Raw genomic sequence first — 72,089 nt, 5'->3', positions numbered from 1 at the left:
GACCAGCAGCTGCAGCTCTGATTGGACCCTTAGCCTGGGAGCTTCCATATGCCATAAAAAGCAAAAACAAAGGGTGGGGAGGGGGAGTCAGTGCTGTCCCAGCAGGAGCACAAGCAGGGCTGTATGAGGTACCAAAGGGAAAGGGCATCTTCTCGTGGCTGCTATCTGGTAGCATCTCAGCCACTGTGAAGCTCCTGCCTTCCTGCATCCTCAAGGGTTGCCTCTCACAATCAAGCAACAAAATTGGTCAAATGTTTTCTCTGCCCAACACTTGATGTTAGTTGATGGAGAGTTATGGAAAGCCTCCAAACTCTGGGCTCCTCCCCGTACAAAGAAAAAAAAAAAAAAAAAGACTGTGAGATCCTGGCCAAAAGTGCAGGAGAACTCCCAAGAGGCAGCAGGCACTAAACAGGAATGGCGACTCCTTTGCCAAAGTCTGCCCTCGGAGATGCTGGCAGAGGCTGCTCTCAGCAAACACAGTCTTCCTTCCATCATGGCCAACATGGGGTTAAATCATACTCACTAAACCTCCAGCCTGCCCGCCTTTCCTTTTTTTCTCTCTTGCTGGCTCCCTCCCACCCCTACCCGCTCCGGCTTCCTCTCCCAGTGCAAGTTTAATAAGCTAATATCAAAACCATCTAGGCCTAGAGCTTCCAAAGATTTAAGACTTTTAAATGTGAAGCCCCTCATTATATCTGACTCTTTTCAATAAAAAAGACCTGATAAGCCATTGATATGACACCAGTTATCAGAGGGATTTGTTTGACGTCGATTTGAAATGTGCACTGCTTGCTTTTGGGGTAATGGAATCAAACACTTAGAAGCGAATGGTGCTACTAGATCACTTTTCAAGTAAGAACCATTAAAATGGAGAGGAACCCCCTGTTTGGGGGTTTATAAAAATAAAGCACTATTGTACAGTATGGCCTAGACCAGAGGCTGCATGGACAATTGACTTCCTTCCTATTAATCAACTACAATGTTTACCTTTTTATTCCAACCATTTCCAAACCATTAAAACTAAGAGGATTAGCATCGCATTTCTGCCAAGGTGTACTTTTATTTCAGCAAATACTTCTTTTGCTCTAGGGGGAGATTAAAGGCATGAAAGAAATGGTTTCTTTATCGGGCAGCCTGTGTCACACAGGTCTAGAAAAAGAAATAAAAATTATCTGGTTTCAAAAGAATACAGTGTCCTTGTCCAGGAAAAGCCGATTGCAAAAAGAGTTAAATTTCAGGACAAACAACATAAATTGTGAAGAATAATCCAATGTCAAGACTGAGTATTTCTGGCCAGGTAAATAGTACTGGTGAAGGAATTATTTAGGAGCTAGCAGAGAAGTGATTACCTCACTTTGATTAGGTCTGGAGCTTTCAAAGATGTATAAACGTTAGAGTTTTATATGTTGAGCTGTGCTTAGGTGGATTTACCTATATATGTGATTCCTGAGATTTTTTTACATGCAATGTCTTCTAACTGCTTTCTTTTAGAAATGTGTGAATTTTGTATAAAGGCAGTTTACAAAGATCATCCCTTTTCTAGCCCCGTATCAAAAGCACATTAAAAAAAAAATAGGTGTTCTCTGTCCGAAGTATATTATGACACAGCTCACAGTTATCTCAAAGATTCAGGTCAGTAGTTTGCAAAGTGTGGTCTCTGCACCAACAGCATGAGCATCAACCCAGGAACGTGCAAAATTTCAGACCCCATCCTAGACCAACTAAAAGAGAAATTCTGGGGAGCCAGCCCTGTATTTCCCTGGGATTCTGATGCATTCTGAAGGTTAGAATCACTGGCTTAGGGCTAATCTCCTATGACAAGAGAGGCCTAGAGAAATACATAAACTTGCTCAAAGAACACATATCCTGTTAGTAACCAGGCCAGGGCTAAAATGAGTATGGAGTGAGTAGGGAATAAAATGCAGGTATGTCTCACTTCCACAAGAGAATGAACATACTGATGGGCAAAAAATAACTAAAATTTTGAAAAAGAACTAGCAAAAGAATATTTGCATTATAGAGAGATTAACTTCAGGACTTCTTTAAATACTTCCAGCCACCAAATACAATGATCTGATTTGCAAATAAATAGATCTTCATAGACCTGCTCAGGACCGCATCAATCAAAACCAAGTGCACATGGGCAGGCACACACATGGTCAGGGTGAGGCATGGCATCCCCATTTGAAACAATGCCAAAGGGTCTTGAAGAAGGTCCTACAATGTTTCACCTGCCCTCCAAGGAGGGTTGAACTAGAGTGCACTTTTCACTGCATCCTCATCCATTCTGGGCATTCTCATCTTATTTATTTTTTATTTTTAAATCTCTCCAAAGGACATGAACTTTTAACATTATAGTTGATTGACAATCTTGCACCAATTTCTGCTGTACAGCAAACTTACTCAGTTATACTTATATATCCCAGGAGACTGGATATAGTTCCTTGTGCTGTATAGCAGGACCTCACTGGTTATCCATACCAAATGTAATAGTTTGCATGTACTAACTCCAAAGTCCCAGTCTATCCTACTCCCTCCACCCTCCCCCTTGGCAACCACAAGTCTTTCCTCTATGTCTGTGAGTCTGTTTCTGTTTTGTAGACAGGTTCAATTTGCCATATTTTGGACTTCACATATAAGTAATAGTATATGGTATTTGTCTTTCTCTGTTTGACTTACTTCACCTAGTATGATATTCTCTAGTTGCATCCATGTTGTTGTGAATGGGATTATTTTGTTCTTTTCATGGCTGTGTAGTATTCCATGTATATAGGTACCACATCTTCTTAATCAATTCATCTGTTGATGGACATTTAGGTTGTTTCCGTGTCTTTGCTATTATAATTAGTGCTTCTATGAACATGGCAGGGGGTATGCTTCTTTTTGAGTTATAGTCTTGTCTGGATATTTGACCAGTAGTTGTATTGTAGGATCATATGGCAACTCTATTTTTATTTTTTGGGGGGAATCTCCATACTGTTTTCCATAGTGCTTATACCAATTTACATTCCCACCAACAGTGTAGGAGGGTATCCTTTTCTCCATGCCCTCTCCAGCATTTATAAGCCTTACTAATAAAATGAAATTTTGTTAACACTTCATATCCTTTCTTTTTTTTTTTTTTTTTTTTTTGTCTTTTGTCTTTTGTCTTTTGTTGTTGTTGTTGTTGCTATTTCTTGGGCCGCTTCCGCGGCACATGGAGGTTCCCAGGCTAGGGGTTGAATCAGAGCTGTAGCCACCGGCCTACGCCAGAGCCACAGCAACGCGGGATCCGAGCCGTGTCTGCAACCTACACCACAGCTCACAGCAACGCCAGATTGTTAACCCACTGAGCAAGGGCAGGGACCGAACCCGCGACCTCATGGTTCCTAGTCGGATATGTTAACCACTGCGCCACGACAGGAACTCCCCATATCCTTTCTTTCTTATATAATTTATTATAAAGCAATACTTTTTTTTTGTCTTTTTTTTGCCATTTCTTGGGCCGCTCCCGCGGCATATGGAGGTTCCCAGGCTAGGGGTTGAATCGGAGCTGTAGACACTGGCCTACGCCAGAGCCACAGCAACACAGGATCCGAGCTGTGTCTGCAACCTACACCACAGCTCACGGCAACGCCGGATCGTTAACCCACTGAGCAAGGGCAGGGATCAAACCCGCAACCTCATTGTTCCTAGTCGGATTCGTTAACCACTGCGCCACGATGGGAACTCCTAAAGCAATACTTTCTTATTGCAAAATCCTGGAAATTGTAGAAAAGAATAAAGAGGATAATAAGAATCCATAATCCTACCAATCAGGCAAATCTATTGTTTATAAGAACATATTATCTTCTAACTTTTGTCTAGGCATGTTTTAAACATATTCATGATTACACTATATATAAAAGCATATATTGTGCTTTTTTCAATTAACAATAAAACATTAGCATTTTCTTACATCAAAAATGCTTTGCAAGATTCAGCCTTTCAGAAAGCAATAATTAATTTGAAGACATAAGAATAGAAACTATTCTAGATGAAACTCAAGGGTAAGAAAGACTTAAAAAGATGAACACAGCATCACTGAACTGTAGAACAATATCAAGAGACTAAATATACAGTTATTGGAGTCCCTGAAGGAAAAGAGAAAAGGGACTAAAAAATTTGAAGTAATACTGTCCAAATAGTTTCAAAATTTGATTAAAACTATGAACTCACATATATAAGAAGCTCAGTGAACCATAAGCACAAGAAACTTGAATAAAGCTTCAAACAAAATGCATCATACTTAAATTTCTTAAAATCAATAGTAAATTGAAATCACTAAAGCAGTCAGAGAAAAGGGCACATCTGCAGGAAAGACCTAAGATAGGGAAGACAGCAGATTTCTCATCAGAAACAACAGAAGCTCAAAAACAGTGGAACAACATCTATGAAGTACTGAAATAAAAATTTGACAACCTAGAAACCTCTACACAACAAATATATTTTCAAAATTAAGGCAAAATAAAGACATTCAAAAGCTGAAAGAAGAATTTATCACTAACAGACCTGAACCATAAATAATATTTGAGAAGATCTTTTAAGCTAAAGAAAAATACAAACATATTTATACAAAGGAGTGAAGAGGACTAGGAATGGGAGCTACATGAGTAGGTGCAAAAACTTTTCCTTATTATTTAAATATCTTTAAAATATAAAAATTAGATCAATGTCCTCTGTGGTTTATAATACATGTAGAAGTAAAACAATTGACATAACAGCATAAAGGCCAAGTAGAGAGAAAAAATGTACTTTTATAAAGCCCTTATAATACACATGCAGTGTTATCTCTTGAAGATAGAATATTACAAATTAAAGTGTATACTAGAAACACTTAGTCATTTCCTAAAATAACATGACTAAGAGTTATAGCTAATAAGTCAATTTAAAAAGTATAACAAAACTAGATTTCCTATCATGGTACAATAGAATTAAATCTGACTGGTGTCCATGAGCGTGTGGGTTCAATCCCTGGCCTTATGCAGTGGGTCAGGGATCAGGTGTTGTGGTGCGCTGTGGTGGGTTTTGCAGACATGGCTTGGATCCCAAGTTGCTGTGGCTGTGGTATAGGCTGGCAGCTGTAGCTCTGATTTGACCCCTAGACTGGGAACTTCCATATGCCTCGGCTGTGGCCCTAAAAAAAACCAAACAAACACAAACAAACAAACAAAAACAAAAAAAAAAACCAAAAAACATAATAAAACATGGTTCATCCAAAAACAGCAGCAAAAGGGGAAATAAGAAACAAAAAACAGTGACGACAAATAAACTAAGAGAAAAGTGTTAGATTTATATACAATAAAATCAATAATTATATTAAATGAAAATAATCTGAACACATCCATTAAAAGGCAGACATTGTGAGGCTGTATAAAAAAGTAAGACCTAAATCTATACTGCCTACAATAAATTTCTTTTAAATATAAAAATACAAACAGGTCAAAAATAAAAGAATGGGGAAAGATATATCATGTTAACAATAATAAAAAAAATCCTCAGTGGTTGTATTAACATCAAGCAAAGAATATTATCAGGGATAAATTACTTCATAATGATTAAGGGATGAATTATGTTAAAGGAACATAACAACTCTAAATTGTTATGCACCTCATAGCAGAGTCTTAAAATACATGGAGCAAAAACTGATAGAATCACAAGGAAAAATAGACACATCCACAGTTATATTGGGAATTTTAACATCCTTCTTTCAATAATTCACAGAACAAGTAGACAAAAAAATCATTAAGAATACAGAACACTTGAACAAGACTGCCAACCAGCTTGAGTTATTGACATTCATAAAATACTCTACCCTACAACAGCTAAATATACTTTTTTTCCCTCAAATGTATCCAGAGCATTTATCCTGGGCATTTAAAAAGTGCCAAGTTCCCTGGTGGCTCAGTGGGTTAAGGATCTATTGTCTCTGCTGTGGCTTTGGTTACCGCTGTGGCATGGGTTTAATTCCTGGCCCAGGAACTTCTGCATACCATGGGTGTGGCAAAAAAGGGTGTCAATTAAATTTTAAAAGAGTCACATTACACAAAACACGTTATCTGACCACAATGGTATTAAGTTAATAATCAGTAACAGAAAGATACTTGCTAGACCCTCAAACTCTGGGAAACTAAATAAGACATTCTAAGTAGCCATGGGCCAAAGAAAATATAAAAAAGAATATTAAAGCATATTTTGAAATAAATGGAAATGAATATAAAACATACCAAAATTTGTGGAATAGCTAAAGTATTACTTAGAGGAAATGTTATAGCAACAAATGCCTATTTAGAAAAGAAAGATCTTAAATCAGTGACTTCAGCTTCCATCTTAAGAAACTAGAAAAAGAATTACAAAATTAATTAAAAGTAAGCATTAATAAAAATCAAAGGGGAAACCAAAGAAGAAGAAAACAAAACACTATGTAGAAAATCAATGGAATCAACGCAGGTTCTTTGAGAAGATCAATAAAATAATAAGCCTCTGCCTAAATCAATTATGCAAAAGAGAGAAAAAGACACAAATTACCAATATTAGGGATGAGAAAGATGATATCAATACACACGTAAATAGTAAAAGGATAATTAGGGACTCTATGACCATATGAACCACTAGAGACCAATTTTTTTGGGGGGTGGGGAGGGCGGCTCAGGTGCAGCATATGGAAGTTCCCAGGCCAGGGGTCAAATTGGAGCTACAGCTGCCAGCCTACACCACAGCCATAGTAACACAGGATCCAAGCTGTATCTGCAAACTACAGCTGGCAGCAGCCCTGATCCTTAACTCACTGAGCAAGGCCAGGGATCAAACCCGCATCCTCATGGATACTAGTCAGGTTTGTTACTGCTGAGCCACAAATAGGGAACTCCAACTAGAGGCCAATTTGTTCAACAAGTTATACAAAATGGAAAAATTCTTTGCAAGAAACTACCAAACCTCACATGAGAAAAAAAATAGATAACTTGAATAGTCATATATATATATGAAAGAATTAGAATTTGAGTTTTAGTTACAATATTTCATGCAAATAAAACTCCAAAGTCATAATAGTTTTATTGATAAATTCTATCAAATATCTAAGGAGAAATACCAATTGCATATTTGTATCCTAGAGATTTGAAGAGGGAAGAATATTTTCAACTCATTTTATAAGGCAAACCTTATTTTGATACCAAAATCAGACAAAAATACTATAAAGAGATTTAGATATATATTTCTTATACACATAGGTGCAAACATTCTTAACACATTTTAGTAAATAAAATGCAGTAATGTATTTTTTAAAAGAAATACACAATGACCAAGCGGGGTTTATCTTAGGAATCCAAGGCTGCTTTAATATTCAAAAATCAACTAATATATCACTGTATTAGACTAAATAGAGACTAAAAAAGAGAGATAATGAGAAAAATATCATTTACCTATAGCACAAAACCATGAAATATTTTGAGATAAATATGACGAAAGATGTGTAAGACTTAACACACGGTGACATTGCTGAGAGAAATTAAAGACCTAAATAAACGGAGAGCTATTTTGAGATCAAAGATTGGAAGATTCAATATTGTTGAGATGTCTATTTTATACAAAATCGATTTATAGATTCAATGCAATCAACATCCCAACAGTATTTTTTGTAGACATGGACAAGACAGTTCTAAAATTCATATGGAAAAGCAAGAGGCTAACTGTAGCCAAAAAGTTTTGACAAAGATGGACAAAGTTGGAGCATATACATGGCCTGGCTTCAAGTCTCACTATAAAGTCATAGTAACCAAAACACCACCGGTGTCAGAAGAGACAAACAGATGAATAGATCAGAATAGAGAACCCCAAAATAGACCCATACATACATGGTTAGTTCATTTTCAACAAAGATACAAAGATAATTTAGTGGAGAGAGACACGAGTCTTGTGCACAAATAATACTAAAACCACTGATATCTGCCGGCAAAACTTTGACCCATACCTCCCACTCTATACACAAATTAGCTCAAAAAGGATCATGGAGCTAAATGTAAAATCTAAAGCTATAAAACTTCTACTGTGACCTTGAGGTAGGCCAACATTTCTTAGAATCCACACAAAATTCATGATCTAAAAAGCAAAAACTGATACATTGGACTACATCAAAATTAAGCATGTCTCCTCTTTGAAAGACACATTGAAATGACAAGCCACAGTCTTAAAGAAAATATTTGCAAATCACATATCCAATAAAGGAGTTGTAGTCACAATGTATCCTTTAGAACTCCTAAAAATTCAAAAGTAAGAAAACAAAAGTTCAATTTTAAAAATGGAGAAACGACCAAAAGATTCAAAGAGGCAATGGACCAAAGAAGATACATAGAAGGTAAATGCACACATGAACAGATGGTCAGCATCATAGCCTTTGAGAAAATACAAATTAAAAATACAGTTGCAGAGTTCCCACTGTGGTGCAGCAGGTTAAGGTCTGGTGGTATCTCTGTGGCAGTATGTGTTTGATCCTCGGCCAGGCACAGTGGGTCAAGGATCCAGCATTGCCGCAGCTGGGCATGGGTCACAGCTATGGCTCAGAATCAACCTCTGGCCTGGAAACTTCCCTATGCTGAGAGTGCAGCCACAAAATTGCAATTGGGATATCATTACTCACCTATTAGAATGTCTGAAGGAGGGAGTTCCCATTGTGGCTCAGCAGAATACAAGCTCCACTAGCATCCATGAGGATGCAGATTCGATTCCCGGTCTTGCTCAGTGGGTTAAGGATTTGGCATTGCCATGAGCTGTGGTGTAGGTTGCAGGCGTGGCTCGGATCCCACATTGCTGTGGCTGTGGCGCAGGCTGACAGCTGCAATTCTGATTCGACTCCTAGCCTGGGAACTTTGATATGCCACAGGTGTGGCCCTAAAAAGCAAAAAAAAAAAAAAGTCTGAACGAAAAAAGACTGCCTGTACCAATTATTGGCAAAGATGTGTAGCCAACATGCACTGTTGGTGGAAGCGTAGAATGGTACAGCCACTTTGGGAAAGCGTTTTGCAGATTCTTTGAAAGTGAAACACACCTCCTGTATGACACACTCATCCCACTCCTAAGCATTTGCCCCAAATAAATGTGAGCATATATCCTTACAAAGGCTTGCACTTGATTTTTAATAGTGATTTTATTTGCAATAGCTCAAAACTGGAAACAACCCAAATGTCCATCAATATTTGAAAGGATAAACACACAGTGGTTTATCTATATACCGGAACACTCCTCAGCAATGAATAGAATTCAGCTACTGCTGCACACGACAACGCGGACGGTTCTTCAAATAATGTTGCCAGACCAAAAAGTCAGAAATTGGACAAAGAAGAGTTCATACTGACTGTACAAGTCCAATTAAAATTCTTGAAAAGGACAACGAATCTGTAGTAACAGAAAGCAGATGAGTCATTGCCTGAGAAGGAGGGGGAATTGGGAATGAGCTGGAGGAAGAAACTGGAAAAGGCCCCGAGATAAATTCTGAGGGTGGTTAAGTGTAGTCAGTACCTTCATGGTGATCATAGTGTCACAAGCATACACACACATCCCGCCTTATCATTTTGTACAGTTTTAAATATGAGCAGGTTTTTCTATGTCAACTATATTTGAATAAAGCGTTTTAAGAAAAAGTCGGTAAAATACAAGAAAGAGTACAAAAAAATGTTTGGTCTGGATAACAGTGTTTTTTATTTTTCATTTACGGTTATATGCTACCTTGTTCCAGAAAGAATTTGAAGCCATTCCCCAGGAATTCGATTTTTTGTGGCTTCCTTTTGCTTTCCTCTGATAAATAGCATTGCCGTACACAGGGTCTGGCCATCGAGTTTCCTTTCGCATCCCAGATTATTTTCTTGGGATACATTCCCAGAAGTGGAACTGCAGGTTTAACATTTCCTACATGGCTAAACTGCTTTCTTAAAAATAAAAAGTTTAGACCAACTTATTCCAGTTGTGTTTCTGTGTCTCTGCGCTAGTGTCAGGCTCCAAATCCTCATTTTAAAATGTTGATCTGATTTGTCAAAATTTATTTCTTTAATGTTTTAGTTTTTCTTTATGTGATTTTTTAAGTAAGTTAAAATATCCTTTTTAAGCATATACTATTCATTCGTGTTTGGGGATGGGAAAATTATCTTTTCTTTTTTCTTCTGCTAATAGTCGGTCAAGATTAAGGTAATTCCTTGCCAATTTGAATGAGATTACAATATATTAAATCTATTAACCTTTTTTGTCATATTTTTGGAATACTTTTCTTACGCAGCCTGGGTTTGGGGGTGTTTTTTTGGTCCATTATATTTGTTTTTTGTCGTATAGAAATGTTCCACTTCTTTGTGATCAAACCTCTCTATCTTTTCTTGGAGAAAAGAAACTTGGAACTATCTCCCTACTTAAAAATGTTGATAAGTGTCTGCTCCTCTAGTTCCCTTTTTTGATATTACTTGTTTAAAAAAAAAAAAAAGATGAGCTCTTTCATCCTTGTGGAAAGTATGCAGGCATATAATGCATAAAGGTTTCACATTTCTATTTTCCCCTCAAATAGTAAACCAGGTGCCCAAACACTATTACTGCATAATTCCTAAAGAAAGGGAATTGTGGGGGATGTGTGGGGGCAGGGGAGGTGGAGCAGGGCATGGCAGGATGGCACAAGTGCCAGCCAAGTAGCAGAAAACTGTGCAAGGCCAGACAGGCTCTGCTACCAAACCCCAGGGAGCAGGAAGAGAGGATGGATTCTATATCAAAGCTGCTTGCTTGAGCATCTTAAATGTTGTTATTAGGCTCTTTCATTCGACCTGTATGGAAGAAAAACCTGGTGACATTCGGAAAAAGAGTGTGACAAAAATGCAACATGAGGAAGAAATGGACATTCCTGGGGATGGTTGGTTTGACAGAATATCAAGTTCACTGGCACGAGAATGATGGGTTGCTCCCCAAGACCTCGCCACTTAGTCAAGGTCCCCGCAGGAGTTCAAGGTCCCTGTTAGATGTGCAAGTTCGACGGCATGGAACAGAAAAGTCCAGAACAAATTTACTTGTGTCATAGAAAGTAAATCCAGGGGTGGGAGTCCAGGGCCTGACCAGGGCAGTTCAGGAAAGTCAGCAGGGCCCAGGTTCTGACCCCGGGCCTCCCCGCCTGCATTCCCAGGGGACAGAGCGGCCTTCTGCTCCAAGATGGCTCTTGGAGCTCCGTGTTTCAGGCAGCAGGAGGCAGGAAGATTGAAAAGGCAAGTGGGCCCGCACCCGCCCTTCGAGGACGACGTCCTGGACGTCTTAGGTCTCATGGCCAGAATTCAATGCATGTCCACACCGATGAGGGATGCTGGAACATTCTTCAGGTGGATATTGCGATGCCCCTTACAACTGCAACCTTGGGCAAATTGTTCACTCCCTGGTCTGCACCTTTCATAGAGTAAAATGAGCAGTTATGCGAGCTGATGGCCAAGGATGCCTCCGTCCCATGGTAGATCCTTAAAGAGCCGGTTCTACCTTCCAAGGCGCTTGTATTCCCCTCCCCGACTCCCAACCCTCCTCCCATCCACCAGGTCTCTGGTGACTCTCTCAGAGCCTCTGTCTCCTCAGGTATAAAATAGGGCAATTCAAGCTGCCTGTGTAGTTGCTTGGAGGCCTAAGTCTAATGCATGTGAATCATCTACCATGTAAGAAGAGGAAGGAAGCTAGCAGAGTTGAGAAAGCACCTCTCTCCTATTCTGGGCAAGCTGACTTTCCTATTTACATGATTTAAGAAGAGCCTAGGAGTTCCTGCTGTGACCCAGGGGGTTAGGAATGCGACAGAGTGTCCGTGAGGATGCTGGCTTGATCCCTGGCCTCACTCAGTGGGTTAAGGATCCAGGGTTGCCGTGAGCTGTGGTGTAGGTCACAGATGTGGCTCGCATCTGGCATTGCTGTGGCTGTGGTGTAAGCCGGCAGCTGTAGCTCTGATTTGACCTCTAGCCTGGGAATGTCCATATGCTGCAGGTGCGGCCACAGAAAGAAACATAAATACAAATACATAAACAAGAGTTTAACCACCACCATTTCAGCTGGCCAAGCTGAACCTACTGAAAGAAGAAATTAAAATACTTCCACAGATGTTGAAGTAAATTCTCCTTCCAAGGTTCTGAAAGGATGGCTTATCTCTTCCCAAACCCAGTTCCAGGAAAGAAAACAAATATTTAGGTTTCAAAAAACTGGATGCCCCCTCCATCCAACAGTGAACAGATCCATGCACCAGATGCCTGGTGTGCTTTGGCGCTCAGCCTTTTTCTCTGGGAGCTCTTTCTTCAAACAAAACCACAGGAAAAAAAAAAAAAAAGAAGAAGAAGAAGAAGAAGGAAAGGAAAGATGAGTGAGAAGAGTGTAGCTGAGCCCTGTCCCAGGCACTGGAGGCCTGGGCTGTAAATCCTTCACCCCTCTTCTGACCAGTAGAAGGCAGACCCAAGTGGCCGAGCGACCCTTAAGTGTCCTTATTTCTCGTAGTGCCGGCAGTGCCCCAAGCAGTCCCCAGGCTAGATGCAGGGATGTGGCTGGCTCGCCCACCTCCCTGTTGGAGGCCCTGCCCTTGCCACTTAGCATCTGTGTGACTGTGGGAGAGGTGCTGTGCCTCTCTGAGCCCCCCTAGAATTGAGGAGCTGGAAACAGACTCTGAAATATTCCTGATTGTTAATGGGCTGGGGAGGCCAAGCTCTCTGTCCCTGTGTCCCGTGTGTCTGAATCAAATTTCTCCAAAGTCTATTTTCCATCCCGGAGGCTCCACCCACTGGTAACGTCTAGATTAAAACAGACATGCCTGGATCCTTCTTGAATGGCAGGGGCCAGCCCTCCATGGAGCCTGGTCTGGGAGAAGGGAGGGTGCAGCCCACTGTCCCATTTCCTGCAAGGCCCGGGGTCCCCTCCCTTATAGGCTGCTTGCCCACACTGACATGGCAGGTGCCAGGCTGGTAGCCCCAGGGCAGACCCAGCCTGGGTTCCCAGCGGCAGCCGGTGAACTGGAGCCTCTCCCTGCCTTTGCCGAGCCCCTTACACCAAAGTGGTGCAGTCTTCCTTCCCTCTGCTGCCCCAAACCCCAGAGGACGAAGGGACACACGAGCTGGTGGAGAAGCCCAGATCCACGTGGACATCGAGAAATTTTATAATCAAAGGTGACCTCCAGCTCTGGCTGAAAGAGACTCAACGTCCAGAATAATCAAGAATAAGTCATAACTTGGGAGTTCCCTTTGTGGCTCAGAGGGTTACAAACCCCTGACTAGTATCCATGAGGATGCAGTTTCGATCCCTGGCCTCGCTCAGTGGTTAAGGATCTGGCATGGCTTTGGCTGTGGCATAGGCAGGCAGCTGCTGCTCTGATCGGACCCCTAGCCCAGGAAATTTCATATGCTGCAGGTGCTTCCCTAAAAACCAAAAAAAAAAAAAAAAAAACCCGCAAGAATCATAACAGAAATAATCTTAGCAGTTCATTCAGCACAGGCTTCCTGTATCAGGCGTCATCTCTTGAACCTTGACTACGGTTGCACCATAAAAAGACCATTTGCATCCGCATTTGACAAAGAGCAAAGCAATGAAGCAAAATGTCAAACAGTCCTGCAGACTTTCTGGACTCGGGCCCAGGAGGTCTGGCTCCAAGCAAAGGTGTCTTAAAGCTAGAATGTTACCAATGGCTGCGGCCTGCTCATCACGCACGCATTCATTGATTCATCTCATTGCTGAGAGTGTGCTCGGTGCCAGGCTCTGAGCTTGGTACAGAGGGGGATGAACAAAGCCTAGTCCTATAGTCTAGTGGGGAAAAAAGTGACTCAGAATCACGCAAATACATGAATAATCAAACTGTGAAATGTACCAAGAGGGAGAGGTGAGGGCTCCTGGGCTAGGGGTGGGCAAGGGGTGGTTGGGGTAAATTCCTCCAAGAAAGGACCAGAGGCGGACAGAGTTTTCTCAGAGAACACCCACAGTTTGAAGTCCACCAGGGGAGAGGGCTGCCGAGTTTCTGTGGCTCAAGGTGCCAGGGCTGCCTGGGCCGGAGCAGGCGGGGGCAGGGAGAGCAAGTAGAGCCAGTGAGCTGAGCCCGACTGCCCCTGATTTTGCCCAAATGATAACCTGCTGAAGGAAATGATCTCCCAGGCCCCCGGACCTCTCATCTAATTGCAAACCACGCAACCTTAGCCGCCGCAAGATCTGCAGATAGCAAACACTGTCATCGCCTCGGCTGCCCTCACTGGCGCCCGCCCCGTTGTGCCCTGAAGCAGGAGGACGCCCGCCTGCTCGCTCAGGGCTCATCGCCTAGTCCTGGTGAATGTCAGAAAGCCAGGGAGCTCAGCAACATCCTCAGGTCTTGTCCTCAGCACTCAGATCCCCCAGGATCCTGGCAGAAGGTGTGGCAGATTTGCCTGGGGCAAAACCCCTGGAAGGTGTTTTTCACAGAGGATTACAGAGTTTTCCAGAAGAGCCCCAAGGTTGGGCATTGAAACAAGTGGCGTTTCCGAGAGGACAGCACACCAACCTTGGACTTGATTCCAGAAAGGAGAGACACACCAACCCCAAACTTCCCTTGCCCTTTGCCACACTGCCTTTCCCACCCATCACAAACAAACTTTGCCTTCCTGAGGTGCAGGTGCTCTGTCTAAAGGGAGGCAGGGCAGTGACAGTGAGGAGTTGAGCTTTTGAACTTGAAAAACTGGTTGTTCTTTATGCCGAGTGCCCTCTCTTCTGCACCTTTTTTTTTAATACAGCTTTTCATTTCTTAATTCCATAAGAAATATATATGTATGTGTATATATATATATATAGCAGGAAAATGCAGAAGAGATGAGTGAGAAAGGAGAAAACAGAATCTCCAGTAATCTCGCCATGGGGAAAAACACCAGTGATGTTCAGCCAGGTGCATACCTGTGTTTACAAAAATGGATCACACTTTACTCACTATTTTGTAGCTTGCCCTGGAAACATTTTTCCTGCCATGGGATATACTTCTGCGATAGCATTTTCACGACTGCATCATCTTCTAATGAAGCTCTTCTGCCACAGCGTATTCAACTGACACCCTGCTATTGGGCATCAAATCGTTTCCAATATTTTCTATTAAAATGACCCTGCAAGGAGCAGCCTTGAAGTGAAATATTCATAGGCACTCCAAGAACTTTTGGAGGGGCCCCAAAGTTCGGCTGCCAGTTTCGTGAATCAATGATTAACGGGGCACTGGGATGGGAAAAGAACAGGGGTGTGTCTGTGCTTAGAATCACAATTGGGGGTCTATATCCAGCTATGGGGGCAGGTTCCAGGGATGAGTTCCTTTATTTTGGAGCTACTGGTAACTCTCAAGAGAATTCACTAAAAAACAGCAAGCGTCGTTCTAAGGCGGGTTTAGCTTTTCTTGGGCAAATGCCAGTATTATTTCCCTGTTAGAGAGCCCCTCTTAATTGGCAGTTTCCACCTCCATAAAAACTGCTAAATATTAATCCAGCAGGCTGGGAAGGAGAAACTGCAAGACACCCCAGTTCACACTGAGCGTGAACCCCGAATACTTTAGACTTTGGCACCCATAAAATCAAAGTTAATGATGGATTCATTTTTTTTGCAAAAAGGCTTCATTGCTTCCTTTGCCTTGGGTGGGACCAGAAACTGTCGCGTGTCTCCAGAACGGTTTGGAGTCTTTGTTTAATTATTAACAGCAGTTCATGGACTTCTCCTTACACTCCATGCAAATCAAGGTCCAGACAGGGTGGCTTTGTGGGCAGATCTGCCTAAAGGCTGGAATTCCTCCGAGTCCCTGAGCACTTAGAAGGAGAGGAGTTCACGTTTTTAAAGGTTAGCGGCAGAGAGAGAAGGCAGGAGGCTGCAGCCTGAGAAGGAGCCAGGGAATCGTCCAGAAATTACAGGCCGTGAAGCAGTGGCGTTCAGGGCTGGGGGCACACAGGCTGGCTTCAAATTCCGCTCGAATCTTCCTTGTCACCCTTTGCTTGGACCATCACGATGAAGCCAAGCCCCCACCCATCCGAGCCCTGAACTTGGCCCTCTGACTGAGCTGATGCGGTCTCTAGGGTTTTTTCTGGATCCTCTAGTTCTCTCAGAGAAGTAGAACTTGGTTGTGTGATACTCTGCTGCATTTGATCAGCTCAAGAAAACAAAAGGGGGGGAAGTTCCCATTGGGGTGCAGTGAAAACGAATCTGACTATTATTCTTGAGGATGCAGGTTTGATCCCTGGCCTCACTCAGTGGGTTCAGGATCTGGTGTTGCCACAAGCTGTGGTGTGGCTTGGATTCCGTGTTGCTCTGGCTGTGATGCAGGCCGGCAGCTGCAGCTCTGATTCGACCCCTAGCCTGGGAGCTTCTATGTGCCATAGAGATGGCCCTAAAAAGCAAAAAGAAAAAAAAGGAAAACAAAAAGGTAACAAGGAAAGATTAGTCAGGAGGAAGGGACTGGGACTCCGGGCCCAGGAGCGGGAGGCCCTCGGGGCGGGGGACGGGGTGCATAATGAGACCAGGGCTGCCAAAGCCAGGCCTTCAGAGCCAGAGCCAAGCTTCCTGTTTTAAAGCCCCGAGGCCCATGAATTGCTGTCTGGCCCAGACCTCAGAGGAAGTGGCCAAATATCCTGGAAGAAAAGGCTTTTCTCATCAGTGACTGAGCTCATCCTGCTGGCTCCGGGCGCCGCAGTGGACAACGGAGAGCCACCTCCACACTCCGTGGGAAGCAAGGCATTTACTCCCCCAGCCAAAACCCTCTTCTGGATTTGCCCTGTGCCAAGGGGGTTGCCTTCCCGGGGTTATGACCCTCCCCAGGGACAGTCCCCATCTGGGAAGTACTGATAAGGTGACACAACACCCAGTCCCCTGCCTTGACTCAGGACCCTTCTGAGGGAGCCCAGCTCCAGAGCCCCCATCATGGGCTGGGCTCTCGGCTGCTCCTCCATCCATTTCAATGTCTCCCTCTGCCCGCTCCTGCATCCTTCACGCCCACAGATGCTCTTCCCCGGGTACCATCTGAGCTTCCACCTGAGTCTTCCTCCCAGGAACTGACCTAAGACTCTTTTGCCCACAATTTTTTTAAATGCCATTTATTGAACCCACTGCTCATCATGCCTGTAAACCATTTCAAGCACTGACTCTGGCAGGGTCCCCCTCTCTTTACAAGTGGAAAAATCCCCAGAGAAGTTGGAGGTTAAATCACCCAACCAAGGTCACGGAGGCAGCAGGATTTGAATCCAGGCCAACTCAACACTTGGCTCTTCAAGGCCCTGCCTCAAGGCTTTCAGGTTGCCACCTGTGGTTTCCTTGACAATATTCTCATTCTCTTTCTATCTCTGCCTCTCTCCTTCTGTATTACTCTTTTCGGCGTTTAAGTTCTGTGTTCCATATGAGCTATGGGGCCATGAGGGAGAGGGCTTGTGACACGCACACTGTTGTGTCGACTGTACTGCCCATGACAATGCCTGGCACAAAGCAGACACACAGGACACAGTCAGTATATTGGGTTGATTGACTCTTCACACAAACAAAATCCCCGCCTCCTCAGGGGTTCTGAGCTGTATGGTTTATGCAAATAACTGCCAGCCCAGGGATCTGCATGACATATTTCATCAGCAGCAGCACACATAGCAATGTGTTCTGTTCTCTGAGGACAGTCGAAAGCCCTGGATTCAATTTTGAGATTATAAAAGAGACTTCTAGAAACAAGAACACTTGTTTAGGCTTTGCGTGCACTGCCGCTTCTGAGGACATGTGTGAACAAATGGGAGGACATTAAACTCTGAAACAGAGCTCAATCCTAAAGGCCCAAAGCAATCACTGCCTAGAAGAATGAAAGATCTCTCTCCCTCTCCCCTACCTCTGGCATCAGAGGGCCAGATCTCAGTTTATTACCTGGCTGGGCCACCAATCTCCAGGTGGTTTCCTATGAGCCATTTTCTCTTTCTAGAAAGCCATCACCCCTGCCATCTTTATCACTGATTGAGTCCCCGCCATGTGCAAGGCATTGAGCTAAGCTCTGTTGGAAAATTACATCATTTGGTCCTTCCAATAGCCTTCTCAAGTAGGTACCATTGCCATTGCTATTTTAAGGGTAGAGACAGGATAAGAAAATTGCCCAATGTTGCACCACTAGAAAAGTGACAGAGCTGGGATTCAAAGCCAGGGAACAACCAGAGCCAAGAACTAAATTGCCTCCACAACACAGCAAAAGCACAGACATCCCTGAAAGGTGAGCCTGGATCCTCACTCATCTCAAAGTTGGCAAGAGACAGATTAACATGTATTTTGCTATCTCATTCCTTAAGTCTGTTGGGAGGCAATGCTCTGTGGGTTCCTTATGTGTCTGCATGTCTTGTGAGCAGAAGTTCTCATTGCCTTTGTCCCACATGGTCTTTTCAGGGATGTTTGAACTGAAAATAGCCTTGGGAGACAGAGATTGGGTCTCCTTCCAGGGCAGAGGGTAGGCTTGTTAATGGACCAGCATAATAAGATAATGTCTGCCTTTGGGCCCAGTTCTAGTAGGTGTCTTGCCTGGTATAAAATCTGCCTAAGCTCCATGTTGCCTAAGCTCATGCACCTCTTATAGTGCAATTCACAGCCTATTCAGAGCATCACCTGGCCCGCATCCCATTGCCCTGCATCAACGGGGTCTTAGAGAACTGGTGCCAAGACCGATACTTCTGCTGTTGCTCTGAGGGATACACTGTCCTCAGTCTCTGACCCAGGAGTCTCAGGTCTTCTTCAAGCATCCCTGAAACTGCAGGAGACTGACTTGGGAACTTACAAGCAGGATAAAATCTCACCCGCCACCATTTTTGACAATTTCCTTCACCCTGGAGCAGCAGAACCCCCTCTGGACTGGGAGTCCCATGAATGTCCTCCTGGGTAGGTGGAGCCCTTGGCAATGACACCTGTGAGCTCATCACTTCCAACACTTTCTGCCCTGCTGGCCATGCTGAAGGAGACACAAACTAAGAGGAGGGTGGAAGCATGGAAGTTCCAGATGGAAGCGTAACAGTTAAAAGTCCCAATGAAGACGGTGATGATAACGAGGACAAGGAAGAGGATGGAAGTGACAACAATTCCCAGAGCAGCTGCCATGTGCTGAGACGTACTGCCAGCCAGCACACGCATTGCCTTGTTTAATCTTCACAGCAGACCTGTAAGGTAGCTCGATACAGACTCTCTCACCTCCTTCAAAATCCTATTCCACTCTGGCTCACTCAGTGTGGTCTACACCACCCATCCTGCTAAAATTACAGTGTTCAATCTCACACCCTCCTCCCGCACACACATCCCAGTTGCCCTAATTTGGTCAATTTTGCCACATTACATTTTCTACCTTCTAACATACTATTTCATTTACTTCGTTGTTTATTGCTTATAGCCTATCTCTTCCATGCTGCATGGATTTTGTCTGTCTTATTCACAGATGTATCCCACGTATGCAGAAGACTGCCTGGTCAGAACAGACCCTTGATAAATATCAGATGAACAAATGAACCTGGATTGGCATGTTCCGGGGGTGTCTGAACACCCCTTGACTTGAGATTCCGCAGCCTTGAAATGAGAGCTTGGTGGCTTCCACGTTGGACCCATTTCTGAAACGCTAGGGCCTCACATTAACACATTAATCTTCCTGTAGGACCGCATGACAGAGTCATAATTTCATTTTGTCAACTGTTTCAGCTTAGATTTGATTCCTTTAATCCGTCACTCATTCATTTAATCAATTAAGAGTTTTCAAACTCTTCTAGCTCTGAGCTCTGTCAGTGAACTGGTTGGAGCCTGGACCATGTCGAAGAGAGAGGGTACCCATTTTAGTGAGATCTGCATTTCTAACAGGGGCCAGAGAGCTGCCTGGTGGCTTCTCCCAGGTGGCTTCAGCGCTGCAGGTGTCAGGGAGCACGTTGGGCTGGGACCACCTTTCCCTTCTGTGGAATTGAGACCACGAGGCACAGGGCCTGGAGAAAGTGACCCTGAGTGTAGACCCAGGCTCAGGATCCTCTTCTTTCTTAGCTTCTGACTCTTCCCTCCCCACCCCCACCTGTGCACACACACATTTTAAAACGTGGATCACTCTGTCATTGATTCATTGAACTTGAATGTAGTATCCCTACAGTCAAGCTGAGCAGAGGAGGTGGGGGTTAAGAATGCGGGCTGTGCTGGACAGAATTCCATTCATCAATAATGTGATAAAAAGACCACTACACACAAGGCTCTGTGCTGAGAATTGGGAGCACAAAGATGGCTCAAGACACAGCCCCTCTTCAACCCCGACCTGGCTCCAACCCCCGCAGGCTTGTGGGGGAAATAGGACCCCCACAAACCGCTGGATGTGTGCTTGATCACAAGCACAGCCAGAGGGGTGAGTGTCTGCCAGGACATGGCACACACAGGAAGGGATTTTTGCTCTAGGCCCCAACAGATGGCGTGGAGTTTGCCGGGGGAGGAAGGTTGGTGGGGGAGGAGTCAGGTGCTCCAGGCCAGCGAGTCAGCCCGGAAGAATGGATGGGGCTGCTGGAGGAGCACTGATCAGAGCAGCAGCTGTGTGGTTGGAGGTGATGCTGAAACGTGCCAGGGCCCAGGGGTGCCTGCAGGACCTGGGGGCGGGACAAGCAGCAGTCGGTGGGCGGGGCCTGAAACAGGTGGTCTCGGAATCCTCAGCTGGAGGAATCCTCAGGCTTGGGACACTGAAGGGCTGCGGGGGGTGGGAAGGGTGCGAGGGGAGGCTGATCCTTGGAAAACATCACTGTGGGTCCCCATTAGTTACTGGAAAAATGAGTCCGCTTGGGGGTGCACAGGATGGACGTCCCAAGCCCACCGCCTCCAGGAGGGAGAAGAGTGTCCTCCCATTTGAAAGCCCCTGGTGGGTGTGCACTTCCTAAAATGTATCCAGTTAGACGCGGGGCCCCTGGACAGAGAGCCCTGGTGAGGAGGGATCAGTGGGCAGTCTGGGACACTGCCTATCCGCGGTGGGAACCCAGGGTCAAGGTGGAGAAAAGCCACGTGGGGCAGTGCCAGTCTGAGGGCCTCTGGGGGCAAGGGCTCTCTGTGGCTGTTCTGCTGTGTTCATGAAATCAGAGCCCCACACCAGGCCCCACCTCACTGTCCCCCTCTGTTTTCCTCCCCTAACTCCGAGGCCAGCGGTGCAGGCCAGAGTTTGTCACCTGGTGGAACATCTGCCGGCCTCCGGGGCAGGGAGCGGGGATGGGGGCACAGGACGGGCCTTGGTCTATACCTACCTCGTTCCTCGAAAACTTCCCTCCTCTTCGCCTCTGCTCTTTTCCCCTCACTTTTTTGATTGGACACGTGTAATTTATGGGCTGTGATATACTGCGCTTCAGAATTGATTTTTGTGTTCAACTGGCGTAAAACATTTTTGGTGGACAAATGCCGCTGGGTGAGATGCTTTCTCGTTATTGATGTGTGCGGGGGGCTTTTGTCCCCACGTCGAGGAGGCCCTGTGGCCAGGGTCACTCTCTGGCTCCCTGCAGCCGGCACACTCCGCCAAAGGCGCAGGCAGCATTTTGAACTAAAGAAAATATTAATTCAAGACGTTGTTTCAACACGAAATTACAGGAGCCTTCAGGACCCCTCGTTAATTTGATTCAGGGCTGAGTCGCACATAGTGTCTTAAGGGCTAAGATTGGCCAACTTGTAAGAAGTTTTTGTTGCTGGTGAGCTACCCAAGAATTCTACTGGGGGCCCCAGAGCTTCTATTCCAGGTGATTTTTCTGGAAAATCTCTATTGACGAAAGAAAAACAAAAATAGCACTTGTCTTATCACTGGCGTCAATCCCAACAGGGCCATTACTGGGCTTGTAATTTCCAAGGCAAGAATTAGACCACGTGGTCTGCCAACCACGAATGTACTTGGAAGGGATTGTAGGAATCCGTGGACGTTTGAAGTTCATGGAGGAGATGCATCCTGGGGTCCGTGCATGTCCCATTCCAACCACAGCTCCCACTTAACAAGTGCCGTGTTCCTCAGGAGACCCGTGGTCAAAGTGGCCTTAGTCCCATTTTACAGGTTAGAACACTGAGGCCAAGAGTAAGTAACTTGCCCCAGGTCATTAGAAAGGAAGAGTCATGGGAGCGATGAAAACCTAGGTCTTTCTGAGCCCAAAGCACACGCTGTTCATTGCACCAGGCCACCTGCCCGGGCCCGGCTCTGCTGTGATGCCAGGATGGCCCCAACCTTCCTTCCCAGACAAGTTCGTATAAAACACCTCAGCACAGCAAGTAGCTCCTGCCTTCTGCCCCTCTGGCCAGTCCTGGGCAGGCCTTAGTTGTCAGGAGGACAAGTCCACAGGATGGACTTCTGGCCGCCGAAGGGCCACAGCTCCCTAGGGAGTACAGGTCAGCGTACCATTAGGCACAGGGCCTGGAACAATGTTTTAAGCGTCCACGTCAAAGTTTTTAAATTTCTCTTAAAATCAGAAGAAAGGCATGAATCAAAAAATAATGGCTAGGAGTTCCCACTGTGGCTCAGCAGGTTAAAAACCCAACTACTATCTATGAGGATGCAGGTTCGATCCCTGGCCTTGCTCAGTGGGTTAAGGATCCGGCATGGGCACGAGTTGCGGTGTAGGTTGCAGGTGCCGCTCAGATCCCGAGTTACTGTGGCTGTGGTGTAGGCCAGCAGAGTAGCTCCAGTTGGATCCCTAGCCTGGGAACTTCCATATGCCACAGGTGAGGCTTAGAAAGCAAAAAACAAAACAAAACAAAACACAGTAAATTAAATTAAAATATTAAAATGATGGATATAGAACAATACCTCCATCCTGGATAATATTCATCTTTATATTGATGCAGTTGTAAAACAAACTTTTTATTTATGTTTTTAGGGAGGAGATGGCCCATGAAGGCAGAAGTGCTCAGGACGCGAAGTCCCGCTGTGGCCCAGAAAGCATGTGGGCCTGGGGGGAGGCGCTGCCTTGGGTGTCACGCGGAGGATGTGTGACAGAAAGGGTCGGATGGGTGGTTTGGAGTTGGATCTTCTGGCAGTTGGCAGTCCTTCCCCTCAAACAAGCTGTCTTCCCAAAGCAGAGAGGCCTCCCTGGATAAGAGAGCGAGCCCCAGATCCCCCACGGTGTAGCCCGATCTCTGCATGGAGTCTTAGGCACCCCTGCCCTGCCCCCACCCCCACTTTGGCCCTGGCTCTCCCCTCTCCAACCACACCAGGAAGTGAGGTTGACCCTGGGAGGGAGGGGCTGAGACAGATGTCTCCAAAGAGGGCAGTCCTGGTCCTACACCAGCTGCCCGCCCCAACCCGGGGACAGGACGGCAAATTCATCTCTCTTTTTTTGTCTTTTTAGACACCTGCAGCATATGGAGGTTCCCAGGCTGGGGTCGAATTGGAGCTGTAGCCGCCAGTTTGCACCACAGCTCTCGGCAACGCCGGATCCTTAACTCAGCCATCGAGGCCAGGGAACAAACCTGTGTCCTCATGGATACTAGTCAGATTCATTTCCGCTGAGCCACGGCGGGAACTCCCAAAGTTATCTTCCTAAACAAAGAGCAGCATCTTCAGCATCGTCTGGCCCAACCCTCTCATTCTACAGATGGGGAAACTGAGGCCCCAGGGGTCAGGGGCCGGGCCGAGTGGACTTATTTCATCTCTAGGCTTCTTTCCCTTTCACACTCCTGCCCACAGAAGATTAGTTACATTTCCCGTGTATCTTTTACTGACGGTTGCCTGGGCTCATCAGGAAGGCTCCTTGGCAAAGCGAATGGAGTCCCTGCCTTTTATCCCCTGCCCACGATCACGACCTCCTGCCAGGCAGAGCTCTGAGCCCGGGTCCTCGAGCTGGGGGTGGGGAGCACGGGCCCAAGGGCATAAGCAGGGACGGTGCACCTTCTCCACAGGTGCCATTTATTTTCAAGCATCCTTTCTATCCCTGCTGAGGGCTGAAAACTGCAGTGTCAACTGCCGTCTACTCAGCCCCTTCGGAGGCCTGTTTGGTATTAAGATCAAAGCCTTCTGCATATTTATAATTCCTCCCTCGGCATTAGGTAAAGACAGCTGACAGGCACACAAAAGCTCCATAGTCTCCACTTGGACTCTAAAAAGGCATCAGCAAGTTCAAACCCAAGTTAGAAATTCCCTCCAATAAGTATATTTTCTTTATTGGGAACCTGGGAAGGATTATCACCTAGCATCCTCTCCAAAATCAATTTGTGTCCACTTAGCGCTTGCTTCTGCTACAAAATAAAGAAGCTTATATTCATCATTCGGGATTTGATAAAAGGCACCCGGTGGCTCTGATGAGAACATTTCTGGGGTGGGGGCCGGGATAATAGCCAATACCCGGTCTTTGGTCGTACTTTTTTTATTTACAAGAGCAATCATGTCTCCTCTTTGAAATATAATGGGAACATGTTAAAATAGAGATTCAAGTGTGATCTGACGAAGGGACATCGTCAACCCTGGTCGTACTTAAGCTTTCTTTGAAAAGTTAAGAAAAGGACCATAATCTGGAACTTTGAGGATGTGTGCATTTATTTGTTCATGGAAGAAATGGGAATAGGAACCGACTCCTAGAATGAGTGATAATTTTCTCACTTCGTGTTCAAAGCTTACGCCTTTTTTTTTTTTTTTTTTTTGTCTTTTTGCATTTTCTAGGGCCACTCCCTTGGCGTATGGATGTTCCCAGGCTAGGGGTCTAATCGGAGCTGTAGCCACCGGCCTACGCCAGAGCCACAGCAACGCGGGATCCGAGCCGAGTCTGCGACCTTACACCACAGCTCACGGCAACGCCGGATCTTTAACCCACTGAGCAAGGCCATGGATCGAACCTCATGGTTCCTAGTCGGATTCGTTAACCACTGCACCACAACAGGAACTCCCAAACCTTACGTCTTGATGATAGGGCTTTGCCTTGGATGTGTTGGCTTTGCCACCAGTGAGATGCAAAGGAAGCTAGTGCAACTTAGGGGTTTTGTTTCTCGCAGTGGGAACCCTAATAAGGCCTCTTCAACTCCAGATCTGAGCACAGACCCTCCCTGCTAAGGGCCATATTCTCTGCTCATGATGGGACCCATGATTTCCAGGCAAGAGACAAAACCTGAGTTTTCTGGAGTTCCCACTGTGGCTCAGCAGGTTAAGAACCCAACATAGTGTCCATGAGAATGCAGGTTCGATCAGTGGGTTAAGGACCCGGCACTGCCATAAGCTGTGGTCTAGGTCACAGGTATGGCTTGGATCCAGTGTCGCCATGGCTGTGGTGTAGGCCAGCAGCTGCAGCTCTGATTCAACCTCCAGCCCGGGAACTTCCACATGGCACAAGTGTGGCCAAAAAAAATAAATAATTTTTTTTTTTAAACCCTGAGTTTTCCAGTAAGATGCATGGGTTTCCAAAGAAAGCTGAGTTTAAATACAGTCCAGCTGCAGACTCCGGGCCCCAGTGGCTTCTCAGAGATGTTCCCTATGGCTGAGTGCAGCATCCTCCCTTGAGAGATGAGGCAACAAAGGCCCAGAGCAGGGAAAGGACTGCCCAGCTCACCTCCCTGGAGAGGGGTTCCTCGCCCAGACCGTCGGAGACCACCCATGCTGGATGAGCAGCCCCCGAGCACCTGCTTTCCTACATTTTAGAGATGGAGAAACAGAGGCCCAAAGCCACTGGGTGAGCTAGTTAAGGACTGTGCCGTGTTTGTGGGGTAGGCAGTGCTAACCACAGGCTGGGCCATGCCTAGAGCACAGCAAACAAGGCAGGCAGGGATCAGAGAGCAGAGCAACTGAGGACCCAGAGCCAGTATTTCCTTCATTTATGCATGCACACAATAAACATTTACAGAGCACTTTGTGTGCAAGCTGATAACTCCTGTGCTCGGAAAAGCACCTGACACATTTCCTTTAAGCCTCAGGTCAAATCTTGACTAGCCCATTTTACAGACAAAGAAACTGAGGCCTGGCAGGCACATAGCAGTTGGATTTGGAACTTGGGTCCTCCTGATGCAAAGCTGCTGTTCTTTCCATGGAGCCCCACATCCTAGGGCCACTGGCCCAGGAGGCTAAGCTTCCCTGGAATCGTGTTCCTTAGCTGTGTGGCCTGGGACAGCCCTGGGCCTCTTGAGTCTCAGATCACAGTCTTTCTGTGACTCTGAGGCCTGGAACAGCTTTCCTGAGGACCAGCCTACTATTTCCGGCAGGATACCCAGGGAGGGACCCCAGCACTAGCCACCAGGAAGCTTTTAGGAATTGACTTCTTTACCAGCCATTCTAAATGATTCTGGTTCTCATCCGAAAATCGGGGCTCGGGGTTTGCGCAACAAAAACCTTCAGGGACCTTCCTGATGTGACCCTGCAGTCCCCCCCCACTTTCCTGGGCTTCCTTCTGCCTCTTTAAAATTCGCAATTACCAATAATTCCCTTTGTTGCACCCAAATGCGGACCACCATATTAAATTATTAAATATAAGTGTTTCTGAAATATTTTATCTTGACATGTATCTCCGGAGTCAAATGACCCTGGGCAGTGTTCATAATTAATTTCATCAAAAGGGAAAAAAAAGTGCTGGCAAGGGACTCCCCGAATGACCTGTCCTACAGAAATACAGCTGACACTTGGCTCGTTTCGCCTTCCCTCCCCTTCCCAGGACTCAGGGGGTCAGGGGAGCCTGGAACTGCTCTGTTCTCAGGATCCCAGACTTTTAGACCTGGGGCAGGAGCGGGGGGGGGGGGGGATGCGGCGGGGGGGCGAGGGGAGGAGGGGCACGGAATCATTTGAGCCAATCCCTTCTTTTTCTGGCTGGAGAAGTCATCCCAGAAAGAAGCAGGGGCCTGCCCCGGGTGGGCGGCAGAGCCAGGGGACAGCAGAGCTGTGCGTGCCCCCTCCACCCCAGCCCTACGCCCCCAGCCCTCTCTCCAGGCTGGGCCGCTGCAAGGCTGCCTGCCCACTCCCTCCTGCAAGGTGCCCTCTGGGGACCAGAGAGGTGCATTTAAAGGAGTGCCTGGGGCTGGGGGGTGGGGAGCAGAAGGCATCTTCGCATTCAGACTCTCCTGAAACAAAGGGCTTTTTTGTGCCCCTCCCCCACCCCGCTCGGAGAGAAAGAAGAGATTAAGTTTGAGGAGTCACTTCCAATCAGAAAGCTACCATTTAATTACAATGCGCAGGAAATTACAGACTGAATGGGCAGACAGGCGATAACGGACTGCACCCCCCCACTGCATACCCCCCCTGCAGGATGACAGGCCTGAAATCCAACCACTTCATCACAGAGCCTTATCACAAGAGGCTGTCTGGAAGGCTGACAATCTGATTGTACTGTCAACTCAATTCATAATTAATATATTTATCAAATTAATTACTGAAAATATCTCCCCGGCGCTCGCCATAAAACAGTGGCTGGCTTCATGGAGGGCGGGCTTCGTCTTCGGCTAATAACCGTGCTGTCAGTTTAATGAGGGCAGGGAGCGGCCCCTGTTTTGCCTGCCTGACAGACAAATTGCCCTCTTACAGGGAATGATCCCTAGAATTTAAGAGAAGAAAAGAAATATGGCATTGTTTGGTGACAGCCGCAATCGCGGGCTTGTCTCGGAAACTCTGCATCAATTCTCCCATACAAGAGACGGGGGCTGGGGGTGCCTTTGGCAGCTAAATAAATACTTTATGAATTCCTGACTGATCCCTTCATCAGACAGTCCCTGGTGGAGAGGTTTCTCCGTCCCCAGTTAACCCGCAGCCTGGCCGGAATCTGCAGGTTGAAGTTTAGATTTAGGGATTTAAGTAGGAGATTCTTGGGGGAGGGTTTCGAAGAAAGGAAGCCCCTGGACCCTGGGGGCTCTCCATGCAGAATGATAGCGTCTTCCCCTCCCAGGGTGAAGCCTCAGGACGGAGAGGGTTTCTGGGTTAAGGTCTTTCCAGCAGGAGCCTGAGCCTGTGGGGCTCTGAGGGCCCTTGATGGACCCGAGGACCCAGCAGCCGTCTTTGCTCCCCGGGCTATATTATGCCACAGCCAGGCCTCCCCATCAAAGTCCGGAGGCTTCCAGAAAGCCCCAGCTCCCTTCCCCAGCAGCTTGACCTCTCACTGCCCTACAGGATCAGCTCTTCAGCCTGTTCGGCCACTGACCAGCCTCTGGTCCAGAACCTGCTGAGAATCTGGAGAGCTTGTCTCAAGATGGAGCCTGGATCCATCCCAGGCAGTTACAGCTGCCTGGAAAGGCGACACTTATGGGCCTGGAGATCACTGGCTGAGCGGCTCCTTTGGGAAAGAGAAAGTGCCTTTGTCAAATAAGCCTCCTTATCTGCATGAGCCTCCAAAGTCAGAAAAAAAAGAAAGGCCGAGTCTGGAGTCCGAATCACCTTAGGCAGCATTCCCAGGGTGCATTGGGAACTCCGAGCTGCAGTGCCCGCTGGGCTGAGAGGTTTCTCTCCTTTGTGTACTGGGGAGGCGTCCATGCATGTTCTCCTATAGTCCAGGCTGGGGAAGAGGACAAGGACTCAGTGAGAAATCAGTGAATTAAACTGGCACATTAGGAGTTCCTGTTGTGGCTCAGTGGTCACTCACCTGACTCGTATTCTTGAGGATGTGGGTTCCATCCCTGGCCTTGCTCAGTGGGTTAAGGATCCAGCATTGCCGTGAGCTGTGGTGTGGGTCTCAGATGTGGCTCGGATCATGCATGGCTGTGGCCATGGTACAACCGGCAGCTTCAGCTCTGATTGGACCCCTAGTCTGCAGGTGTGGCCCTAAAAAGGAAAGGAGAACATTAAACCGGCATGTGAATACTTTTGTTCTCTCTTTCAGGACGCTGACTCTGGGGTCCAGCAGTGGGTAAGTCCTCAGGCTGGTGGGGGCTGGCTTTCCAGAGTCTCCCACACTGGGGGTTAAGGTGTAGAGCCCACCCGTCCCTGTCCTGGCTCCTGGCTTCATGGGGGTGGGGGTGGCGGGATTTTCCTCTGCCAAGATTGCTTAATCTCTTTACCTGCTGCCGAGTCTTAGAGCAGCCTAGGTTCTTTACATCCCGTGTTGGGTTTAATGCCAAAGCACCATAGATTTCTCACTGCATTAACTTTACAGCGCCATTCCCTCTAAAACCGAGCCAAATAGCAGGCCTTGTCTCTGTTTTATGGAAGCCCAGTCACTGTACAAGAAAAACTGGCTGTTTAAAAGATAGTTAAACAGCGTATAAATTATCCACAGCTTCCTCCCTGCTCACGGCCTTGTGAGAACTCGGTGCGGCCCAGCCCCTGCCCGCCCCACAGACCTGCTCTTTCCGTGCCTGCTGACCTGTGCCTGATGGCAGGACAGGGAAGACACCCCCTCCTGCCCCAGCCTGGGCTTCACCCGGCCCAGCCAGCCCTTTCAAAAACATCTTCCTGCAATTTGCGTGCATCAGATGTCAGAGGCAACTAAATCCTTCCACAGATGCCCAATTTCAAATTTAATATGAAATCCTTCCTTTGAACCGGTCCAACATCTGAAACCGGGAAAACACACACACGCAGTAATTTTAAAGATGATTAACCTCTTTAACACGATGATGTGTACGAGCACATCCTGAACTCAACCCTACCTGCAGCCGTAGCGGCAAACCTCGTTTTATTACTCTTCGCAGAGAGTACGTTTTTTACAAATTGAGGCTTCGTGGCAACCCTGTGTTGACCAAGTCTATTGGTGGCATTTTTCCCACCGTGTTTGCTCACTTCGTGACTCTGTGTCACATTTTGGTGTTCCTCACAATATTTCAGACTTTTAAAATTATTATTGTATTTGATATGATGATCTAGGCTCAGGGACAGTTGATGCTACTACTGTTTGGGGGCACCGTGGACTAGGCCGGGGAACATGATGAACGTGGAGTTCCCTGGTGGCCTGGGGGTTAAGGACCCAGCATTGCCCCTGCTATGGCTTGGGTTACGGTTGCGGTTTGTGTTCGACCCTTGGCCAGAGAAATTCCAAATGCGGGTTGGGCCAAAAAAAAGATGAGGAACTTAATCGATAAATGTGTGTGTTCTGACTGTTCCACTAACCAGCCCTTCCCCCGTCTCTCTCCCTCTCCTCCAGCCTCCCTATCCCCTGTGACACAAAAACATGGAAATGAGGCCGGTTAATAATCCCAAAATGTCCTCTAAGTCTTCGAGTGAAAGGAGGAGTCATACGTCTCTCAATTTAAATCAAATGCTAGAAATGATCAAGCTTGGTGAGGAAGGCAGGCCAAAGCCATGACAGGCCCAAAGCGAGGCCTCTTGTGCCAAGCGGTGAACCAGGTTGTGAAAGCAAAAGTTCTTGAAGCAGATTGAAGGGGCCATGGCAGTGAACACACGAATGACAGGAAAGCAAAACAGCCTTATTGCCGATGTGGAGAACACGGGAGCGGTCTGGACAGAAGATCAAGCCAGCCACAGCCTTCCCTTAAGGCGGAGCCTCAGCCAGAGCAAGGCCCCGACTCTCTTCAATTCTAGGAAGAGCGAGGGAGGTGAGGAAGCTGCGGAAGGAGAGTTGGAAGCCAGCAGAGGTTGATTCATGAGGTTTAAGGGAAGACGCCATCTCTGTGACATCCAGGTGGCAGGTGAAGCAGCAGGTGCCGATGCAGAAGCTGCAGCGAGGAGCCCAGAAGGCCGGGCTCAGATGATGAACAACGGTGTCTGCACTGAACAGCAGGTTCTCCACGTCGAAGAAGCAGCCTTCTGTTGGAAGGAGATGCCGCCCAGGACTTCACAGCCAGAGAGGAGAAGTCAATGCCTGGCTTCAAAGCTTCGACTGACAGGCTGACCCTCTTGTCAAAGGCTAATGCAGTTGATGACTTTAAGTTGAAGCCAGTGCCCAGCCGCCATTCCCCCCAAATCCTAGGGCCCCTCAGCGGTATGGGAACTGCTCTGCCTGTGCTCTCTAAATGGAACAGCAAAGCCTGGATGACAGCACAGCTCTTTACAACATGGTTTGCTGAATATTTTAAGCCCACTCTTGAGACCTACTGCTCAGAAGAAAAGATTTCAAAATATTACTGCTCACTGGAGTTCTCATCGTGGCACATCGGAAACAAATCCGACTAGGAACCATGAGGTTGCGGGTTCAATCCCTAGCCTCGCTCAGTGGGTTAAGGATCCAGCGTTGCCATGAGCTGTTGTATAGGTTGCAGACGCAGCTCAGATGTGGCGTTGCTGTGGCTCTGGCATAGGCGGCAGCAATAGCCCCGATTAGACCCCTAGCCTGGGAACCTCCATATTGCCCCGGACCAAAAAAAAAAAACAAAAAACCAAAACAAAACAAAAAAAACCCCACAGAAACCAAAAAACAAAATATTACTTCTCACTGACAATGCACTGGGTTACCCAGGAGCTCTGACGGAGATGGGCAAAGAGATTCATGTTGTTTTCATGCCTGTCAATGCAACATCCACTCTGCAGCCCATGGATGAAGGAGCAATTTTGACTTTCAAGACTTATTATTACGGAATTCATCTCATAAGGCTATAACAGCCATCAATAGTGATTCCTCTGATGGACCTGGGTAGAGTAAACTGAAAACCTTCTGGAAAGGATTCTCCACTCTAGATGCCGTTGAGAACAACCACAGCTCATGGGAAGAAGTCAAAATACCAACATTCGCAGGAGGTTGGAAGACGTCGATTGCAACTCTGGTGGACGACTGAGGGTTCAAGACTTCAGTGGAGGAGGTAACTGCAGATGTGGCGGAAACAGCAAGAGAACTGGAATGAGACGTGGACCCTGAAGAGGGGGCGGAATTGCTGCATCTCATGATAAAACTCGAATAGATGAGGAGCTGCTTCTTATGGATGAGCAGAGAAAGTGGTTCCTTGAGATGGAATCTCCTCCTGGTGAAGCTGCTGTGAAGATTGGTGAAATGATAACAAGAGACCTAGAATATTACCTAAATTTAGATGATAAAGCAGTGGCAGGATTTGAAATGATTGACTCCAATTTTGAAAGAAGTTCTACTATGGGTAAATACTCTCAAATGGTATTGCGTCCTACAGAGAAATCGTTCATGAAAGAAAGAGTCAATTGATACCGCAAACTTCACTGATGTCATATTTTAAGAAATTGCCGTAGCCACTGCCGCCTTCAGCCACCACCAACCTGATCAGTCAGCAGCCATCAACAACAAGGCGAGACCCTTCGTCGGCAAAAACATTCCGCCTCGCAGAAGGTGAGATGATGATTAGCCTTTACTAGCAATAAGGTTTTTTTTTGTTTTTTGTTTTTGCCTTTTTTTAGGGCTGCGCATGCGACATGTGGAAGTTCCCAGGCCTACACCACAGCTCACAGCAACGCTGGACACTTAACCAGTGAGAGGGGCCAGGGATCGAACCCACATTCTTAAGGATACTTGTTGGCTTTGTTACCGCTGAGCCACAACAGGAACTCCCGTAGCAATAAAGTATATTTAAGGAAGTTATGTACATTGTTCGTTTAGACATAATTGTATTGCACACTTCATAGACTCAGATGACGGTCAGCATTTTTTAGCAATAAAATACTTTTTTTTTTTCTTTTTAGGGTTGCATTTGTGGCATATGGAAGTTCCCAGGTTAGGGGTTGAATTGGAGCTGCTGCAACTGCTGGCCTACTCCACAGCCACAGCAATGCCAGATCCTTACGCCACTAAGCAGGGCCAGGGATCAAACCCGCATCCTCATGGATACTAGTCGGGCTCTTAACCCACTGAGCCACAACGGAAACTCCAGAAATAAAATACTATTTAAGAAGATGTGTACATTCTAGGCGTGATGATATCTCATACTCAATAGACTGAAGCAGAGTATAATTGTAACTTTTCTGCGCCCTGGGAAATAAAAAATTGTGTGACTCACTTTATTATGATATTCATTTTATTGCAGTGGTCTGCAACCGAATCCAGCATCTCTCCAAGGTCTGCCTGAGTTAACATGACAGTATTTTAGAGCGAGAAGGAATGTCACCTGTCTGCTGCAGGTGTGCAGGTAGTGGGAGTGCAGCATGGAGGATGGGACGGGGGCCGTTCCAAACATATACATGGTCAAGTTCTGGCTTATGACATCTTTCATGCATTTATTCATTTATTCCACAAATAGTTTATCATCACCTGCTCTGTGCCTGGTCGGGGTGAGGCACATCGGCTGTAGGCAAAATAATCTTCCCAAGTTTCCTCGCGTACACAGGCTCAAAGGCCAGGTGCTTCGAAATCACCGAGGAGGTTGTTAACGTGAACATTTCTGGGCTCCATCCCCAGAGATGGTGACCTGATAAGTCCTAGATGTCGCCCAGGAATCTGCATTTAAAACAATACCCCAGGTGGTTCTAACGCGGATCAAGAAGAGGTGAAGACAAGGCTGAGAAAAGGCTGGCCTGGTGGGAAATATGAAAGAGTAATTGTGTGAGGAAAGGATGCCAGGAATTTCCCAGGGATGCGGGGGTCCCGGACTTCAAAGGGCTGCGGTATGGAAGCGCAGGACGCTGGGCCTGTGCTTTCATCATCACCGTCACGGGATGAATGAACTGGGCCTAGGAGATGGTGCTGTCAAGAACCAGGGCCAGGCCGACCATGCCCTGAGCTTTCCACCAACCCTCGGGGAGTCCAAGACCCCTCTCTGGGCGGGGCGGGGGGCAGGCTGGCTGCCATATTTAGCATGGTGGGGGTAAGTGTGACAGCCACGGCAAAATGCCACCTAGGAAGAGACGAGAAGGCAATGAGGCAGCCTGGGAGAAGGCCCCCTTCAACCTGTTGGTCCGTGAAACACTAGGCTTCGCAGCTACCAGGTTCCAGGTGCTGAGGCTGGGCTCTGGCAGAGTCCAGGAGCTTGAGCTTTGGTCCCGGCGCTCAGGGATCAAACAGCTTCCTCAGGCCTACACTCCATCTATCACCTGGGGGTGGCGCAAAACAGAGAAGGATCTGTCAGGACAGTGGGCGGAAGCCACTGGCCAGCTTTTGGAATTGCCACTATAGTCCTCAGTGGCCCAGAACGTGCTGGAATAGTCTGGAAATTGTTCTGGACTAAACTGCAGCTGGACCAAAAAAGAAAGCATGGATTTAGAAGCTGACAGCAACAAGCCCTCTGGACAGAGGCCAAACACTAGTGGGCAGAACCCTGGTCTCAGGACAAGAGCCTCAAAGTCCTGTGTGACCTTGGGCAAGTCACTATCCTTTTCTGAGCTTCAGGCTCCTTGTTTGTAAAATGAGGGAGCTCAGCAAGGTGTCTTAATATGTCCTCCTAGCTCTGAAGCCTATAATATTGTTCTTATTTTTAAAAAAATTTCCCTGAACTTTGCAGGCTGTAAAGGCTTCTGATTAGTAAAGTCATAATAATTAATAAAGAATTAAGAAAATAAAAATTCAGAATTCCCTGTGTGGTGCTGTGGTAACGAACCCCACTAGTATCCATGAGGATGCAGATTCCATCCCTGGCCTCGCTCAGTGGGTTAAGGATCCAGCTTTGCCGTGAGCTGAGGTGTAGGTTGCAGACGAGGCTCAGATCCCGAGTTGCTGTGGCTGTAGCTGCAGCTCCGATTAGACCCCTAGCCTGGGAACCTCCATATGCCACAGGTGCAGCCCTAAAAAAAGACAAAGAAAAGAGAAGAGAAGAGAAGAGAAGGGAAAGGAAGGGAAGGGAAGGAAGGGAAGGGAAGGAAAAGAAAAGAAAAGAAAACAAAAGAAAACAAAACAAAACAAAACAAAAAAAAGAAAAGAAAAAAGTCTCCGGGGGTGTGGAAGTGCTGAAATAAAATTCAAAGTAAAGCCTAGCCTGCATCAGGAGCCCGAAATTTGAGCTGAGGTGAAGGCTGGTACCCACTCCACATCGAGAACCCCATTCAGGTTCTCCTCATTATAGGATTTGGGGTCATTTGAAGCGACCAATCTGCGTTGGGGAAAAGAACAGGATGAGTGGTGAGGCTACTCCTCCACTGATGGCCATTCAGGGGGGGTCTCAGCTTTCCGTGTCGACAACGACTTCTTGAGAATAAAATTTAGCCCTAGAACTCCCCAGGGGTTCGGGAATGTGTGGACAGCAAATGGGTAAGCAGACGGGTCACCTCCCAGTGCTCCTGAGGCTGCCTCCCACCTCGAGCCACAGCCCCCCCTAAAGTTGCACGTCCTTTAGAATCTGCAAAGGTTCTGGAAAGATTGTGTTGGATTCCCTGTCAAAGAACTGCCCAAAGAAACTTCTGTTTTGTTTTTGTTTTTGTTTTTGCTTTTGCTTTGTCTCTAGGGCCGCACCCACAGCATATGAAGGTTCCCAGGCTCGGAGTCAAATCGGAGTTGCACCTGCCAGCCTACACCACAGCCACATGGGATCCGAGCCTCATCTGCAACCTGCACTACAGCTCATGGCAACACCAGATCCTTAATCCACAGAGCAAGGCCAGGGATTGAACCCGTGTCCTCATGGATGCTGGTTGAGATCATTACCACTGAGCCACGATGGGAACTCCGAGGAGAAACTCCCAAAACAAGATCTGCAGGCAGGTAAACCGGGACTCAAAGGGGGCGGAGGGAGGACTTTGAAAGGAAGGTGTGGTACCTACAGATCTTTAGGTACCGATAAGACTTCATATTGATATTGTAAATAGCAAAGTGACAAGTGCAGCGCCTGACACCAGCAGAGCCAGGGACTAGAAGTGTGGAAATTCTGTTTCCTTTGCGGCCTCACACGCCTTACACAACATCCCTTCCCGGATGACAGAGTCTGCTTTGTCTGTCTCTCTTTCTCTTTCTTTCTTTCTTTCTTTCTTTCTTTCTTTCTTTCTTTCTTTCTTTCTTTCTTTCTTTCTTTCTTTCTTTTTCCTCTTTCTCTCTTTCTCTCTCTCTTTCTCTCTCTCCTTCTCTCTCTCTTTCTCCCTTTCTCTCTCTCTCTTTTCTTCTTTGTCTTTTTGCAGCCCAACCCGCCCTAAAGGACGTTCCCAGGCTAGGGGTCAAATAGGAGCTACAGCTGCTGGCCTATGCCACAGCCACAGCCACAGCAGCTCAGGATCTGAGCCACGCCTGCAACCCACACCACATCTCACGGCAACACCGGATCCTTAACCCACTGAGCAAGCCAGGGATCGAACCTGCAACCTCATGGATGCTAGTCGGATTCGTTTCCACCGAGCCACGACGGGAACCCACTTTACCTTTCTTCAACCCACGTGGACATTTGTGCCTGCCTCAGTGAATAGAATGTGCCAGAAGTAACCCTAGGCTAGGTCATAAATGGTGACATGGCTTCTTCCTGCCTCTCCTAGGACATGCGCCTTGGGATCCCTGAGCTGAGATGAAGAAATCTGGTGACAGAAGTCACAGTGCTGGAGGGATGGCATGGAGAAACCACACAGACACAGAGAGAGCGGTCCAGGGGGCCCAGCTACTGAATCTTTCTGCCGGATGTGTCCTCTTGGCCCAGGGTACGAGCCAGGGGGTGAGGGAGGCTCCAGCTGCCCCTGCTTTTGCCAAGTACCACAGAGGAGAGCTCTGCCCTTGAGCAAAAGCAGGACTGTGGCTGCTTTTCGGATTGTGCGTTTTACGATGCAGCCTTAGACGGGTGGGAGAGGGTCGTCATTGTTCTGCGTGGAAGATGCAGGGATGAGGCTGGGGGTGGGTAAAGCCAACTTAGCAGATGCACCAGGAGACCCCACATAACCAGAGCCTACCCCACCCATTTTTCCAGTTCTAGTGAGGATGAGTCCATCTTAGAATTACCCAGGGCGGTTAACTGGGTGATGAGACACAGAAAATGCTGAGAAAGCTACCCAGAGGGCTGGAAGAAAGTTCTGAGACCTTTACTACGCCTGCCCAAAGAGCAGGAGAGACTAACCCGAGGGCCAGCACGCCTGCCCCCGAACCTCCCCCAGGAGCTGGTCAACAGGCAAGAATGGACTGTAATGACCTTCAGCCGACAAGGGAAAATCCACCCTAATAAGAGCAGGCCGTTCTGTTCCAAACCCTCAGCCAGGTCGGGCAAACTCTGGCCAGGGAGCTAGACCTAACCGCAGGCCTGCGTTTGTAAAGACAGTTTGAGTGGGCCAAGACCATGGCCCTTTGTTTGCCTGTCACCTATGGGTGCTTTCTGTACCAAGATGGGTGGGTACAGAAGACATCATCTGGCCCACAAAGCTGGAAATTTACTAGCTGACCTTTGTAGAAAAAGGTTGCTGACCCCTCTCCTAAGCCATCAAAAGCAAAATCCTGATACAAGATGCTCTGCCCTGCTGTGGTCCCTGCTCAGAAAGACCCTCTGCTGCCTCGCATGCCACCCCATTCATACACATGGTCACTCAGTGCCCAGGAGCACCTCACGCATTGCAGGCTCCCAGCTCCACCTTCAGAACAGAAAAATGAATAGATGCAGTCCTTGTCCAATAGGCGATCGAAGCATTGTACAAGGAACGGCCACCCAACCACAGGATCATGGAACAGAAGGATAAGGCCCAGAGGGGGCCCTGCCTGCCAGATTCTGGCAGCCTAGACAGAGGCCACCAGTTCCACAGGGGAGCTGAGGCCAGGGAAGGCTTTGTGGGAATGACACCGGATCCTAAAGGATGCGAGGGATGCAGGGACAGGCGAGGTTGTGGTGCATCTGTGCTGTGGAAATGACAGGTGCGAAGGCGCCGGGGAGGAGGCGGGGCATCCAGAGGGAGGTCACGTGGGCGGCAGGCACCCACAGGTTATCCAGGACAGGCAGATGCCAGAAGCTGCAGCTCTGCCACCACAAGGGACCCTGATGAGTGTCCGTCCCGTCGGAAGGGAGAGCGTATGTGATAGGTTCCCAGAAGGATGGAGACAGACCACGCCCCACCTCAAATGTGGCTGTTCACCTTGGAGACGTCTCCTTGGAGACATGGGTCCTGCCGGCACAAGACCTGCATCCCTTCCCAGATTGTGGAGGCTCAAGTTGGGCAGCAAGAAACAATGGCCTGTGGAAAACAACTGCCTGCAGAGATTAACCACCTGCCAGGATTCACTGCCCCCTACCCGTCCCCTGACCCTCCCCTGCTCCCCCTTCGTCACTGTTCCCACCACAAGTTCCAGCCGTAAACTCCAACCGCCGGTCCTTTATAAGCCTGGCATCTCCTCACAGTTGGGCTGGCACCATCCTGAGCTCAGCCCGTCCCCCCGATGCCTTCATAAATTGCTTGCTTCACCAACGTGGCCTTGGGCGCTCCTCCCTTGGCAACCCTAATAACATGCACAGATCCCATGGCTGTGCCAACCTGCACCAAGACACAGAGACTTCTGTGCAGATCTGTTTTTCTATCTTCATTGCAGTGCACCCACTCCGGGGCCCTGGCCCTCCCAGGGTTAGAGGGCAGGGCAGCCACAATGGGGCGTCTGGAGTGGGAAAGACCACCTCTGCACACAGCTGGGAGCCCCCAGCCTAGGGGGTGCTGGGTCCCACCTGCCTTAGCAAGCTTCATCTCAGGCCAAAAACAACAAAAAAAGAATCACTACTGTGGGCAGACAAAAAAAAAAAAGAAAGAAAAAAAAAAAAGAATCGCTGCTAGGTAGGTCGCAGGACCGGAGGAAGCACAGCCACATGACGCAGGCCATCTTCCGGGGAGCGGCGGCTGACTGTGGCCTCAACCTCTCCCTGAAAATGCAGCAAGGCACGTGTCCCAAGAAACAAGCGCGCCTTTGTTAGTGGGCCTGGCATCTGGAAACAAGCAGGGAGCAGGCATTTCATCCTTGGCCAGAACACAGTAGATTTAAACTTGAGGGCAGCTGGGAGCCCCCAGACCCCTTTGTTTCTGCATAATACACTCTTCTAAAGTTGTGTTGTCGGCCCACTTTTCCTAACTTTATTGCTGTTCTCATAATATTATTGCTAAATACAGAAGTGTTTTATGAAAACAAGCCTACTTACAAATCCTGCTCTCCATCCCAAGCCCGCTTAGGCAATTATTATTGTTGTTGTTGTTGTTATTTTGTTTGAAGGATTAAGGGGGGGGGGTGTTGAGTCCCTGCTGTGAGGCAAGCATACTCTGAAATGGAAAACCCTTCCTTCAGGGTTGGTCTGGGACCTGGACACCATGAAACCAGCCTTGGGCTGGACTCAATTTGCCATGCATGCACCACTCTGCCATGAGCCCTGCTTTTCTTGTATTGAGAAAGCAGAGGTGCCTGGGAACGGGATGAACATTGAGCCTGGGTGCAAGTCCTAGCTCTGTTCTGGTGTCCTGGGTGACATTGTGTGTAGCCAGTTCTCTCAACCTCGATGGATCTCAGCTTTTTGATCTGTAAAATGGGGAGCTTGCTGATTCTTACAGTCAGTATGTGGAGCTCTTTTGCAAAATAAAGCTAATTGAATTACATTAAAAAGTAGGTGTTCCCGTTGTGGCTCAGTGGGTTAAGAACCTGACCTAGTGTCAGTGAGGATGGGGGATCAATCCCTGGCCTTGGTGGGTTAAGGATCTGGTGTTACCGTGAGCTGCAGCATAGGTCGAAGATGCAGCTTGGATCTGGCGTTGCCGTGCTTGTGGGGTAGACTGGCAGCTGCAGCTCCGATTCTACCCCTAGTCTGGGAACTTCCATATGGTGCAGGTGCAGGTGTAAAAAGAAAAAAAAAATAAGAAATAATAAATAAGTAAGTAAAAAAGCAAAAGCCTCTTAAAAACCTATCATCCTAATTTTCAGAGTTGAGAGACATATAACTTACAGAAACCCGTGAAAGCCACAGTCCTTCTGCAGTTTCAGCTTCTTAAAATGGCATGTAATTGGGTCAAGGATCTATAGATGGCAGCCTCTTGCTAACTAAGATCTAAGGAAAAAATGCTGCTGTTGATCTATGCTTTCTCAGCAAGTGTAATAGGGCCAGAAAGGAAACAGAAACCAAAGAGTTACTTATCTTCAGACGTCAAATAAGTCTCCCATAAACCAGCATGGCTGTTGAGAATATTTAATCCTGAAAATAAAAATTATGTTTTAAAGGAGTTATTCACAAATCCTGTACTCATTAGGGGAATATATTCTGCCCCCTAGGAAGGAACTGGTGAAATCTTTTATCACCTGAATGTTTAATCGTGTGGCATAGACTCATGAAAGCAGGTGGATTTTTTGAGGTCCTCTTCAGACAAATCTCCCCCCATCATACTCCCGTGTGGCCTCTTGGATGCCACTCAGGTGTGAGACTTTGTGTCAAGGAAATGCGGTCTTTTCTTTTGGGATGGTGCACATAATTCTTTGAATAACCCAGTTTGGGTCTTTCATTCCCATTTCGGGAGCGTCACGCAAGCATTTGAAATTTACATACAAAAGTCTACATCATTCCACCTGCAGCAACATAGATGGACCTGGAAACTGTCATTCTAAGTGAAGTTAGACAGTGAAAGACAATCATCATGTGGTACCACTTACATGTGGAATCTTTAAAAAAAAGGGGGGGGTATGAATGAACGTATTTGCAGAACAGAAACGGACTCGCAGACTAAAAACTTACCATTGCCAAAGGGGACAGGTGGAAGGGTATAGACGAGAGGTTTGGGATTGGCATATGCACACTGAGGTACATGGGACGACTGGCCAATGGGGACCTGCTGTACAGCACAGAGAACGCTACCCAGTGTTCTGTGATCATCCCCGTGGGAAAAGACTCTGAAAGAGAGCGGACGTGTGTCCATGTGTAACTGAATCACTTTGTTGTACAGCAGAAATTATCACAACCTTGTACATCCACTCTACCTCCGCACAACTATAAAAAAAGTCTACACTCTTTAAGAAGTTTGCCCTCACTGGCCATCAAAAGACTTCCTAATTAAAACAAAGAGATACTCCGGTCACGTCCCCATTTGGCAAAAGTGTATGCATGACAAGAATTCAGTGGAGCCATTCTGAAATGGTCATTTTGGTAGGTCCAGAATGGTTGGTCAAAGCCCAGCAAGTTCATGTGATTCCACCCATATGCCAACATTGGTGGGTGCCAGGCACTGGTGGTACAATGGGGATCTGGCGTGTCAGAGAGATGGGGCCGTGTCTTGTAGGGTCCAGTGGGGTAACCACCTGGTGAGCGGGCCTTTATTTTATTTTATTTTTTTGCTTTACAGGGCTGCACCCAGACTAGGGGTCGAATAGGAGCTGCAGCTCCATAGCCACAGAAATACCAGGTTTGAGCCACATCAGCCACCTACATCACAGCTCACGGCAACGCCAGATCCTTAACCCATGGAGAGGGGCCAGGGCTCGAACCTACGTCCTCTGGACACTAGTTGAGTTCATTACTGCTGAGCCACAATGGGAACTCCTGAATGGGCTACGTTCATACAGGGTGGCCGGTGCTCCAAGCCGTGCAGTAGAGGAGCTGACCTGGGGAGGGAAGTGGGGACCGGCTTCTCAGAGGACGTGGTGGCCACGTCAGGACATGAGCAGGAGGGGGGTTTTCCTCTGCAGGCGAGGCAGGGGGCAACATTCTAGGCCTGGAGGTGTCAGCTCGGCGGGCTGACATTCTAGAAGAAGCCCAGTGTGTCTGGACCAGGACGAGGAGGAGGAGCACAGAGCAGGAGGAGACAGAGAGAGCAGGGGATGGGCAGGGTCCAAGGGGCCTTCTGAGCCCCAGAGAAGCAGTGGCGCCCCATCCCAAGGGCACTGGGGAGCCACTCAATCTCTGAAACTGACAAAGGGCAAGATCAGATCGCCTATTTAGAAGGAAGACTCACTCTGCCTTTAATGTAGAGAAAGGATTAAGTAGGGCAAGAACTGGGGTGACGACGGGCTGAGATGGGAGGTGGGGCTGGCCATCGAGATGGATAAACAGGTGGAACGGAGACTGTTTTAGAGAATCTCAGAATTTAGTAGCTAACGGCTGTGCAGGGGTAGAGAGAAGGTGGAAAGTATCTGGGGTGATGCTCCCTCAGGTGGGAGCACAGAGGAGAACAGGTTTTCGGGAGGAGATGCTGAGTTGGCCATTACACATGCTGGGGTGTGGTGGGGGGCATCTGGGGTCCTCCAAGGGCTTGGGAGGCAGCGGCTGCAGCCCCCGATCTGACATTCAGGGGGGTGGTCTCAGTGGGAGTCAGGACCTAGCTTGGGGTTGGATGAAGGTGCAGAGGGATAGTGCAGGGTGGCCCACCTTTAACAGGCATGGGAGTCGAATGGCTTCCTTTAACTCGGGGTTCCTTGGCTCCATCTCAGTCGCGCAAACTAGAATCTCAGGGGCAGTTGCTAAGGATCCGAGTCTTTAACCAGCTCCCAGGTCATATTCGGGGACCAAACTCATAGACATCCTCCTGGTGCTATAGAGGCAGAACATTCTAATAGCAACATTGGAGGAAATGTAAACAAACAAACAAAAAAAAAGAATAGCCAATGCTAGTGAGGATGGAATGGAGAAGACACTTCCATAAATGGCTCTACGGACATGTACCGGACTTGTAAATCTAAAGACCTAAAACAACAGTGAAAATCCCAGGGAAGAAAACCCCAGAAACTAGGGTTGACTTGATGAAAGCCATTCATGTCTTCCTACTGAGATGCCCACCCAACCGGTGTTCAAACATTTAGTGACCCTTTTGTCCTTAAGAGCATTTATGATGGAAACCCCATCCAGGCAGCTTAAACGTACACAAGATGCCCAAGAGAACTGAACTGATGGTAAACGGGAGAAATTGATTTAACATATTTGTCTTTTTTGTTGTTGTCTTTTTGTCTTTTTAGGGGCACATGTGCAGCATATGAAAGTTTCCAGGCTAGGGGTCGAATCGGAGCTATAGCCTCCGAGCTACACCACAGCTCACGGCGATGCCACATCTTTAACCCACCGACGAAGCCAGGGATGGAACACGTCCTCATGGATACTAGGCAGGTTCGTTACCACTGAGCCACAACGGAACTCCCATTTGTCTGGATATTCAGAAGAAACCGCCAAGTAGCTTAACAAAACATCAGAGTTCCTTATGGAGTCAAACGTGTCACTATGCCCTCATTGTCTGAGCTGCAACAGAGGGGCTCAAATCAGGGAGAATATTCATCTCTTCCCCGGCCCCCAACGTGCCCAATATTCTTTGTTTGTGCCCCTATTAGAGCTCAGCTCAGCCACCTGGGAACTAAGTTATTTACATCTGCGTCTGCTCTCCCACCCCCTGTGGGTCCCTTCAGGGCAGGGACCTGGTCTTTGTCATACCCGAGCCTGGCACCCCGGCTGGCACTGAATGGGCACTCAGTCCTTATTTGCTAATTTGAGCTTTCATCAAGCAATAGAGTTTCCAGATCTTTGTTTGCAGCTTGAGTTTCTCTGCTTAGGGTGAAGCTGGCCGTGGAGTTCTCCCCATGGTCTCTCAAGGTGGAAACAATTTTAAACCACCTTTTAAAAAATGTCGGGGAAAGGATGAAGGCACAACAGAAGCAGAGGCAGGGATGACAGGACGTCCTGACACCCCAAACCGTGTCGCATGACAAAGCCTGGGTTGGGAGGAAGCGATTCCCGGGCAGCCCACTTATTGGGATTCACCTGCTCACCCGTACTTACCCGGTGCTCTTCTGATAAGCTGCAGAATCTCAAACTCCTTATTAAATGTCAGATAAATCGGCTAGCCTGGGGCGCAGCCAGTGAATGGGTGGTGTGAGCTCCAGTCCAGTCCTGTGTAATTGATGGGCCCTGAATAAGCAGAACCAATCCAGGCTGATTGTGGATGAAATGACTACAGCCAGCAAAGTTCAAATAAGAAATATGTGAACTTTAAAGTACTTGAACACAAATCAAGACAGTGAGTTTTTATAAAAATCTTTACTAGCTCAAACCGCTGAAGCTCAGGATGACCTTTCTCCTTGGGTTGAGTCGCTGGTGGTGCAGGGAACGTGCCCACCGTAGATCAGACTCCGAGCCCTGGGAGAAGCGTGGTGGGAGGCAGAAGGTGCCAGATCCAGTGCTCCCAGGCCCCTTGTCTTCAGGGTCCATGGGGACAAGGGAGGCAGCGACTTTGAGATATGCTCTGCTCTCTACCGTTCCAGCCATGCAGATTTTTTTCCCTCTTTTGCAGGGGGTTGGGAAGGGGCCTCACTTTCTCTCCTGCCCTTTGGATAATGGAATCAGGATGCTGAGCTTCTTCTCTGGGCTCAAACGCAAGCAGGGCGTTTGGGGAAAGCCCCCAGGCCCAGGATCAGCTGAGCTCGGCCACGGTCGTTCACGCAGCCCTGCAGAGCTCCACAGTGCTCTTGGGTACAGCACCTCTTTGCGCTCAGCCCTTTCTAGGCGTTTCTCTTTCCCCCACACCCAGGGCCCTCCCTGCCTCATCCCCACAAGGAAGCATCCGTAAACCCCTTTCACATATGCGAAAATGGAAGGTTCTGGCGTTCTTGCGCTGTGAAAGGACAAAGCAGTTTCCAGCTGCATCTGTTCGATGCAGCTCCTTCGTCCTTTCTACCGCACCAAGCTGTGTCCCTTTGAGATGAATCGAATGGGCCCCTGCCTCAGTCTTATCCTAAAGGGGACCTTCCTTTTCGCCGTCACGCATCTCCCGGCTCCTTGGGGAAGGCACCAGATTGAAACACCTCCTAGCACAGCAATGCCATGCTCTAGCTTCTCAGGTGGACACCCACGTGTGCCAGACTTGATTCTTCCCACACAGAATGTAGGACCTGGTGTTCCCAATGTGGCTCAGAGGGTTAAGGACCCGATGTCGTCTCTGTGAGGATACAGGTTCCATCCCAGGCCTTGCTCTGTGGGTTAAGGATCCGATGCTGCTGTGGCTGTGGCATAGGCTGGCAGTTGCAGCTCCACTTCAACCCCTAGCCCAGGCACTTCCATATGCTGCAGATGTGCCCCTAAAAAGACAAAAAGACAACAATAGCAAAAAATATAACTGTATTAAATCGATTTCTCCCGTTATGGTCAGTTCGGTTCTCTTGGGCATCTTGTGCATGTTTAAGCTGCCTGGATGGGGTTTCCATCATAAATGTTCTTAAGGACAAAAGGGTCACTAAATTTTGAACACTGGTTGGGAGGGCATCTCAGGAGTGGCCATTAAAAAAAAAAAAAAAAAAAGAATGAGGGTCATTTATCCCAGGAGCTGGGCAGGAGGATACAAGAAATATAGTTAAGAGGAGAGCCCACTTCCACCTGAAGCGTAGGGAAGAGGGCAATCAGGAGTGCTTCACGGAGGAGGTGGCCCTCGTAGGCTGGCTGGGATTAGGATTTGTAGATGGAATAGAATGAGAGCCTTTACTATGCATCATGCTCTGTCTTCTAAATGCCATCCACATATGAGCACATCTGCTCCTCAAAACAGCCTTTCTAGGTTTTATTATTACCTCCATTCCACAGAGGAGGACCTGAGGCACAGGGAGTGAAATTACCCAGAGACACACAGGGGTAGAGGCGAGGCTCAGCCCCAGGCAGTCTGGCTCCAGGGCTTGTCATTTGGCCCCTGGGTGAGGCTGGGTGAGGCTGTCTTTGTCTGAGGGAGGTGGGTGCTGAGAAGAGAACAAATCTGGCAAAGGCAGAGCGACCTGGATAGGAAGAGGCTGTGAGGCCACAGCGCATGCTCCGTGAAGGTCAGACAGAGGTTGAAATGTACATGGAGCTGTATTTTTCCGCCTCCATTGGAGTACATTGAGTTGGAGACGATTCGTTGATTCACTGAACCAGTGTTCACTGAGCATCTACTCGGATCCAGGGGCTCCAGGAGGCACGGGGAGACCCAGGCACAAACCGATGTTTCACAAAACTTGTGAGTACAAATCAAGAGAGGGACTTTCCAGAATTCTCTAGACATTTCACACGTACCCTTTGCTGATGGCTGCCTAAAGCCCCTAGATAGCAAAAGCAAAATCCTGCATCCCAGAGAAGGGATTTGGAAACGACTTGAGGTGGGAGGGACCCGAGGAGGGTTGTCATAAAATAAAGGATCCCAATTCCATTTAAATTTCAGATGAACAGTAGGTACTTTTTCAGTATGAGTATGTCCCAGATGGTGCGGGGGGCACACCCATGCCAGGAAGTTCTTCGCTGCGTATCTAACATTCAGGTTTAACTTGGTGTTTGGTGTATATATTTGCTAAATCAGGCAACTTGAACGCTGACTGATCTTTTCATGAAGCTGCCCATTTTACAGATGGGTCGGGAGAGGGCATGGGGTCTGGGGTCTCCCAGAGAGTAAAGCAGCTGCTCAGTCAGAGCCCCACAACCAGGCTTCAAGGACCCAGGCCGGGGCTCCATCTGCTCCACCAGGCTGCTTCTGTGCCCCCTACTAGAGGGGCCAGCATGCTGGGACAAGCTGGCAAATGACCGAACGGAGGCCTTCAGCCACGCCGTGTTCCAAAAGCCGTCGAGTCCCGGTGGGTTCATTCTCCCCCTGGGTCAGTGCAGGGGGCTGCGGCACAGGTCTTAGTGGTGACGGGAGAAGTCGGAATTTTGATAACGGGATTTCCCTATGAGTTGGGGTTGCTCCGACCCATGGACGCCAAGGCCAAAGTCACAATACGAAGCCAGTTAGCCCCTAGGATGTTTTCCCACCCTACCCCCAGGGGTGCTGGGACCAGCGTGATGCTTCAGGGAGAATCAGAAAATCACATTTTCCCTGCAGAGCGACGTGTCGGGAGAGGGTGGCCAACTTCAAGGTGCCTTTCTCGGAACACATTCCATTAGGGAAGGAGCAGGAAGACGTGCGGGCCTTTCAAGGTAACTCAATCGGACTCTGTAGCATTCACAGGGGTATCGGTTACCGTAAGCCTCTCGGGGCAGCAAGGAGATTAGACGCGGATTACCTGCCACTTACTCTGTGTCATCAAGGAAGGAGCGGCTTCAGCTACAAGCCCCGTTTAATCGAGTCCTGGCAGGCTCTTCTCAAAAGGATAACTGACAGCATTTCTAAGCACGTTTTAAACTGTCCATCATATCAGCTATGGGAACTCAACAACGGAGAGTGACAGCAATGTCAACAGCGGCCACTGGAGGAATTTCTGACAAGTGGCCCTTTGTGAACGGAGGAGGCATGGGGCCCAGGAGGTGCTGGGCGTTATTACAGAGGCTGGGGCGGGGGGGGCACGTACCTGCACCCTTACAGCCAACATCTCGGGGCACGTTTCGGCTTTATGTTTCACTCCTCAACCCGTCTGTGTGCTTGGCCAAGACAATGCGGTGGTCAAGGTGGATGAAGCAGGACTGACAGCATCTCTGGGGACAGTGGGGCCAGCCCGAGCCCCTGCTCTGTGTCTGAGCAGCCTGACCAAGAGCCAGTTTTCTCTCTCCGGCGAGAGTCCCGTGTAAAAGCCAAGAAGCTTGGTGGTCTGGAAAGAGGGTTGAGTCCCAAGTCATCTTACAGCCTTACACCAGCCGTCAGCAGTGACATGTGGGCCAAATCTAGACCACAAGCTCTTTGAATAACGTTTTATTGGAACAACAGCCACACTCATCGCTCACATGATGGGCTTTCCGACTATTACAGCAAGTTGAATAGTTACTGTATGGCTCAGAAAGCTTAAAATATTCACTACCTTACCCTTCACAGGAAAATGGCTGAGCACTTGGAAGAGATGCCACAGGCCTGCTTAACCTCAGATCTGCACTGGGGGGAAGGGGCTGGAGGTCATATCTTGACCCATTTTAAATTCCGAGATGCTGAAAAAGGAATCGTTGCAGGGAAAACACTACCGAAGCCCGATAGCTAAGAATTGCAGGTGAATCCGCTGAGTTCTCGCCACAAAGAATTTCAAATTGATCCAAAGATGTAGAATACCCACTTTTTCTGATCATTTCCCTAAAGTGGAATGCAAATCAGACTTAAAAATCTCAGGGAAGGAGTTCCCGTCGTGGCGCAGTGGTTAACGAATCCGATTAGGAACCATGAGGTGGCGGGTTCGATCCCTGCCCTTGCTCAGTGGGTTAACGATCCGGCGTTGCCATGAGCTGTGGTGTAGGTTGCAGACACAGCTCAGATCCCGCATTGCTGTGGCTCTGGCGTAGGCCGGTGGCTACAGCTCCGATTCAACCCCTAGCCTGGGAACCTCCATATGCCGCGGGAGCGGCCCAAGAAATGGCAAAAAGACAAAAAAAAAAAACCTCAGGGAATTCCTGTCTTGGCTCAGAGGGAACCCAACTGGTATCCATGAGGTGGCGGGTTCAATCCCTGGCCTCACTCAGTGGGTTAAGAATCTGGCATCGCCGTTAGCTTCGGTGTAGGGTGCAATCGCGGCTTGGACCTGGTGTTGCTGTGGCTGTGGTGTAGGCCTACAGCTGTAGCTCCGATTGGACCACTAGCCTCCAGATGCCATAGGTGCCCCCCCCCAACAAAATCTCAGGTGGCTTCCCACTGCCACAGGGAGTTAGGAGAAGCCACTCCTGACCCTGACATTGAAGCCCCCACCCCACCCCAACACGCACCCAGATCCCCTTCCAGCCTTACCACCCCAGTTTCACAGTGTTGTGACACAGCACTCTCCCTGTGCCTGTCACGTGCAAGGACTTCAGTACCAAGACAGCCACGCCAGCAGCTCTGTGCTCTTTGGCCTTGCACCCAAGTGGAACCATGAGATGCCCATGAAGACAACCCGCTGCCATGTTCCACCCTCCACACTACTGTCCTCCCTGCCACCTGCCCCTGCTGACAACTCCTGTCCTGCAGCGTTCTTCTCCAGGGTATCTGTGAAGTCTGTCCTGATGCCTCCATCGATGGCTCCTCTCCCTCTCTGGGGCCTCCAAGGCAATGCTTCCAAGCATCTCTGGTGCGATGGCCCCCTTCTACCTGACCTTGGTATTATACGTAGTCAGGGAACCAAGGCGTTGACCAATGAATGGTCTCTGCTATACTTGAGCGGTACCGAGGTGCAGGGGTGGGTGTGAGAAGGATGAAGATAATGCATAGTGGAAACTCTACCCACAATGACCCTGAGACCCCTTTCAGAGTAAAGGTCCATAGGGAGAGGTGGTGGGTCCTTAGACGGCAACTCTGTCTCTGTTGGCTAAGGCTATGCCCAGAAAAAAGGAGTGTGGCCCTTTGGGGGGGCCTCAGAGCCAAGAGGAAAAGCCAGACAAAGAAGATGGCAGCTTTGTGGGGTGTCTGGGCCAGGGTGAAGCTCTGCCTCATGAGTGACCAGCCACTGGGCAGGGACAGAAGTCCTCCACCTCTGTGGCGTGGACAGGGGAGAAGACGGCCCCCCAGCACCCCCCTCCATCCCTCCATCACGCCAAGGAGGGGCAGAGCACCGGGTGACTTTGCCAGCCAGCAAACTTTGACTGGGCACCTATTAGGCCCCAGGCACCTGGAACAAAGGGCTGAGCGAGGTGAAGTTGCCGCCTTCACAGCGCCCACACTCTGACCCCACCGCAGCCCAGGGAAACGCGTGATCCCAGAGGTTCTAGAACTAGGCAGGAGCCAGAAAGCCTTCCTTCTCCACCCAGTGAGGCTCTGGGGTGTGCTGCCCAGCAGCTGCCAGGACTGCCAGGGGGCCTGAGAGACAAAAAAACCCAGTGCCATGTCTGAGGGGTCCTCCCCCGCCCACCTTGGCGGCCTCTTTCTTCTGGATCAGAGGAGTTTTCAGAGGGTGCCATTTGAATCTGGATGTGGAGAAACCATCCCCCGGTGATCTTAGGGCACCAAAGAGAAGAGGCAAGTGTGGGAGCCCAAGGTCTCCCCACTCCTTCTGGGTTTGGGCCCAGGGCAGAACCACCTACTCGCTCCCAGGGCTGCCCGGGGAGGGGGAGCCCTGGGGGAGCTTGAGGCAGTGGCCCGGTGGCCACAGTGTTTGTACACATTCAGGAGTCAGGCTCAGTGCCCCTAAGGGCTCCCCACCATGGCCCAGAGATGGCACCTGGGCTCAGAAATGAGAAGGGGTTTGCCCGGATGGCTAATGGGGTGCTGGGGCTCCCACCCAGCCCCGCTCCCAGGCCGGCGCTCTCAGTGCCAGGCTGGGAAGCAGGTGGAGGAGCGTCAGTGTGGATTGACTCAGAGCAGGGAGCTCAGGGCAGCCCTCCAGGCTCCCCCACTGGTCCGTGGTTGGGAGGGAGGTTCGTGGTGAAGGAGGGGTTCAGTGCATTTCCTGCAGACACCCTAAGGCTCTGGACACCACTGGTGGCCCAAGCGCTCTTTGAAGGCGAGCCGGGCTTATTAACCTCAGGGTCCCCAGAGCAGGCGCAGAGCCTGACACACTGTGAACGCTCCAAGCGCGGGGTGGACAAGCCTCTGCCCTGGCCCCCGCCCCCTGTCCCCAGGGTCTCCTCTTATCCTGAACGTGGGTCTGCTTCCTCTCCTCCCCTCGGGGCTCATATGAATGCTACTGGGGGCAGCACTCCCCAGGACAAAGAGGACGGATGCCTAATGCATCTGGGAAATTCTTTAAAACCATGATTCTTTGTCTCTCCGGGGACCCCCAATTACGGGTAGGCCGCGGGGTCTGACTTTATATGTCACCGCCTGGTTGGAGAGGCCAGGCAGGAAGAGCAGCCGCCCCTCGATCTTTTCTCTGCCCTGTCCAGTCTCCCACCGACGGGGGGATCGCGGGACCAGTGGATGCCTGGGCCTAAGCGCTCATGCAGCCGCGTGGATGGGGACGTTGCAGGAAGAGTGGGAGAGGGAGTCAGGACTCCCCTAAAAGCTGCCTGGAAGATGGTCAGTCCTCTCTCTCTACCTTGACTCCTGCAGACCCAAAGCCCCCCACCCCCTGCGCGGAACCTCTGAGAGTCGGACCTGGAGCCTCTAGCCTCTGGGCTCGCATGACCGGAATGGACTTCACCTCCCACCGCCTCCCCTTCCCGTGGAGGAGGAGACTTAGCCAACCAGCATCAAATCGCTGGCGTAGGTCAATTCATTACTGTGCTCTGAGATCCCCAGCGACCTTTCCAAATGCCAGCCTCTGCAGATGCTTGTGCCCACCCGAGGCGGGGCGCCTTGCCAGGGTCACCTGTGGGAAGCTGTGCAGAGCGGGGAGGGGAGCCCTCCGCATCCCCGGAAGCCCCCACCCTGAGCTGGCTTGGACCCCCCCACCCACCCAAGTCAGGTGCTCCAAGTTGCCCCAGGGAATCCATCCCAGGAGCGACCACCAGGCAGCAGGTATCCTGCAAAGGGTCCCAAAGCCACTAGATTCGCCTGGCCTCTGCCTGCCAGCAGGTGCCACCCCCTGCCCGGCCCCCGAAATCTCTCTCTTCTCCCCACTGTCCAGCCCAGAGGACCAGGACAGGCTCTCTGTGTCACCAGGGAGTGGAAAGCAATGTGTTTCCACCAAACACTGCTTCTCTCGCCCCTGTCTACCCCGCTGGCTCCTGGGCCAGAGTCTGCCTTTCGCTGGACCCGGCACCACAGATCACTGGCCCGCCTTCTCCCTCGGCCCCTCTCCCACCCCACCCCCCACCCGCTGCTCGCCTCTCTCTCAATTTCTCCTTTTTTCTGCCTCGCACAGGTAATTGTGAGACGGTGAGGGAAAGCCCGGGAGGATTCGGTTCCAAACGCTCCTCAGCAGTTCTCAGAAGGGCACAAAGAGCCGCGGTGAATGTCACATTGAGTCCCTCCAGCTGCACCTGCCGGCTGCCCCGGCCCCTCCGGTTCACCGGGGGGTCACCGGGCGCTCGCGGATTCTCCGATGGCAGGGAGAGCTACTATGTTTTCAGTTCACAGTGAGATTAAATCTACAGCGTTTGACCCGTCTAATTTATTTTGTGGCTGACGGAGCAAGGGAAGCCCAGCGGGAGAGCTGGGCGCCTTTCTCCTCCTTAAACAAAACACCGTGGAATTTGTAGGAAGCCGTCAGCAGCTCCGTGGTTCACTCCAGGCCTGGAAGCGAAAACGGGTTGTCACAGGCATTGGATTCCGAGGCTCGGGCAGGAGTCGAGCAGGCCCCGCCTTGTTTTTTCCGCTGAACCCGGCTAATCAGCTTTGGTAACATGAGGCCCTGGTGGTTTTGAGCACAAGCTCAGGGCTGCGACCTGACCCAGGTCAGACCCTTCTCAGAATCCGCCCGGATCTGGCCGCCCCCTTCAACATCCTGCTTGCCTCTTCCTGCTCGTGTCCCCCTTTGGGCCGAGGCTGCCCGGCTGTGCCCCGAAGCCACACCAGTTCTCTCCTCCCGCAGGGGCCAAGGAGCCCTCCTCAGGCATAGAAAACACCCTCACATACGGCGTTCCCGTTCAAGAAAGTAAATTTCACCTCCATTCTCGCCTGTTGAACTTCTCCGAGCTGGAGGCTCCCTCCTGGCTGGCGAGGGACCGCCCACTGCAGGTCAGAAACTGCAGAACATTATTTTCTTATTATTTCAATGAATCATAGGTGGGACCCCAATAAAGCAAACACGTTCCGGCCAGGTTGCTCAGCCCGGGGCCTGGTGGGGGCAACCTTGGTCCCATCAGCCCTTGGGGAGGCTGAGACCCCCGTTGAGACGCCTGTGCAGCAGAGAGACAGGGCCGCTCACAGCCAGGGCAGAGCCACGAGAGCAGGAGGGTGGGGGCAGCGCTGGCTTCTGCTGAAGTGGAGAGTCAGGAGGAAGGTTCCAGCAAAGCCCCAGGCCGAGCTCAGAGAGGAGTTCTGGTTGTGGCTCAGTGGGCTACAAACCCGACTAGTATCCATGAGGATGCGGGTTCAATCCCTGGCCTGGCTCAGTGGGTTAAGGATCTGGCATTGCCGTGAGCTGTGGTGTAGGTCGCAGATGCTGCTTGGATCTGGCATTGCTCCGGTCCAAACCCTAGCCTTGGAAATGCCATATGCCAAGGATGAGGCCCTAAAAAGCAGGAAAAAAAAAAAAAAAAAGAGGCTCAGAAAGGCTCCAGAGAGGTGAAGGAATGATGGGCCCTGGCTCACACAGCTAAAAGCAATGGAGGCAGGGTGGGCACCTATTCTGTCTGACTCCAGAGCCCAGCTTCTCAGCTATGACCCGACACTGCCTTTATGACCCTATATGCAGACATGGCCCACGAGCCAGGAGGTGAGGTCCAGAGTCCTCTCGTCAGGGGGCTCACGCCTCCAAGAGCGGGGCGCTCACAACGATCAGTTAGGGATAGGAGGCCTCTCGGGTGCCAACCCCGGTGTGGCTAGATCAAATCCTCTACCTGCCTCAGAGTCCAGGCCGGCAGGGAGGCACATGTCACACTGAGTCTTGAACTATGGGCCCAGGGGCTGAGCACAGCCAAGTTGCATGTGTGCCCCCCGGGACCAGGACGTGCCTTTCAGCCCAGGCAGGGGCCGCGCTGGTTATTAATTACAGCACATTAATTATGACATTCGGGAAAGCTTGAAATGGAGGACCGCGACCTTCTCCCAAGGTCATATCTTGTCTCATATTTCTCACGTGAAGCCCTGACTAAGGCACGGCATGAAGGGCAGATGAGCCAGTTGGCACTGGGATGGGGGCAAGAACCACGCCATTCCTGGTCTGACTTGCAAATGCTGACCTTACAAAGAGGGAACCTAAAAAGATGTATCAACGTGCACAGGCAGCAAGGAATGCAAGGAAAATGCGCCTTCTGTTAAGAGACTACAAACCTTAGCTCTGCAGTAATTTTAGCCGCAAAACAGTAAAGTAGATTGAGCTTGTGTTGTATACAACAACAACAAAAAAAACCTTGGTGTTCCCGTTGTGGCTCAGCGAGTTAAGAACCCAACAAAATGTCTGTGAGGATGCGGGGTTCGATCCCTGGGCTTGCCCAGTGAATTAAGGATCCAGTGTTGCGACAAGCTGCAGCATAGTTCGCAGATGTGGGCTCAGATCCTGCGTGGCTGTGGCTGGGGTGTAGGCTGGCAACTGCAACTCTGATTCGACCCCTAGCTTTGGAACTTGAGTATGCCGCAGGTGTGGCCCTAAGTAGAAAAAGAGAAAAAGCTTGTGTTTTCAATAATTAGTCCATATTGAAGGGAGTAAAGGAATGGAGTACTGCCTACTCTTATTTGACCAGTTTGGGGGCTTTTCTTCCCCAACTAGGTTGCCCATGTGCACTCTCTATCATTCGAAAGCTGGTGGTGAAGACGGATTTCTGACTCCAGAGACAGGATAAAGGCAGCAGGAGAGTCTGCAGTGAGGGCGTGTGGGCGATGTGTTATTAACAGCAGCTAACATTTTCTGGGCATGAATTAAGTCAAGTTCAATAGCGTATTAACTCATTTAATCTTCACTGTAACCCTGTGGAGATGATATAGTTGCCATCACCATCTGACAGAAGGATCAAGGCAGGAGGTCCTGTAACCTTCCCAGTGTCCCCAAACTAGCAAGTGCCAAAGCTGGGAATTGAGCCCCTGGGGTCAAATCTAGGGGTCTACCTCTGACCTTCCACCATTCCACTCAAATTTTTGGAAGTATAAGAACCACCCGATGTATATCCCCTAGAGATGTGAAAATATATGCTCACAAAAACTTGTACATGGAAGTTCATAGCAGCCTTATTCATAGCAGCCAAAAAGTGAAAACAACTAAAATGTTTACATACTTACAAATGGTTAAACAAATGTGGTAGAGCCATATGATTCACCCATAAAGAGGAATATAGGAGTTCCCACTGTGGCTCAGTGGGTTTAGAATCTGACTGCAGTGGCTTGGGTCACTGCAGAGGTGTGGGTTTGCTCCCCAGTCTGGCACAGGGGGTTAAAGAATCCAGCATTGCTGCAGCTATAGCATAGGTCGCAGCTGTGGCTCAGATTGAATCCCTGGCCCAGGTACTTCCATATGCTGTGGGTGTAGCCATAAAAAATTTTAAAAATTGGGGTTCTCATCGTGGCTCAGCGGAAATTAATCTGACTAACATCCATTTGGACGCAGGTTCTATCCCTGGCTTCAGTCAGTAGGTTAAGGATCCAGCATTGCCGTGAGCTGTGGTATAGGTTGAAGACACAGCTCAGATCCCGTGTTGCTGTGGCTGTGGTGTAGCCAGCGGCTACAGCTCTGATTTGACACCGACCTAGGAACTTCCATCTGCCGTGGTGTGGTCCTAAGAAGACAAAAAAAAAAAAAAAAAATTGTTTTTAAAGGAATAACGTGCTGATGCTCTATGCTACTACGTGAATAAAACTTGAAAACGTGATGCTAAGGGAAAGAATCCAGACCTATCAAGACCACACATGGAGAGTTGCCATCATGGCTCAGCAGAAACAAATCAGACTAGTATCCATGAGGATGCAGGTTTGATCCCTGGCCACGCTCAGTGGGTTAAGGATCTGGCGTTGCTATGAGCTGAGGTGCAGGCCAGCAGCTACAGCTCCGATTTGACTTGACCCGCAGCCTGGGAACCTCCATATGCTGCACCAACAAAAGACCAAAAAAAAAGAAAAAAAAAAAAATTCAAGGCCTTATTCATGCAAAGCTGCCTGAGCGGCTGTGAACTTGTGAATATTATCCACGTGGGTATGGAGATGGGTCATGAATCTGGAGGCCGGATGGAGAGAAAAGAGCTCTCAGGGAAGCTAGAATTCCGTAAAGCCTGGCGAATAAAGGGGCGTGTCCACGAAGGAAGAAGCCGGGACTTCAAGCGTAGGGCCAGGCTCCGGTGGGCAGAGGGTTTCTGAGCAAGAGCAGGTTGGTGCCCGTACAGACCAAGCTGAAAGACTGAGAGTTCACGCAAAGACCCCATGAGCTAAGTCTGATCCATTAGCCTTAAAAGGTAAAGCATTTGGGGGAAGTTCCCATTGTGGCTCAGCACTAACGAACCTGACTGTTATTCATGAGGACGTAGGTTCGATCCCTGGCCTCACTAAGCAGGTTAAGGATCCAGCATTGCCGTGAGCTGTGGTGTAGGTCACAGAGGTGGCGCAGATCTGGCGTTGCTGTGGCTGTGGCGTAGGTCAGCAGCTGCAGCTCTGATTCGACCCTTAGGCTACGAACTTTCCTCTGCCTCAGGTATGGCCTAAAAAGGCCCCCCAAACAAAAGTATTTTGGGGACCCTCACTCCAGCATCAGGGAAGCCCAGATGCAAAGTCCCCCCATGTAACACAGTTATGTCTCCTCAGGGTCATGTTGCATGTCCAGAGGCAGGATGCTTTCAGCTGTTAGAGCAAGTTAATATAACTCAGCAGCGCATTGACACTTAAAGACTCCCGGTGAGATGGGGGATGTTCTACGAAACAAGGACATAAGGAACTAGTGTAGGAAGGCATCAGTGTGGGGTCACCCCAGACATAAGCCAATGCCCATGTGGCCAGCCTCTACCAGCGTGCCAGGAGCTGCTCCGCGTACTTACTCTGCATCGTGTCATTTTACTTGTCTCCCAACCGCCTCCAAGGGAGGGTCTCTTCTTGCCATTCCCATTTTGCAGATGAGGAAACCAAAGCTCAGAGAGGAGAAATAATAGGCCCAGGTTACATGGCTCAGAAGCAGTGGAGCCAAGATCCAGGTTCAAAGAACCCCACTCCGGCACTATCCCTCCTCTTACAAAGAGCTGAATCAATACTGATTGGGTGGCATGTGAGTCAATGAGGCCTTTCCTGTATCGATCTAATGGCTCTTCATCAGGGGGGGTGACCTCCAGGCTGACCCCTCCCCTGAGGCCCTTCCATGAGGCCAACACTAATTCAAGGGTCGCTCTACCTACCATCTTAGGTCATCATTTGAAAGAGTTAAAGGCAAGCCTTCCGATTTATGTGTTTGCCTCTCAAGTTGGGGAGTGTCCTATTAAAACACTAACTAAAACGACGCAACTCTGAAAAGTCTGGGGCTGAGTCTTCGCCTTTGACATATGCAAACCACTCCCAAATGACACTCCTTGCTTTGCATCCCGCCATTAAACTGTCACGAGGGGAAATAAATAAAGTCCCAGTGCACTGTTTGGCAATTAGCAATTATATCACAACCTCTTCGGTAGCCTTCGCACTGCTCTGTAATTGTGAGATTAAAAAGCTATCATTTACATGGTTGGCTATAAGTGTGTGGATATCTTGCTATGACAAAGCAATTACCCAAGTCATTATCCTCATAAAGCAATCTACAAATGTAGGTAAATAACGATTATGCGGCTGACAAATGTTGCAGTATTGACTCTTAAAACAAATATGAAGATTTATCTTTTCATATGGCCCCATATGATAGATATTCCTAGAGTCCAAGGTAAGGTCACTTTAAGCTAATAGAATATGAGATCGATTTACGGGCCACTTTAAAGTCTGGAAAATACTTTAAGAATACATTTTCCTAACTGGGTCACACAATTACGGCAGAAAAAAAAGCCGAACAGGTAATGTCATGTCCATGTGTTACAGGGAAGACTGAGCCTCAGAGAAGCTCAGAGACTCGGCTCAGCAGATGTGAAATGCCTTTTTTCAAGGATTTTTAAGCCGATGAACCCTCCCAGGATAGCCCGTCTCTCCCCCGCCCCAAAGGTCTTCCTCCTCTCAAAGGCTCGTAGGCTGATGCAAAGGACTTTTCAGTCTCGGTAGAATGTCCCGGTCCATGTTAACGAAGTAGAATAATTCAAGCTATAATGACATCCCCCACCCACCAAAAAAATCAAAAGGCACTATATACTTCAACTATATTTTATTGCCCTGTTCAGTAAAGTTGGCCAAAGGTCGTAATTCTTTCCTTGTGTCTATACAAAACCAAATGGCCATGTGAAAAATGTGAGGCTAAAAATGCTCAAATGAAATGATTCCAAATCTACCACTCAAATTTTATTACTTGCCTCAGTGTGACCAACATGATAATAAATGCAGCCTTATTGCTTTGTAGAGACAGAGTCAAGAGCCATGGCAAGCCCAGGAGAGGGCAGGAATTCTCCAGAGCATCTGGCCCACAAGACCAGCCTTCAGATCGGAGCTACTCAAAAACCTGTTTTCAGAGCCCCTGCGGTGGAAACGGGATGGCTTTGTTCTGCTGCAAATGGTCGTGGAATTTTGGCCATTAAGAACCTGACTTTTCATTGATTCCTTCCTTCATGCAACAAATACATATTGAAGGCCTGCTGTGTGCCAAGAAATGGCTCTGGAGCTCCCCCAAGAACAAGTGCGTATCTTCACGGAACCAGCACCCAGCTCAGATGGAGACAGGAAAAGCAGAAGGAGAGGTGATTATTCCATTTGAATAGACGTTTGGAAAGCTGTTCAAATACCAAAGTTATATTGAGTTTTATTCATTTTTGTATGTTTCTGTTTCAGGATGCTAAAAAAAAAATTCCAGGTTTTAAACTTGCTTCATTCAAATTACATAATCGTCTAACCAAAAGCACTTGAGTCAACCTGCAGACAAGTGTCCATCACCCGGTGAAGCCATGTCCCAAGTGGTCCAGTCTCTGAGTGACACTGTGGTCAAATGACCGTGGTCTGCCAACCAAAAGTCATTTCAATATGGTGGCATCTCCACCCAGGCTCATCCGTTCGCTCTCAGGTACACACGGCCCAGGCAGCATTTCTTAAGTGGTCTTTTTACCTTCACATGTTTTTGTTTCCAAGCTGAGGGCTTCTCATCTACTCCTCTCTTTCACATTCTAGAAAACTCCGGTAGTCACTGCTAGGGCCGTCCCATCTGCCCTGGCCGGGGCCCACTTCGTAGCCTTTTTTCCCCACCTACTCTTCCTTCCCCCTCCCCCTGTGTCTATCACAAAAACCCCTCCAGGCAGTGGAAGGAGAAGCCTCTCCAGGCAGTGGAAGGATCTTCCAAGAAGGACAGGAGAGGACAGAAAGGAAGTAGGCAACACCAGTATGTCCCCACTTGAATAAAGTGCACCCCTTCATACGGATGTATTACCAATCAAGATCTCTCTCTAGCATTGTTTCGATGCATCGCCGAGGAGTGTGACTGTGGAAGATTTAGGAATTCCCATGCCTGGAGAGCGGGAAGAAGGAAAAGAGGAGGTTCACGCTGGAGCCGATTGGAGCCGTCCAAATATTTGTTTAACATCTGCTTTCATCAGGATTGTCAGACCTGGCCACAATTGGTGGCATTGTTCCTAGAGCTAATCTCATAGATTTACCCCTTTCTTTATTTTTAATTGAATTGCCCTACAGGTAAATACACGGGGCCCTTTCCAGTGCAGACACCCTGTGCGTGAGCATCATCCTCGCCCCGGCTTCTTTGTGTGTCAAATGAAAGCCTCTCCAGACCCCCGAGTCCAAAGTAGTTAATTAACAGAAATCAAAGGAGCCTTTGTTGCCACCCCAAATCTTCCTCTCTTCTCCAGATGGGGACAGATTCACTGACAATTTAGTTCCATTTCTGAGAATGGTTTCTCAGGTTTCCCTTGTCGGTGACTAGAAAGGGCCAGGTGCCATCAAGGACTCCTGTTCCTGGGGCTCTGCCAAGGACCAAATCAAAGGAAGCAGAAGGGCCTCAAATCAGTGGTCCAAGACCCATCAGGCTCTTTCGACTGGGGACTGAGATGGGGGCGGGGGGTAACCAGCAGAGAGACGCGCTGGCCAGGGGTGTTGACGGATGACATCGCAGGGCACGTCTCTGAGCAGAAACCCACAGGGAGGGGGCTCCAAGCCGCATGGAAGCTCCTTGCAGATAAAAGTTCCTGGGCCCGCCCACCTGAGACCCATCAAGCAGTGTCTGGAAGAACCGCATCTGAGCTGAGCGAGACTCTGCTTCCTTGGATGAAAGATCAACGCCAGGATAAGCTTTAAGAGATAAGAAAAAGACCAGCTTTATGAAGGGCGTTCATTCCTTCTGTGTTTACCAAAATCCAGGTGGAAAAGAGAAAAGATTGGCAGGGGGGGTGCCGCAGGCAGGATGCAGGCAGTGGTCCACGTTATCTAAGAGTCATGAGGGATGCGGGCTGGAGACCCAGGACTGTAAACCCAGGATGTTAGGAAAGGTAAAGCCCCTCATGCAACATCTGATGCAATTATCACGAATCCCGGCAGGTGAAATTTAACCCACGAAAGAACTGACCCTTACAGAAGAAATACTCTTTGTGAGTCCAGCACCACACAGCCGGGACTGCCCCCAGAACGCTCAGACTCCAGAACCTATGCTGCTCCCAAGAAATTACGTGGCTTCCTGCACAAACTAGACAGCACCTTTTGGAGCTTGAAGGAGACAGTTTTCAAAATGAAAGGAGGTTCTGCCTCATACAGTGTGTAATGAGGTGCTAGGGTTTATTTTAATGCTAAGAACCGAGCATAAGCTGAAAAGAGATGTAGATTCAAGAATATTTTTAAGCAGTGGTTTTCAAAGTCGCTCATGCAGACAAGGGTGGGGGATGGGGGGGCGCGTGGAGGTGGATGGGGCAGGGCAAGGACACAGGAGCATCCTGGGGAGCCTGGGATGGGGCAGGCAAGGCCTCTGAAACTCTTCTCACAGGCCCAGAGCAATTCGTATGTTTTTCACCCCAGATTGCCTTCAAATTACATTGCTGAAAAAATAAGTTTTTTGTTTTGTTCTGTTGCTTTTTAGGGCCGAACCCACAGCATATGGAGGTTCCCAGGCTAGGGGTCTAATCGGAGCTACAACTGCCAGCCTACACCACAGCCACAGCAATGCAGGATCGGAGCCGCATCTGCAACCTACGCCACAGCTCATGGCAATGCTGGATGCTTAACCCACTGAGCGAGGCCAGGGATCGAACCCTCATCCTCACGGTTCCTAGCAGATTTGTTTCTACTGCACCACAACGGGAACTCCCCCCAAAATCAGTTTTAAATGAATAGTTTCAGTGAATCATTTTCACCACATGGATCTGGGCACGCTGGGGCACTTGGGTGGGCAAACAAAAAGAAAGGCTCGGCCCTCCCTGCTCAGACCATGCCTTTCAGCTCTGAGCCTCCTGCATGGAGTGAACCAGGGGTGCTATTTTAGACCCACAAACTTGCAGGGTCCATGTTTGTTTCTCTGCGGGGGCCAGAGTCTCACCAGCTCCCTCAGAAAGAGGTGTTTGGGGAGTTCCTACTGTGGTGCAATGGGATCCGTGCTGTCTCTGGCGCGCTGGGATGCAGGTTCAATCCCAGCCCTGCACAGTAGGTTAAGGATCCGGTGTGGCCGCAGCTGCAGTGTAGTTGCAACTGTGGCTCCAGTCTGACTCCTGGCCCACGAACTCCGTATGCTGCAGGGCGGCCAAAAAAAGAAAAAAAGAAAGAAAGAGGAGTTCAGGATGACGTGGCTGGAGTGACACAGTAACTCTCGTGGATACCCTGGTTCCACTTTCTCACTTGCGGTCATGGGGTCTCTCGGAGCCCCCCCTTTCCTCGTCAGTGAGATCAAGAAAACAACACGGAGTTCCCGTCGTGGCGCAGTGGTTAACGAATCCGACTAGGAACCATGAGGTTGCGGGTTCGGTCGCTGCCCTTGCTCAGTGGGTTAAGGATCCGGCGTTGCCGTGAGCTGTGGTGTAGGTTGCAGACGCGGCTCGGATCCCGCGTTGCTGTGGCTCTGGCGTAGGCCGGTGGCTACAGCTCCGATTGGACCCCTAGCCTGGGAACCTCCATATGCTGCGGGAGCGGCCCAAAGAAACAGCAAAAAGACCAAATAAATAAATAAATAGAAATGAAAATTAAAAAAAAAAAAAGAATACATTTATAAAAAAAAAAAAAAAAACACCCACTTTGCCGGATTAGGTGACAGAGTGACACCCTTCAATCTGACCCTGACATCCTACCAGGAACCCAGGCTGTGTGATGCAGTTGGCACGAGAGATGACAAGGCTTGCAAACGTCCCGCCAGCCCCCTGGCCCAACCTCCCATTCCTGGAAGGGAGATCAGGAGCAGGACGCCCTGCAGGCTTATTAGCACATGTGAACTAGGGCTTTCCCTTATTTGTCCTACATAAAATAATTGCTGCAATGAAAATACAAGGAGTTCAGGAAACAGTATTTTCTGAAATATAATGCTCAGTGAATTGGGAACAATACCAACTCAAACCCAAACCAAACAAAAAGAAAGGAAAAATGAATAGAATCTACTGACCAAAGGGGACGGAAAAGTCTCAACCTCAATATTGTGTCAAATTGAGTACTAAAGTGAATTCCCAAAATGCACCAAAAGGTAGTTGCTGACTGCCTGCGGAACTCGGGCCCCATCAGCCCCCTCCCCTCCTCCCTGAGTCACTCTCACTGTTCTGAGGTCACCGAGACGGCACTCTTCTAGGTGCCAGGAACCTCGTGCCATGCCCAGACCTCAGCTGCTTAGCTCCTGCCCCCGCCCAGTCCTCCCCCAATCTGGGTGGAACAATTTCCAGTTCCTCCAACTCTGAGTCGCACCCCCTCCCACCTCCAGGCCCTTGCAGAGAACACCCTTCCTTCTTCCAACCCCCCCCATCCTTACCTTTCACCCAGCAGACTCTGTAAACAGTCAACATTACTTCAGCCTCAGTTTGATGTCCCTTCCCACAGAGCCCGCATCCCAGCAGGCCGGCATAGATGCTTTCCAGAAGCACCTGTCCTATTGCCACACTGCCCTGCCCGCTTGTGTGCCTGCAGGCCCTCTAGGCTGCCCATCACTAAGGGCAGAGCCCAGCCCACCCTTCTCCATGGCAGTTGAGTGCCTAGCTCAGTGCCTGATACTCAGTAGGTCCTCTGTAAAGATACATTTAGAGGAGTGGTTTCCAAAGCCACGTCTGGGCAGTCTAGTCTCCCAGCAGGAGAGAGAATGAAATGCCCAAGTGTCACTTTCAGCCTGTCCGTGCTGAGAGGGACACGCAGCACACAGCCCATGTGTCTTAGGGGAATCGCTGGGATTTCTTTCCACATCCGTGGTTGGAGACAACGACCTGATGAACTTTCTGGAAAGCCCTGGCCTTGCCCTACACGGTTGTCTGTGCCTCCGGTCTTCACTGATCCCCACTGGGCAGCCCAGCCTCTCCTTCCTGGACCTTCCCCTCCTTCCTGGGCCCCTCAGACGCCTCTGGGGCTTAACCAAATTGCGGCTGTGTGTCTTGGGAACATTCATCACGGCATCACACTCCAAGATCCTGCTTCTGCGGCTGTGACATGATGACTGTGTATTTCACGCCTTTCAGTTTGCCAGCTGGGATTCGGAGATTTAAAGACATGGGAGATGTATTTTTAAATTTATGAGAGGGTCATTGATTTAATTAATTGTGCTCAGAGAGTGTAGTCGGTCACAATAAGAATTCTTAAAGGCGAAGGAGACCAGGGGAGGGATGATGGTTTGGGGCTGCAGAGCTTCTGTTTCGTTGATCAAGCCGGTGGTGCTAAGGATCCGGGCTAAAATGAGTTCTTTCACAAGGCTTGTCCATCGCAGGCACTCTGAGAAGCGCTGGTTGCCCACAGCAGCGCATACGCGCAGTGGTTCCACCAAAGCAGCTTTGCTTTGAGGGTCTCCACGTAACCCGATTGTTCAAAAAGAGCAAAAACCAGTTCGGCAGCCAGAAATCGTCTCTGCTCCCACGAGCTCCCCTCCATCATCTGATTGGCGAATCCAGTTTTCCCCAATCAGTTCCAGGGAGAAGCGTGTTCTCCTATGGATTAACTGGGTCCCAGGGTCAGGCGTCAAAGCCACCTAGAGCCTGCCTGGTCCAATCTCCTTATTTTATAGCTGGAAAGACTGAGTCCCAGACAACTGGCCTGAGAGTGACAAAGCCAGGCAGAGCCCAGGCTCCTGATCCCACTTAGGGCTTTTTCTGCTGCCTGGTGCTGACTCTTGGCTGGGAGGCCATCGCCTGGCATTCCTTTCCTGATGCCCAATTATTTGCTCTACTTTTAGGCTTCCTCTCTTGCATGGAAAAAAAAAAATCATTTAATGACCTTACAAATTTTCCTCCAGAATTACACCTCTTATTTTTCTCCTTAGGCGCACCTGAGCGGAGACGCAGCCTGAAGTTTGAGCCTGGGGGGAGCCTTCCTTCCACTCCCAGGGGGGTCCCCCAGGACACACTTCCCAGGGGCTCCAGAGGAGGGAGGGACACACAGAGAGAGGAGACACAGCCATAGCTGTCACTTAGGATTTGATATCTGCATCTCTAAAAGGAGTGTGTCAATAGCGGAGAAATGCTGGCTGTCGTCTAGAAATGTTCCCAGATTTTTAGCAGGGCAGATTCCCTGACGGCGGGCAGGACAGTCCAAGGTGAAGGTCCCGACTGGAAGATGAGACCCCTTGCCCTGGAAGCCCGCCCCCGCGCTTCTTCTTGTGTTGGTTGGTCCTGTCTTCCCAACACAAGGTTTAGCCCTCTTCCTAAGGAGCGCTGAACAGCCCAAGCTGGTGTCTGCTGACCCGCCTGCCTCCCCACTGGGTGGGGACCTCTCTGAAAGCAACGACCGTATCTAGCCTGTTGTATCTTAATCTACTAGCAAGTGCCCTGCAAATCACACATGCTCAATAAATGCCGATGGCCGAAATGGGAGATCTGGCCCCCCTCACTCATGTTACAGAAGAGGAGACCAAGGGCCCAGGAGGTCAAGTGGGAAAGTGGAGTTGGAACCAGAGCAAGGACCAGGGCCCCCAACCCGAACTCCTCCGGACTCCATAGCTTTGCAAATAATAAGGAAGCAATAAGGGTGAACCCGAACCACTTCGTTCTGCTGGATCAGCAAACTTCCTCTGCTTCTGCCTCCCACTCCCCAACCCCTTCCCAAGGTCTCAGAAAGGCTGCAGGTTTTTATGCAAATGACGTTCTTGGAGCCTAAAAGAAGCAAATGTTTATTTTTCATGCAAAGGTCCCAGATGGGTTTTATCTGCTGGGCCTGCTTAGGCCCCTGCTATCAGATGGGCATGCAAATGACTCCCCTAGAAAGACCTGGAAGAAAACAGCTCTGTTTCAAAACACACAGACATTTGCCTGGCCATTTCCCTAGCTCATTTTCCTTTTCCACTCCAAACAATGCGGAGATACCGTGTAACCGTACCTGCCTCGCCTAGTAAAATTCTAACAGCAGGTAGATAGATCCAGGCCTCTTGACACCAGAGAGCTTAGCTGCCTTCCGACCAGGCCGTGAGAAGGGGCCCAGCCTCGGCACCCAGAAATTCTCTGTTTAGCGGGAGCCCCAGCTTATCCGGAACCTAAAGGTACCTGAGGGAAGGCACTTTGAAGAAGGTTCTTGAAAAGCATCTCTGCCAACCAAGGGGTTGTCAGGTGCAGAGTCATCAGCTCAGAATATTGAGAGGTTTTAAAATGCAAACTTCGGAGTTCCCATTGTGGCACAGTGGATAACAAATCCGACTAGGAACCATGAGGTTGTGGGTTCCATCCCTGGCCTCGCTCAGTGGATTAAGGATCCGGCGTTGCCATGAGTTATGGTGTAGGTCAAAGATGTGGCTCGGATCTGGCGTTGCTGTGGCTGTGGCATAGGCTGGTGGCTACAGCTCTGATTAGACCCCTAGCCTGGGGACCTCCATGTGCCACGGGAGCAGCCCTAGAAAAGGCTAAAAAAAAAAAAAAAAAGACAAAAAAAATATAAATAAAAATTAAAAAAACATAAAATGCAAACTTTATCCCCAGGTCCGACCAGCCTAGTTTCTTTGGGAAGATCCTGAGGGAGCGTCCTGAGCCCCACAAGACCCCCCCAGGGAAGGGATAAAGTGTGGTTGAAGCGAGGGCCTCCCCCATCCCAAGAAGCACAGGCTCAGGGGCCTCTTTTAGCATCCTTAGGTGGGATGCTCACGGATCCCAGAGTAAGCCAGCCTCGGAAAGCTACCTCCCAGGCATAAAGACGACAATACCCTTACTGCCCACTCCAGGGTCCAAAGACTTGCACAGGAATGTTCACAACTGCTTCATTCGTAATAGTCCCAGCTGGAGATCGCCTAAAGGTCCATCCACTAGGGAATGGAGAAACACATTGTGGGCCCATCCAAATCATAGAACATCACTCCGCAATGAAGGAATAAACTATCAAGAGCCCCAACGCGGGTGAATTTCAATGCCTTACGCTGAGTGGGGGAAGCCAGAGCCTAGGGTGGCAGAGGACTGCTGGAAAAAGGCACAGGGACTCTGTGAGGAAACATAAATGTTTTATATCTTGATCGTGAGGATGGTTGTACAATTCTATATGTGTGTCACAGCTGATCAGGTTATGCCCTTGAAACTGGTGAATTTATTGCATGTAATTTATATTTCAGTAAGGATGACTTTTTTTTTTCCCTTTTACAGATGCTCCTGCAGCATATGGAAGTTCCCAGGCTAGGGACTGAATCGGAGCTGCTGGCCTATGCCACAGCTACAGCAATGCCGATCCAGGCTGCATCTGTGACCTATGCCACAACTTGCGGCAACGCCGGATCCTTAACCCACTGAGAAAGGCTAGGGATCGAACCCACATCTTCGTGGAGATAGTATCAGATTCTTAACCTGCTGAGCCATAATGGGAACTCCAGGGTGACTTTTTTTTAAAAAAGAAATATCATGATAAATTAAATCCATTGAATTAGAGATTAATCTTCTTTAAGAATGCTCATTTTTCTGCCTGAAAAATGCTATTCAAACCATAGACCCACCAAGAAAACCCTTCCTCAAAGAGTCATAGGAGAAAAGTGCCAGAGAGCCTCGCCCTGCTATCTTCTTGGCCCAGATCAGCTGCTCTGACATGCGGAGAGAGAGTGGACCCAGAACTTAGGAGTGGAGATTTTAAAACCTGAATCTAAAGCCTACCTCAGCCAGTCAGCTGGGGCTTCCTGGGAAAAGCACCGACCTCAGTTCCTTTTCTGTGAAATGGTGATAAGAAGAGCAATTCTCGAGGTGAAACAAGGCAAATGGCCATCGATGGATAGATAAGCAAATTGTGGTGTATCCATGCAATAGAATACTATTTGGCCATTAAAAAAAAAAAATGAAATACTGGAGTTCCTGTTGTGGCTCAGCTGCTTAAGAACCCGACATAGTGTCCGTGAGAATGCAGGTTCCATCCCTAGCCTCCCTCAGTGGGTCGAGGATCCGGTGTTGCTGCAAGCCGTGGCCTGGGTTGCAGACGGGGCTTGGATCTGGCATTGCTGTGGCTGTGGCATAGGTCAGCTGCTGCAGCACCGATTCGACCCCTAGCCTGGGACCTTCCATATGTCGCAAGTGCGGCCATAAAAGGACGAGAGAGAAAACACGAAATACTGGCACATGCTACAGTATGGATGAACTTTGAAAACACGTTAAGGCACAAAAGCCCACATATTATATGATTCCATTCATATGAACTATTCAGAATAACTAAATCCATAGATTTAGTAGAAAAGTAGATTTACCATGTGCTGGAGGAAGAGGGCTGAGAGAAAACTGCTTCAGTGGGTACAGGGTTTTATTTGGGGGTGAAATGGTTTGGAACCAGACAGAGGTGGCGGTTGTACAACATTGCGATGTACCAAAATGTCACCACATTGCTCACTTTAAAATGATTAATTTTATACCATGTGCATTTCACCTGAATTTAAAAAATACAGCACTTCCCTCCTTGGTGTCGGGAGGAGGCTGAGAAGGCAAGAGGCACAGTCCCTGGGGCAGAGCGAACCTTGGTGGACAGCAGCTCTAAGGATGCTGAGTTTGCCGGAGGAGCCCGTCTCCCAGCTCTGACCTTGGGGAAAGAGCGCCGTTCACGGGCGTGGCCTCCCGGGCAGGTGTCCGCAGATCCTAGAGAAGCAGAGATGGAGGGTCACGGTGCCGGTCCAGGTCCCAGCCTCCAAACCGCTGTCCCTGGCTGCCCCTGGGACATTTCCCCTCCCTGAATCTGGGCTTGGACTGGAAGATGAACCACTTAGGAAACTCATCCCACTTGTGTCGTGGACCCAGACATGGCCCCAAGTGCTGACACTTGATCGTCATCCTGCGACCCTGGCTCTGACCTGTGCCTAATCCCACGGTGGTGCTGATAGCAGGGCGGGCTTGCCAGGGATGCAGCGTTCTCATGGGGCCCAGGCAAAGCCTTGACTCCCAACTGCTTGTGCCTTTTGAGGGGCTTGTTGGACCCCTACAGAGCACAGAACAGCCTAGAAATTTTTAACAGTCTCATAATGACGAGACAAATTAATATCGAATGAGACTCATTCGCGCAGGAACGCACTGAAGAATAGTGATCCACAGTCCTCAAGACTAGGTTTTCTGGTTCCCACTGTGGTGCAGTGGGTTAAGAATCCGACTGCAGTGGCTCAGGTCCCTGTGGAGGTGGGGGGTTCATCCCCGGCCGGGCACAGTGGGTTAAAGGATCGGGCATTGCCGCAGGTGTGGCTCATATTCAATCCCTGGCCCAGGAACTTCCAAGTGCCATGGGTATGACCATAAAAAAAACAATAATAAAAGACTATATATTCTTTGACTTTTTAAAAATTTATTCCATTTTATTTTTTGCTTTTTAGGGCCGCACCTGCTGTATATGGAAGTTCCCAGCCTAAGGGTCGAATCAGAGCTGTAGCTACTGGCCTGTACCACAGCCACAGCAACGTGGGATCCGAGCTGCGTCTGCAACCACAGCTCACAGCAACACCAGCTCCTTAACCCACGGAGCGAGGCCAGGGATTGAACCTGCGTCCTCATGGATCCTAGTCAGGTTCATTAACCACTGAGCCATGAAGGGAACTCCAAGACTATATTTTCTAACAGAAATTAAGGAGTGCCAGGAACGGCTCTCAGCCCAAGTGTGAAGGGACGTTCAGACGTCCGCAGGCTCCAGACAAGGAGGTTTCGACCTGCCTCTCCTTAGGGGCCTGCTTTGGGCGCCTATACCCATGAAATGAGCATCCCCCCAGCCCCATAAACCTGTAGCTGATTTTGAGGAAGGGTCAAACGTTCTTCAGCGCGTTCCTGCACTTTACCTGCTGAAAAAGAAAGGCCTCTTCGGACTAGAACTTAGCTGTGTCAACTTCACAGGCCCCTTCACCCTTTCGAGGCTCAGGATACTTTTCATTAAGTGAAATGGGGCTGTTTCAATCGACCAGTCCCTGGGGATTCTTCTAGATCTTTCTAGGAACTGAGAAAACTTCAAGCTTTCATAGACTCATGGGGACCAAGGAGAGGGCCTGGCTGGAGACAGAGATTGGGGATCATTCACTCCTGAAAGCTTAGAGAAGCTACGAGGATAAACTCACGGAGCATAGATCCAAGTTCCCAGAGGCGCCTGGAAGGCCAATAAAAAAAAGCACTGCCAGGCTCATCCCCAGAGTTTCCGACTTGGTGGGTCTGGTCCCTAACAGGCTGCCAGGTGAGGCTGATGCTGCTCACCCAGGGACCACACTTTGAGAACGTCTGATGTGGAACCACAGAGAAGAAGGAGGGAGGGGACAGGAGGCCCACCAAAGACGGGACTGTCCCTGCAGGGTTTCGACAGGGAGGAGGGGTGGCCTCTCAGGGAACAGACAGGATGGTGCAGGAAGGGGCAGCAGTGTCCAACCTCGAGTGGACGGTGTTCCTGAAAAAGGAGGATGGGCTTGGGTCACAGACAGGCCCAGCAGGAGGAAGCGAAAAACCAGGGGAGAGGCGGTCAGCAAACTCGGCAACAGAGGCAGGATCCAGGGGTGAGAAGGGAGGGAGATTTGGTCCATGGAAGCGATGTGGTCACTCTTTAAAAAGAGAGAGACCTGGGGAGTTCCCATGTGATGCAGCCTGTTAAAGAGCTGGCGTTGTCACTGCGGAGTCTCAAGTTGCTGTCGTGGCTCAGGGTCAATCCTTGGCCCGGGAACTTCCACGTGCTGTGGGAGTGGCTAAAAGAAAAGAGACCTGTTCTGTTTGGCTCAATGTCAAGGTTCTGCCGTTCATGTTCTGAGTATGGCAATTTGGTGGCTGGCTCAGAAGATTCCGTCAATGCTGCAGTCAATGGAGAGACTGGTCTGGGACACACTGGGAGTCGGACGCAGGGCCTGGATTCAAACCCAGGCCAACTGTCTTTCAATCGGTCAGAGGCGGGGCTGGTCATCGTGAAGTCCCCAGTAAAGTGACTTAGCCACCAGCTTTTTCTGCCTCTGCCATTGAAAGGGGGCTGTTACCACCAAGTCCAGGACTGAATCAGCTCATACAGTAAAATGTGAAGAAGCATCGCATTTACTATCCACATTTACTAAGAGGCACTAGTTATTGTCTATTCTTTCCAACCAGCCACAATGAAGATTGCAGATAGGGGCGTTCCTGTCGTGGCTCAGGGGTTAACGAATCCAACTAGGAACCACGAGGTTGCGGGTTCGGTCCCTGGCCTTGCTCAGTGGATGAAGGATCTGGCGTTGCCGTGAGCTGTGGTGTAGGTCGCAGACGTGGCTCAGATCCCGCGTTGCTGTGGCTGTGGTGTAGGCAGGTGGCTACAGCTCTGATTCGACCCTTAGCCTGGGAACCTCCATATGCCACGGGAGCGGCCCTAGAAAAGGCAACAACAACAGCAAACAAACAAACAAACAAATCACAGATAGAAGCTGAAACGGTAACATTTGGCATTTTATGGGTCTATTCTTTCAGGCTCAGACCGAGGGCGTAGTTAGGGGTTTTGGCTACAGTGATGGCTGGATGGAATTTCCCTTCAAAGCTGAGCCAGGCAGAGCCTCAGGGCAGGACACTGCGGGACTGTGTGTGAAGGAGACAGTGCGGTCTGGGAGGGGCTGGGCGGCTGGGCTAACTCTGCAATCCCTAAAGAACAGGAAAGGGAGCCTGTCAGCCAGGAGCGGAGGGAACTTTCCCTGCAGACTGCGAGGCACCAGGGAGCCTAAGAGGTCACTGGCCTAGGACCCCGAGAGCCAGATGTTATCACAGGCTTGACCAGTGAAACCTGAGCCCAGACCCTCACAAGGCAGATGACATCCTGGGGCAGGCGCCAGGCGGCCATCAAGGCAAGGAGCTGTCCCCACCGGGGTGCTTCGGAGACTCACTGAGGGCTGGCCATCTTCTTCCCCCCCCGCCCCATTGGTCTGGTACCATCCTCCTGCGCCTGAACCAAAGTCATTGGCCAAGTGGCGGCCAGGTGACACTCCGGGACTGCAATCATCTTGCGTTTGCAGGGGTGCGGGCCAGGCAGAGGGACTGAATCCCCACCCACTGAGCACCCTGACTGACTCACAGATTCCTCCAGGGCCACCACTTGGCCACTCTCCCCTCCAGTCACTTCCTCCTAGAAGCAAGAATGGAGCCCATGGACCCCAAACTCAGCCTGGACACGGAAGTCCAAAACCACACCCTGTCTATGCAATCAAGACTCTGTGTCCCCTGCCTCATGGGCATAGCTTTATTTACCCGGAAGCCTCTTGTCCAGGCAAATGGCTTGATTGCTCATGAGAGGAATTCCCGAATTTCCCCAAAGTCACATCAACTCTCCCATGGGAAGCATCACCAGATATGCACCCTAAGTTTGCAGCCTAAGAGTCTTTGACTCCTTCCTCCTAGACTGCTGTTTCACAATCCTTATCTAACCCCAAGCCAGCCTTCTCACACCTCCTGCAGTGAACCAAACTCCCAATTATCAATAGGTTCTGACCTTGCCCTCCCCCCTTCGACACGCTAACTCCCTAAGCTCTGTACAGGTGGTATTCTCCCTTACCTTGGTGATCAAGAAACTCAGCTTTGGAATTCCCGTTGTGGCTCAGTGGTAACAAACCTGACTAGTATCTCTGAGGACTTGGGTTCCATCCCTGGCTTGGCTGAGTAGGTTAAGGATCCAGTGTTGCCATAAGCTGTGGTGTAGTTCGCCAATGTAGCTCAGATCTGGCGTTGCCATGGCTGTGGCATAGGCTGACAGCTGCAGCTCTAATTTGACCCCTAGCCAGGGAACTTCCATATGCTGCAGGCGAGGCCCTAAAAAGACACAGACACACACACACACAAAACAACAAAACAACAACGAAAGAAAGAAATTCAGTTTTGTCTTGTCCACAAGTTGTGTTGGGGCTATTTGGGGAGTCAGAATTCAACAGAAGCTTTCAATAAGGGCTTTTTGGAATGATGAGTAGATGGGTGGATGGATGGATGGATGGTTTAACGTGGGAAGATGGAAGAATGGGTGAATGGGTGACTATGGATGGGAGGACAAACAGATGGTTGAATGTGGGGAGGACAAATGAAGAGGTAGGGAGATGGAAGGATGGATGTGTGGGAGATGAATGGATGGGTGGATGGGTGAGTTGCTGGATTTCAACCAATGCAGATGAAGCCTTTAGGTCTGGGCTAAGCCTAGACCAGGAGAAGGTCCTGTTCTCGTCTCATGAGGATTGGAGGCCTGTCTGATGGGAGAAGCATTGCCCATGCTGCAAGGAAGCTCCTTAGAAATACAAAGGTTAATTCTTAAATAGCAGATCAAGATGATTTTGGTTGAAATTTGCAACTCAAAGGCAGCATTTGAAAACAGCCCTGGTGAGTGAGTGGGGCTGCCCACCCCGACTTGATGCCATGCGTGTAGATCAGTATCAAATTCAATTTCCCCATTGTACCTTCTCTGTGATGGGCACAATGCACAGTGTTCCTCCCCCCGCCTCTTGGCAACATCCTTTTCAGCTCAAATTATACAGAAGCAAATAATTATCAGGGCCTTCTGT

The sequence above is a fragment of the Sus scrofa genome, chromosome 14 (genome assembly GCF_000003025.6).
Source record: "Sus scrofa isolate TJ Tabasco breed Duroc chromosome 14, Sscrofa11.1, whole genome shotgun sequence".
Lineage (NCBI taxonomy): Eukaryota > Metazoa > Chordata > Mammalia > Artiodactyla > Suidae > Sus > Sus scrofa.
This window is presented reverse-complemented; position numbering follows the sequence as displayed.